This window comes from Podarcis gaigeae, assembly GCF_964106915.1.
Source record: "Podarcis gaigeae genome assembly, chromosome: 1".
In the NCBI taxonomy this organism is placed as follows: Eukaryota; Metazoa; Chordata; class Lepidosauria; order Squamata; family Lacertidae; genus Podarcis; species Podarcis gaigeae.
In genome coordinates, this window is record NC_139678.1 from 7748206 (window position 1) to 7819632 (window position 71427).

Sequence of the window (71427 nt, forward strand, 5' to 3'; positions counted from 1 at the left end):
AAACGCCGTTTACCTTCCCGCTGGTAAGCGGTCCCTATTTATCTACTTGCACCCGGAGGTGCTTTCAAACTGCTAGGTTGGCAGGCGCTGGGACCAAGCAGCGGGAGCGCACCCCGCCGCAGGGATTCGAACCGCCGACCTTTCGATCGGCAAGTCCTAGGCGCTGAGGCACTGAGAGTTGTTAAGAGACCACCCCATACCCTCCAACATTTCTCTGATGAAAATAGAGATGTCCAAACAAAGAGCAAGATGGGGTCAAATCAGAAACCGGGATGGCTTCTGTCAATTTGGGACTCTTGGAGGCTCTGTCATCTTTCCCATGCCCCTCACAGAGCTACGATTTACAGAGCAGCTTAACAACCAAATCCCTCTTCCTGGGGAACGCTGGGAATTATAGCTCTGTGTGGAGAATAGGGAGTCTCCTCAGCTCTCTTAACAAACTACAGCTCCCAGAATTCATTGCAGGAAGCCATGCCTATTTGAAGTGGCATCTCAGCGCTTTGAAAGCATGGTTGGTCTGTGGCCTTCGCGCCGTTGCTCATAACATAAGCCTGTCTCCTTTCATAGCATGAACGTCCTTGCGGCAAAGACTTGTTTTGAGCATGCATGTGATTGTGGTTGTTTAGTTTTAACCATCAGCTTGAGAGCTGAACTCAAGGGAAGAGAACAATGTGTGTCTGGTGGGCCAGCAGCTCGAGGAATCCTACCTTGATCTTTTCCTGTGTTGGTCTGGATAACTTTATATATTGGCATGTGATTATTGCTGCTGCTTTTTTTTTTTTTTTTTTACAAAGCAATAAAAATCTTTGCGCACCTTCTCAAGCGACAAAGCATTATGAATAGGACCCTTCGGAAAAGCGCAGGCTTCAAGAGCTCAGTCTTCCCTCTTTTTCATCTTCCTTAGATCCTGACCCAAAAAGCTTTTTGGCTGCTTCATAGGCTGGTGGGGCCTCGAAACGAATTGACAATGGCTCTTCTATGAACATTTTTTTGATCTCTCAACCAACTTGGTTTCCCTCTCGTTTTTAAAAACACACACATGCATGCAATGGAGCCAAGCCTGCCAGATGTCTGGATCTTAAGCAATCTGCTGTCTTCTCTTCTCTCTCACTTTCTCCAGGACAATCTTCCAGCTGTGGAATATAATACCGTTTTTTGGAACAGGCTCAAACAACTTGTAATGGACAATGTTGGCCACTGAACCTTCCTAGCGTTCGGGTTCTTCCAGGGCGTTGTTAACACCACGGTTTATGCAACAGGGTTATATACCTGGCAGTATCATGTATCCACAGCCGTGAACAGAGGAGGAATGACTGCTGGGAGGAGCGCAGAGAGAAGAAATGCCGTGGTGCATCTGCAGCAGCACAGCCGGACGCCTTCATCTGCCAGCTGCAGCAAAACATGTCTCTCCCATATCAGTCTTTGCAGTCACAGCAGGTGCTGTAACTCTTCAACTGTTTGACCTCACCCTGAAGGCACACGCTTCCATTGTCTCCCGAGACAGACACATGTCAACCAGTATACAGGCCTGGGGTTTTTCCTCCTATTCCAAGGGAAGGTAGGGAATGAAACTGGAGGCTGAGTTCTGCCTAAGGGGACAGACTAAAGTTAGTTCATTTTGTCCGGGGGGAGGGGGGGACTCTTTAAAAATAATAATAGCAGATTTGAATTGCTCACACCCAAATACATATTTTTAATAGACTGAAGAAACTGGCAAAAATTAAGTTTCACTCCCTAAAATGAGTCAGAACATTGGTCCATTTTGCCCAGTACAGTGGTACCTCGGGTTAAGAACTTAATTCGTTCTGGAGGTCCGTTCTTAACCTGAAACTGTTCTTAACCTGAGGTACCACTTTAGCTAATGGGGCCTCCCACTGCTGCTGCGCCGCAGCTGCATAATTTTTGTTCTTATCCTGAAGCAAAGTTCTTAACCCAAGGTACTATTTCTGGGTAAGCAGAGTCTGTAACCTGAAGCGTCTGTAACCTGAGGTACCACTGTACTTTCCAGCACTGACTGGCAGCTGCTCTGAAAGGCTTCAGGGCCTCTCGCTGCCCTTTCTGGAGACACCTGGGATTGAACCTGGAACTTTCTCCATGAAAAGCAGGTGCTCTGGAAAGGCACCAAAGAAAGGCTGCTGGAGACCCTGCTTCAAGGCTCCACTCTCAGCATCGTACACAGGCTCTGCAGCAGCCTTCTCGAAGCTGGTGCCCTCCCGGTGCAACTGGATAACAATTCCCCAGCCCCCAGGGTTCAGCGCTGGGTTTCAACCCAACCAGCCTTGTCAAGGGATATTCTCTGTTCTTGTCAATATTTGACACTGCCAAGAGTAGCCTCGCCCGAGTCTCTCCTTCTCTCCAAGGGGCTGCCAGGGGAACTGCTCCCCAGTGATTTCCCCAGCCCAGGGGTCTGCAACCTTTAAGACAAAAAGAGCCACTTGGACCCGTTTCCAATGAGGGGAAAAAACTGGGAGCCGCAAAACAAGCCAAATGTAAATAACCACACATTCTTCCCCTTCCCCCATTCTCTCTCTTTTCCCTGAGTCTATTTCAGATAGCAAAGAGGGGTATGGTACCTCTCATATCCATTTTTTGCAAAGCACCATGTGCATAGAGGGCATTATACAAATTAATACATAGAAAAGTGTCTGTCCCTCCCTGCAGTTCAACTCCCTCTCTTTTTACTAACAGCACATATCCATTCCTTCTGCTGGTGCAACTTTGCAACTTTCTCATCATTTCTACATAGCAGCATTTATAAACCAGTGCCAGAGAAACAGGGTGAAAGGAAAGTGAGAGGGAAGAGATATGAATATTTATGTGTGTTTATGTATACATACATACACCTACACAATTACAGGTTTGAAGCCAACTTAAAATAAAAAGAGCTGGTAAGCAAAGGAATCTGTGGTGCTTTCCATGGGATCCGGGGACATGTCAGCTAATACTCTTCCATTTCTTCTTCTTTTGCTTGTCTCTGCAGCAAATCTCGAGGGGGAAGGAGCAGGAATTGCATAGGCACGAGAGAATGGGGGAAATCCCGCATGCAGGATTTTGGTGCCTAACAGCCCCCCTCCCTCTGCAATAGCTCTCGTGATCCCCCGCCTCTCTCTGAGGCCGAGATGCTGCATCACGGCACCTGCTGGCTACCTCTGGACCCCCTCCTCGTCACTGACGTAATTCACCCCTTCCTCCCTGGCAGGGAGGGCGAGCCCATTTTGTGGTTCACCTCAGGTGCTCTCCCTCAACTCAGCGGCCACTCAGAAGCAAGGCACGGAAAAGGATCCCAAAGCACCACCACCATTCCCCCCCCCCACAACAACCCCGGCCCACCATTTCCCTCGAGCGCGTGCGCTCTCTCCCCCTCGCCTCAGGTGTCTCGCGCGCAGGGCTGAGGAGAGCGTGGCCTGGGTGGGCGGCTCTCGACGTCAAGTGGCACGGCGCGCGGGGCCTGAGGTCGGGCGGGTTGTGGACGGCGAAAGGGAGCGCGCCTGCGTGTGGACGCACCTGTGTGTGGCCGGCGGTGGCAGTGGCAGCCGCATCCACCTGAGGGGAGAACCACCGCTGCGCCCTGGCGCGCCTTCCTGCCGCCGCCCTCCTCCTCTTCTTCCTCGCTCCCTGCACCATGAGAGAAGAGGCGCCCCGGAGCCGCGGCAAAGGTGTAAAAGAGCCACATGCGGCTCCGGAGCCGCAGGTTGCCGACCCCTGCCCCAGCCACTCTCAGCAGCAACAGTTTTGTCTCAAGGCTATGATTCATTGTTAAAGCCAAGCCTGCCGTTTGAAAACCACCCAAGGAGCAATTAAGGAGCATTTCTATAGGCACATCAAAAACTTGTCTTTTTTTCCTTTCTTTTTTTTTGCAATAAAATGCAGCATTAGTGAACAGCTTTGAAATTGACAATATCAAATGAGGGAAGTGGTATGATGATGGATCCATCATTCAAAATAAATCACTATAGGCAAATCTTACAATAGACAGAATAGCCCCCTCAAAAGTGACTGTTTGAGTTAAGTAGAAGGAATAGCCCCGGGACAAGATCTCTGGAATTCTGAAATATGCAGAAGATCTGCCTGCATGGCATGCATAGGATTCCATTGTCAGTTTTTAAAGAGGGAGATTTCCTTTGGGAACATTGGTGCCTGCTTTTGGAATCCTCCGCATCCCTCTTTCTCATCAGTGAATCCACCTGTCTGCTTCGACTCAGGGTATTGTGAATGAACAATGTCTCCACTCCTAACTGAGATCAGGTGAACCTGGAAATGAAGTCCAACTACTGACCATAGTTCAGGTGTTCAAAGCACTTCCTTTGGGGAATGCAATAGCAGGGCAGGTATTCGGAATGCAAAAGGCCCAGGGTGCAAATCCAGGTTGCACCGAGGAAGACCCTCGCCTGGAGAGCTGCTGCCAGTCAGTGCCAGCAGTAGTGAGCTAGATGGACCAATGGTCTGATCCAGTGTTCGTACGCTTACAACCATCCTTGCAACACCTTCAGAAGGTGGGCGAGCATTTATCACCCCCATATCTCAGGTAGCTGAGTCTGAGAGTGCCTTGCTAAAGGCTGCCTAATGAAATCACGGCAGACGTGAGATTCCCACTAGGTCCTTCCTTATTCATTTCTCAGTCTTTTAACCACTGCCCTTCCTCAGACTTCACGACATTTGCTCAAATGCAGCACTTACTTCCCTTGCCCCTGCATTTCCTTGTTGTTGTTGTTTAGTCGTGTCCGACTCTTTGTGATCCCTTGGACCAGAGCACGCCAAGCACTCCTGTCTTCCACTGCCTCCCGCAGTTTGGTCAAAGTCATGTTGGTAGCTTCAAGAACACCATCCAACCATCTCGTCCTCTGTCGTCCCCTTCTCCTTGTGCCCTCCATCTTTCCCAACATCAGGGTCTTTTCCAGGGAGTCTTCTCTTCTCATGAGGTGGCCAAAGTCTTGGAGCCTCAGCTTCACGATCTGTCCTTCCAGTGAGCACTCAGGGCTGATTTCCTTCAGAATGGATAGATTTGATCTTCTTGCAGTCCATGGGACTCTCAAGAGTCTCCTCCAGCACCAGAATTCAAAAGCATCAATTCTTCGGCGATCAGCCTTCTTGATGGTCCAGCTCTCACTTCCATACATCACTACTGGTTGATGTATGGAAGAAAAAGCCACCTTAGAGAATTGTGAAATCATAGAAGCACAGAGTGTGATCTAGCCTGACCCTCTGCAATGCAGGAATAATCAGGGGCTGAATTCGCAACCTTTGCAATATCAGCACCATGCTGTAACCAACTGAGCTATCCAGGCTGAGCCCCCACTTACCTGTTACAGATAGGTAGCCGTGTTGGTCTGCCATAGTCAAAACAAAATAAAAAAATTCCTTCCAGTAGCACCTTAAAGACCAACTAAGTTAGTTCTAGGTATGAGCTTTCGTGTGCATGCACACTTCTTCAGATACACTGAAGACTTACCTGTCTTTTTTTCTTTTTAATTGCAAAGCCGCAAATGGTGTCCCTTTTCCTTCGAAGAGGAGTCTCTCCATTACCCTGATCACCTGGTTTGCCCTTTCTCCTGCCCCTTTCGCAAACCTACAAATCTCCTTTTTGAGCTGGGATGGTCAGAGCTGAACACAGTACCCAAATGTGGTCATACCATAGATTTGAATAGTGGCATGATGATATTGCCTGTTTTATTATCGGTTGCTTTCCGAAGGAAACCCAGCATGAAATTTGTCTTCTTTACCCCTTTTATTCTGATGCTAATGGCTCCCTTCCAACTCTTAAGATTCTATGATTCTGTGATCTCAGACTGCCTTGCTCTGGGTGGGTTCTGTGTAATGAATTAATGCTGAGAGCCTCCCATCACCTTCCTGGATGTATACATGTTATCACTGCCCCCCTCCCCATTGTCTTTTGCCACGGTGCCATTGCGGCCCCCTCCCCTCTCCCCTCCGGGCATCTTAAATACACGTCTAATTCTTGACGATTCTTTTCGCCGCAGACCAACAAGTGCACCAGGGCGTCCTGAGATTTAAATTCCATTTAATGCTCGCTGCGCCCAGCTAATAAAACCATGTCGGGCAAGGGCTTCAATTAGCCAGCATATCATCCCAGGCTTTCAAGTGGCTTAATGATGGCGGAAGTTGAAGAATGTGACACCCGGCGGCGTCACTGCTTTCAGCCTCTGCTCGGTGGGTGCTTTGGGATGAAAGGTTAGTCATGTGTACCAGATGCTAAGCAACGTCTTCCATTATTCATGGGTGTCAAACAGGGAAAGGAACATTTCTGGGCTCCCTGTTGCTCAGTGGTGTACACACACACACACACACACACACATGCACACTGAACCGCTGGGGCCATTAATACACATCACTCCCAAGGGTGCTGACACTAATGATTCCGTAGCGCATGATTCCATTGACTCGGCTCCCGTGCGAAAGAACAGGCCGTCTTCATAATACGTTCTCCACAGGGCACCCCAGGGAGCCATAAATTTCCCAGCAGTCTTGAGGCGCTTGGCTTTGTTGGTTTTCTTGTCTCAGGGTCCCATTGTTTCGGCAGGCCTGGACAATGTCAAGATGATATTTCACACTGTGGCGGCAGTTGGGTACCAACTTGGTCCAGGCAGAAGGGGTGAGTACCATTCTGTCCAACAGGAGTGGCTCTCAAGTAAAGATGTATGGGATCTGGCGACACTTATAGGAAAAGAGAGGAGGGGTTCAGGAGTGTGTCATGGTAGATTCAGGATATGAGAAGCATGTTCAGACTTAACCTGAAAAAAAGGAAAACCGCACAAACTCTGGGGGTGCTTTAGAACTCCCTGCCTATATTGTTCTAGACAACTGCCCCAAACTTGCCTGTTTTGGTTTTTCAGTTGGTGCCAGCCCAACTATAGTTACCTATAGTTGCTTAAAAAAAAAAATATCTGCACTTTAAGGATGATTATTTATGAAGATTTGCTTTTTAATTGGTTTGTGGGTTTTAGCTCTGTGTTTAGGTACACTTTCATTTGCATACCACTTGACCAAGCTCTTTATAAATCTTCTAAACAAATGGATTAAAAATAATAATAAAGCAGCTTCTCATGATTGATACCCTCTTGGGCTCCTGTGGAAGGGTGGGGGAGAAATCAGCTCAGTTGGTGAGAGCATGGTGCAGATAACTCCAAGGTTGCCGGTTTGAACCCTGCATTGCAGGAGGGTTGGACTTGATGACCTCAGGGTCCCTCCAACTCTACAATTCTATGATTCTATAAAGTAGTAGTAGATTTCTCTGCAGTGGAATCCTGTGCATGTCTACTCAGAATTAAGTCCCCATTGAATTCAGTGAGACTAACTCATGGGTAAGTATGCAAAGACTGAAGCCTTAGTTGGCAAAAAAAAAAAAAAAAAGTTACTGGAAATGTTTGTGTTGAAGATGCTGTTATTAATTTTGATGAAAAAAAAACCTGTAAACAAAATTTGCTCCCCCATATTCTATGAATTAAATATCTTAGATAGCAGAGCCAATTACGTCACTAAACTAATAATCCCAGCCCAACGTAGGGCTTTTATGCTGGCCCGTTTGAATGTTTTTCCCTCAGCATTTGTCAGGGGAAGATATCAAAACATTCCTAGAAACAAGAGACTCTGCAGATGCTCTATGAATGTCCCGGACACTGTAGAGCATATTCTCCTTCATTGCCCATTGTACAGTACGCTCCGTCAACACGTGCTGTCCCCTCTTTTGGGTGGTCTGGAACCGCAGCAAGGTGAATGTGTGGGTTTCTACCTATCCGACGTTGACCAAAGGGTAACGGCGGGGGTAGCCGAGTTTTTGGTAGCAGTCCTCCAAGGAGCAGGATAACAAGGAAAACCACTGACTCTATATGTATATATATATATGCATTTAGCAAACTGCTGCCTTTTTATATATATTTCAAGGCTTTTATATGTTATTTTCTCTTTTAAGGTTTTATTTCCATAATGCCTAATAAAGGTTTGATAAAGTAAAGTTATTAATTTTTATTTTATTTTAAAGCTTTTTTTTTTCTTTTGCAGGGCTCCTTAAGCTGTCCACAATGACACAGAAATGTTTCCAAGGCAATTCTCTTTCAAACTAGTCATTATGACGGATGGTTAGTATGGTTTGGCAGCGGCCAGAGGCTATGCCTTGACAGCTCATTCAAAGCACGTTCCCCAACCGCAAAGAATTCTGGGCACTGTAGTTTGTTATGAGTTGCTGGGAATCGCAAAGCTGCAAGGGGTAAACTAAAGTGCCCAGAATCCTTCGAAGGAAAGAATGTACTTTGAATAGGCCTTCAAGGTTTGGTGCGTATAGAGCCCGGCATTAGAAGAACCAGGATCCAAATGCCCACCATTGCTTGGGTGGCGCTGGGCTTTCCCATCTCTTTCTCAAGGCATACACAGCAGTCATCTTGCTGAAGCGATGCGGCTCTACATCTGGTCACTTCCTGGAATTGCTGTGAACTCTAGATGCTGTGCTGGAAGAAATGTGGAATGCCAGTGTAATCAATGAGCAAATAGCCTACCTCAAAGGGTTGTTGTGAGCATATAAAGAAAAACAGTCCTCCTTGGATCATACCTGTGATTCTGAAACAGTTTCGCATCCAGGCACTGATCCAGCTCAATCCTGCTCGGCTTTAGCAAATGTACTTTCAGACCATCCCCAGGATCCAACGTGGGATATGATACGATAATCTTTATTGTCATTGTCCCATACCGAACAATGAAATTGAAAAATCTACATAAGACATTCAAAAACCAACAAGCCTGCTATCCCAGCTATCCCAACCTGATTAGCCCCCTAAAAACTCTGATACCCCATTTTTAAATACAATATACTCCCATACAGACTCCCTACAATGCATTTAAAACCAAAATCGCATTTGGGTAGAAACTGTTTCTCAGGCGGCTAGTCCTAGTCTTTATTACCCTGGACCTTCTTCCAGAAGGCACAAGATGAAATAGATCATATCCGGGGTGCGCATTATCCTGCGCTATCTCTGCAGCTTTTTTATGGCACCTGGAAGCGTAGATTTGATATAAATGTAAAAAAATGTAGTATAAGCACCAACGATTGGGAAACACTGGCCTGCGAGCACTCCAATTGGAGAACAGCCTTTGCCAAAGGTGTCATGAGGCGCTCGGTCCCAGCGCCTGCCAACCTAGCAGTTCGAAAGCACCCCCGGGTGCAAGTAGATAAATAGGGACCGCTTACTGGCGGGAAGGTAAACGGCGTTTCCGTGTGCTGCGCTGGCTCACCAGATGCAGCTTTGTCACGCTGGCCACGTGACCCGGAAGTGTCTCCGGACGGCGCTGGCCCCCGGCCTCTTGAGTGAGATGGGCGCACCAACCCCAGAGTCTGTCAAGACTGGCCCGTACGGGCAGGGGTACCTTTACCTTTACCTTTAAGCACCAACGATTGGGAAACACTGGCCTGCGAGCACTCCAATTGGAGAACAGCCTTTGCCAAAGGTGTCATGAGTTTTGAAGACGCTCAAACTCAGGATGCAAGGGAGATGTGTGCTAAGAGGAAGGCACGCTTGGCAAATCCACACTATGATCAACTCCTGCCCGGGAACCCATGTCCCCACTGTGGAAGGACGTGTGGATCCAGAATTGGCCTCCACAGTCACTTACGGACTCATTGTTAAAACCGTTTTTATGGAAGACAATCTTACTCGGCTACGAGTGATCGCAAAGTAGAAGATAAATGTATGCAACCAACAAATAAAACAGCCTGCCTCACAGGCCTGTAGTGATGATTTAATAAAGCCCTGATACACCACCCTGAACCACAAGGGACAAATGGATGGATGAGTTTTGCAACGATGGGAGGATGTGTGAATTGGTGTTAAGGACAGCGTGTTCCGTCCCTCACAGCTGTGTTTAGATGACGCTCTTGTGTGCAGTTTCCTTCTTCACGCTGCAATATAATTCTCATCCGGATGGCGCAGGGTTTTTGCTGTGGTGTGTTCAAGACACTGCCGCAACTCAATGTCTCTGATCAGGTGCACAAGTGAAGTTTGTGCTGGGAATTGCAAACTCCCTGGAGTCTAGCATCCTAAGGGCTGCTATGAGCTGTGCTGATAAGAAAGTGATACTCACAAAAGCACCCGCCTCCAGAAAGGTGAGGTTGCCTGATTGCTGTGGCATCTAGCAAGTTTCACATCATCAGCACTCTCTGATCTGCTAGTCGATGTCACCTTGAAACCACAGGTATAGTAGCTATTGTGGGTGAGGTGCAATTGCCTTGGGTGCAATCAGAAGGAAAATGGGCACCTGAAATCATGACATAATCAGGGATGCAATCTAATTAAGGAAATTGTAGCTGGTTCATCATAAGAGTTTCACAGCACAATCTTATACACACTTACCCAGAGGCAAGTCTTGCTGTATTCAGTGGGGCTTTCTGTATAATAAAGTAGGGCTGAGCTTCACAGCGGAGGATCTGCATTGCATACAGGAGGGAATGCCCCATACCTGAAACCCTAGTGCTTGGGTGGGCAAACTAAGGCCCGGGGGCCAGATCCGGCCCAATCACCTTCTAAATCCGGCCCGTGGATGGTCCGGGAATCAGCATGTTTTTAATTGAATAGAATGTGTCCTTTTATTTAAAATGCATCTCTGGGTTATTTGTGGGGCATAGGAATTCGTTCATTTATTTATTTTCCAAAATATAGTCCGGCCCCCCACAAGGTCTGAGGGACAGTGGACCGGCTCCCTGCTGAAAAAGTTTGCTGACCCCTGCAGAGAGTCAGTACTAGCTTGTGAAGCCCATACTGAACTAAGATGGACTGTGAAGAATCCAGTATGCAAGAAGCTGCCATAAAGCCAGGAGATATAAGTCAGACTGCCGTAAAGTTACACCAGACTCAAGCCTCGTTTAGCATCAGGGCTGCTGTTCCTGAGGCCCGGCTTAAGCCTAACAGAGGAAAAACTAGCTTTTAAAATAGTGCTCTCTGTCACATTGCCAAGTCATGTGACTGAACAGGTTTAGGATCCAACCTATGTCTCCTACCTCTGCTCCTGCAACAGCCTTGAAATACCCCTTGGGGGGGGGGGACTTACACTGGCCTCTGCTTAACCCCTTCAGCTCAGCCAGCTTAGACCTGACTGAGTGACAGGAGCAAGCCAGCAGCAAATCTCACCATAGGAGCATAGAATCGTAGAGTTGGAAGGGGCCTGAGGGTCATCTAGTCCAACCCCCCTGCAATGCAGAAATCTCAGCTCAAGCATCCATAACTCTTCATTAGCAAGAACACGCTCTGCACAGACTTGACTGAGTGTCCGGGCTAAGGAACACAGCAGCTCATCCCCGGTAGGTCTTGCCCCATGGATTAGTTTCCGAAACCGAAAGGCTCCATCTTCCCAGGAATTTACCCAAGCAGTTGGAGACTACGCCTACATGAAGCCAAGCTTTCCTTTGCCCTTTTCATACCCCTTCTGGTTCTAGGAGACCAGCAGGGAGGGGAGCTTGTCACAGCAGGAGGGGAAGACACCCGTGACTCTTCACCAGCCTGACCCATCTCGGCCTCTTGGCCTCCTTCCTCTCCTGCTTCAGTTTCTGTGCTGGTCCCGAAGGTTAACCGTGCGGCGAGGTCCGAGTCCAGTCCGAGGTCTAGCGTGCGGTATGGAGGCTGTCCGTCAAGGCTGAAGCTCGATCCAAGGCGGGGAGTCGGGTGAGGACAGGAACTCTGGCAGAAGAGCAGGACAGGGTGCACGCAGGAACAGGCTACCAACAACGTTGCTCCCACAACCTGGGACTGGGGCTGGTCGGCTTTTATCTGCCCCGAGGCATAGGCCCACAGGTGACTCGCCTCTCCTGGCCTGGAGGTGAGCACTCCTCCTGTAGGAACTTTGTTCCCTCCGCCTCTCTGCCCTGAGCCTCTGCAGCTCAGGAGAGGCTGGAGGGTTACCAGACCCAGAGGCAACCTCAGCTTCCTCTGACGGGGCTGAGAGTGGAGCACCTGCAGGCAATGGGTCCTCCATCACCTCAGGGGCCAGAGCAGACTCAGCTGGTGCCTGCACCTGAGGATCCAGCACAGGTGAGGACCCTTCAGGCTCATGCCCCAGCCCCGGCTCAGCTGGTTCTGGAGGGCGGGACTCCTTTGCAGGCTGGGATTCCTCAGGTTCAGCCTCCGAGTCCGAATCCCAGGCCATCACTTTCTGCCTCTGATTCTGGACTGCTCTCTGCCACAGACTCTCCCTGCTCACTAAGTCCTGTTACCTCTTCAGCTTCTGACACCTCCTCTTCCCCGTCTTCTCCCTCCGACCACTCACCAATACCCGGGCTCTGAGCCTTCTCCCTCGGGGGTTCCCTAGCAGGGCCGTCTTACCCATAGGCGCTAGGAGTGTGGGGCACCCGGGCACTGGGCTCTCAGGGGCGCCAGGCCGAGAATCTGGGGCCCAAGAGTTGAGTCCGGGGAAGAGCCCGTCCATCGGTAGGAGCGCCGTGGTGGGCTCTTCTGCTGCGGGCAGCTCTGCACCTCGAGTTCGGGGGGTGATGGAGCCAGTGAGATGCTGAGGCGGCCAGCTGGCTCCGCCCTCCTGCGCGCCTGGGACTGGGCAACCTGGGGGGAGGGCATTGGGTGGATCTTTGCACCCTGGCGCCGCATATGCTTAAGACAGCCTTGTTCCCCAGCTGGTTCCTCCCACCATTCCTCTGCGTCCAACCAGTCCATGACACAGAGTCAGGATGAGCAAATTCTGGTGGCGTATGTTCAGCTCAGCCAAGGTTGGGATTGGGAAGTTAATGGTGGCTGAACCCGGCTGAGCTGGGAATCATCTGGCTGAGCTGAAGTTCCTCTGCACCCTAAGCTTCTCATCCTAGTGGATCTTGCCACGTTATTGCCCCCTTAGGCAACTAATGTACTGATGAAATTTCTATAAATTTACATCAGGGTAAAGACAATACTTTTTTGTTGTTGTTTAGTCATTTAATTGTGTCCGACTCTTCATGACCCCCTGGACCAGAGCACGCCAGGCACTCCTGTCTTCCACTGCCTCCCGCAGTTTGGTCAAACTCATGCTGGTAGCTTCGAGAACACTGTCCAACCATCTCGTCCTCTGTCGTCCCCTTCTCCTTGTGCCCTCCATCTTTCCCAACATCAGGGTCTTTTCCAGGGAGTCTTCTCTTCTCAGGAGGTGGCCAAAGTATTGGAGCCTCAGCTTCAGGATCTGTCCTTCCAGTGAGCACTCAGGGCTGATTTCCTTCAGAATGGATAGGTTGGATCTTCTTGCAGTCCATGGGACTCTCAAGAGTCTCCTTCAGCAATGGCTCCCCTTCATGAATCACTGTCTTGCCGTGGCAAAGGGGCTTGAATAACTCAAAGAAGCTATGAGCTATGCGGTACAGGGCCACCCAAGATGGACAGGTCATAGTGGAGAGTTTTGACCAAACGTGATCCACCTGGAGCAGGAACCGGCAAGCCACTCCAGTATCCCTGCCAAGAAAACTCCATGGAGAAAGAAAACAGGCAATACTTAGAAACTAATAAATATTCAGTAGGTTAGGGTGGAAGCCAGTGTGGGGTCGTGGTTAGAGTATCAAACTAGGACCTGGGAGACTAGGGTTCAAATCCCCACTTGGCCATGAAGTTCAGTGGGTGACCTTGGGCCAGTCATTGCCTCTCAGCCTAACCTACCTCACAGGGTTGTTGTGGGGGATTAAATGAGGTGGGTGGTGAACCCCATGTACCACCTTGATCTCCTGGGTTGGGGAAGTGGGCTATAAACACAACTGATAGATAAATAAGAATCGTTTGTGCTCACTCAGGTCTTAATTCCTGGAGGGGACGGCCCAGGACTGAGAGCCTGCTCAAGGTGTACAAATGAGCAATTAAACTACTAATAGATTCCGCAGTCCCTGTCCGTGGTTCCCTGATTTGGATGCATATTCATATTTCCCTGGATGAGAAGCATTTAATTGGGGAGAGTTTCGGCATTGCAGTTTATAGACCCAGGAGTGCTACCAAGCCTAAAGATGAGCTTTAATGTTTGGCATGAATCGCAAAAGTATATATGGCAGTAACTTTACCTCAAAGTGCAGGCCAGAGTTAGAGGCTGCCTTCAGGCCTGATTGCACTTCTGTTAATGACCTCCTGATTAGCAAGCTTATAATTGGTTTGCTTTTTTTTTTTTTTTTAATAGCAGGCTGGGTTGGGAGGCGAAGGAAAACCATCAGCCCCACAGCTGGGACCACGTTTAAGCCTCCTGCCTCCAGTCATGGTTTTGGTAGAAAATACCCCGTTCTCTCTAGGGCTGCCAAAAAATGGAAATCCGGACAAAAAAATTTGTTGAGCAAATCTCAAGAAGAGATAAATGGATTTTTTAGGAAATTGGCCAAAATATCAACACTTCTGACATCAGCCTGGGTTTCCCAGGGCGTTTCACCATTTTACTGATATTGCACCTGGATGCTATTTCCGCCGGACAAATCCAGGATATGTCTGGGAAATCTTGGACGTACAGCAGCCCTACCGTCTTCCCAGTGCAGGACTAGGGGGAAATCTCCCTTTGGAGCCGCTAAGTGATAATGGTAATGTAATTGCTGTTTAGTGCAATCCTGTGTGTGTCTACTCAGAAGTAAGTCCCCACTGAGTTCCGTGAGACTTACTCATGGGTAAGTATGCAAAGGGTGAAGCCGTAGTTGTCAGACGCTGATGTCACTGACTCAAGTTCATTCATTTTGAAGTAATTGAACTAACCTTTTTAAATTGGATTTTGAATAAATGTGCAATTCATTGTTACTGCTTTGAATTTGATTGTGCTATTATCTATCTTAGTGGGCTGTGCAAACCACTCTTCTGAAAAATGTTTTCTACAGGCTAGGGTGGGGGTCACTGGGGATGAGTTTATGGAACTGAGGGAGCAGTAGCCTGAAAAAGTTTGGGGACCATTGGACTAGACAATAGTGAGAAACATGGCCTGCTCAGTTTAAGGCAGCTTCGTAGGTTCCCATGAAGTTAAATCCAGCATAAATCCAGCAAGAGGAGATAACGTGACTGCAAAGAAATTAAAAGTGAAAGCAGAACTTAAGTTTGAAAGGACATGGGGAAATGTAGGAAGACTAGAACCTTCTATCACATGGAATGGTTATGGGAAGCAATAAACATCTTTTGGGACATTAGCACAATTACTCCACAGTCAGTTCTTTGTACCCTGAAATTAGCTCCGCTAAGTACTTTTGATGGGCAGAACAGAGACCTACTACACTGAGTGTATTGCTTTACTATCTGAGGAATGAGACAACTACCTGCATGCAATTCATTCGGTTGGTCAGACTGTTATTGTAGAAAGAAGGATGAGATCATGCAGTTTGGGGGCCACATTTGGCAAGCGGGGTTGGTGATGGAACTGGAACTGCACACTCCTCCCCTGCCTGCCACAGCTGAAGTGCCTTTCTCCAGCGCTACTTTCAGAACTCTTTTCCTTGGACTGCACATCCAAACTCCACACAACTGGCGTGAGGAAAGGGAGGCTTGGAGGTCACCCGCAGAATTGCATTGTAGGCCCCAGCTCATCTCTCCTGAAAGTGTTCGCCTCAGGCTTCTGCTATGCTGCCTGTTTAACATATCCCCCTTCCCACTCCCGAAAGGCTTTCGTAAAACAAAAGCAATTATCAGAACCCAGCTACCTCTGTGGCTTTGCCTTCAAATGAGCCCAATTAATTTCCATGCATTTTACAGTAATGTATGCATTAGAGATGACAGCTTGCTAGGTGGCACACGCCCCCCCCCTTTCTTAGAAAAGCCTGCCTCTGCCTTTTAATTAAAATGGGGATTTCATTTCATTTTCTTTCTTTCTTTCTTTCTTTCTTTCTTTCTTTCTTTCTTATTTGGAGAAGTTCCTCAATGAAGCCACCCACAGAGCTCACGGCCCCTCTGGGGGGCACCGGAGTGTCACAGCCTTTTAAGGAGGGGGAAAGAGAAAAAAGAAAAGAAAAAGCCATTCCATCCAATAATTAGTGTCATCCCAAATTCATATTTATGCTGCTAATTGCAGGGCTAAGTGAATCTGCAGTTTAGCCACAGACGAATCAGCCTAAGTAAACACAGAAGCAACCCCAGCACAGCACACACAGATGTGCTTCTGTCTCGAAAATCTGCATGCTAATTACTGTTTGCAGTCTTCATAATCCCCCCACCCCTTTGATTACACCAATACAAAAGGATACAGCAATTAACACTTCACAGGATTTCCCCCCCCCCCTTTAAGGTTAGTAAGTGGAAAGGATGACAAATAGCCAGCACCATTTGTGCATTTTGTCCCTATGTAGAAGAATTCCCTTCCTGGATTTTTCCTCTGGGGTTTATTTACTTATTGCATTTCTATTAAGGCGATATTATATATATATATATTCCTTTCCCCACAACAACCCTAGGTTCAGCAGAGAATGAGTGACTAGCCTGAGGCCGACTGGTGAGTTTCATAGTGGGTTTTTCCCCCCACAAAAAAGGAAAGCAAAGCAAAGAGAAAATGCACAAAGGGCAAGCAGGGCCAGTAATTCAAGAAAGGCTAACAAAAAGCCATGCCTAGTGTATGAATACTGCTATGCTGGAGGCATATTCTGGACATTCTCGCTGCATGTTGCTGATAACACCAAGGCTGCAGGTTCGATCCTTGTATGGGACACAGCTGTCAACGTTTCCCTTTTTTTAGGGAAATTCCCTTATTCCGAATAGGATTCCTTGCAAGAAAAGGAAAAAATTGACAGCTATGAGGGGACAACTGCATATTCCTGCTTTGCAGCGGTTGGACCAGATGATCCTCAGTGTCCCTTCCAACTCTCCAGTTCTATGAAACGAGAAATAAAAAGTCACCAAGCTTTGGCAATACACCTTTGTCAATACTATGGCAATACTGAAACTATGAGCCCACATCAAAATCATCATCACAAAGCGCATTCACAAACCAGGTGGCCAAATGTGGCTTTCAGTAGTAAAAGGGGTGTGTGCCGATTATTTCACCATCTTGGGCAATCTCAGCTATGGAAGACCTGCTCCCTGCCTTGCAGGACTTTTCCCAGCAACCCTGGGAGGGCGGAGCTCGGACTGACTCCAGCTGCAAAAGCTGAGCCTCTTGAGCAGACTTTTGGGCTGGGGGATTGCTCAAAGTTTTTTGTTGGAGTGGCGGTGGGGGGTTGTTGCTATTATTGATATTAATTATTTGTATCTTTATATTGTATCTTATATTGTATTGTATATATCTATTGTATCTTTATATTGTATTGTGGGATGTGGGTGGCGCTGTGGGTTAAACAACAGAGCCTAGGACTTGCTGATCAGAAGGTCGGCAGATTGAATCCCCGTGACGGGGTGAGCTTCCATTGCTCGGTCCCTGCTCCTGCCAACCTAGCAGTTCAAAAGCACGCTAGTGCAAGTAGATAAATAGGTACCACTCCGGCGGGAAGGTAAACGGTGTTTCTGTGCACTGCTCTGGTTCGCCAGAAGTGGCTTAGTCATGCTGGCCACATGACCCGGAAGCTGTACGCCGGCTCCCTCGGCCAATAAAGCGAGATGAGCGCTGCAACTCCAGAGTCGGCCACGACTGGACCCAATGGTCAGGGGTCCCTTTACCTTTACCTATTGTATCTTAATATGATTTGTGTGGAAATTGTTTCAGTTGGGTTGCATACTTTTTGATGCAACCCAATGACTACTGCTGCTGTGTTTGCAATGCTGTTAAGTTTTTCATGTTGCAAGCTGCCTTGAACATGGATTGAGCTATGGAAAGCCTCATAGAAATGCAGCGAAGGCTCATGCCCAGGTAAAAGACACTAAATGAAGGCATGTGTAATGCATGGCAATAACATTTAGAATCTCAGCATTGCAGAGAGTTCAGTCCTCATCAGAGACCAGGAGGAAAAGCAGGATGTTGAGGGAGAAGCAAGGCATTTTTCTCAAAAAAGAGAGAGGCCAGTTTAGACTTCATAAGTAGAAAAAACAAGTTTGCTGATTGTAATTGCTGGTGCTTTCCTGGGCTTGAGCAAAACAAACAATGGAGGAGACTCACTTACACAGTTCTGCACACAAGTTCACTTCATTTCTATAATTTTAATAAGATGGCAGCTTTTGGTTTGGGGGAAATATCAGAACAATAGTGCAAGACCACCCCCCAAATGCTGGATCGTGGAAGGTGTTGCTCACACTGAATGGCAGATCTGGATGATTCAATCACTTCGGAAGGTGCAAGTCAAAAAGCATTTAAATGTGGAGATTTTCTCTCTCTCTCTCTGTCTGGTTTGATCTGCTTGATGCTGATTCACACATGCAAGTGTGTCCAGCAGGCCTGTCTCAGCCATCCCTTTGCATCCCTCCGCCACAAAAGTGGATGCACAGTGGAAAAAACCCTTCTTGAGGTGGGCAGTATGTGATGTTTCATGACAATAGATAGGGATTAATTGGTTTAGCAATGTCTGGAAGGCCATTCCTGAGCTTTGAAGCAAAATGAAATGCATTCCAGAGTGCTGAGTGACGACTGGGGGAGAGCGGGTGTTTTTCTTTTTTTCTTTTCCTGGAGAGCATTCCCCCCCCCTTGTTCCACATCTGGTCCTCATAAAACAGCAACAAGCAAAATGCTGAAGATCCGATTTCCTCAATCAGCTGCTTGGTCATGAGATTCCAATAGAGCCGGGAGGGAGGGAGGCTGTTCTCTTTGGGAAAGAGTCAAACTGGCTCTCTCTCTCTCTGTACAGAGAGATGACTTTTCCTCTAATGCCTTTGTCTTCATTCCTCTTTCATTGTCAGGGTCTTCCTAATCATGATGTAGGTGAAGAGAAACCTCAGTGGGGAGGATAGGAGAGGTGCCTAGGAGAGGGGTCTTCCATTGCAGGAGGTTGGACTAAATGACTCCTAGGATCTGAAGGAGTGTCTCCACCGCCATCGTTCTACCCGGACACTGAGGTCCAGTGAGTGCTGAGGGCCTTCTGGCGGTTACCTCCCTGTGAGAAGCCAAGTTACAGGGAACCAGGCAGAGGGCCTTCTCAGTAGTGGCGCCCGCCCTGTGGAACGCCCTCCCACCAGATGTCAAAGAGAACAAACAACTACCAGACTTTTAGACGACATCTAAAGGCAGCCCTGTTTAAAGGTAAAGGGACCCCTGACCATTAGGTCCAGTCATGGCCGACTCTGGGGTTGTGGCACTCATCTTGCTTTATTGGCCAAGGGAGCTGGCGTACAGCTTCCGGGTCATGTGGCAGCATGACTAAGCCGCTTCTGGCGAACCAGAGCAGCGCACGGAAACACCGTTTGCCTTCCTGCCGGAGTGGTCCCTATTTATCTACTTGCACTTTGACGGGCTTTCGAACTGCTAGGTTGGCAGGAGCTGGGACTGCTCAACAGGAGCTCACCCCGTCGCGGGGATTCGAACCACCGACCTTCTGATTGGCAAGTCCTAGGCTCTGTGGTTTAACCCACAGTGGCACCCGAAGCTTTTAATGTTTGAGGCATTACTGTATTTTAATATTGCTTTGGAAGCCGCCCAGAGTGGCTGGGGAAGCCCAGCCAGATGGGCGGGGTATAAATAAATTATTATTATTACTACTACTCCTACTACTACTACTCTACAATAAGTGCAAATACTGCAATGTCATGCAAATGGTGTAGAATTGGGGAAAAATGGCTCAGAAAAGGGCAGACAACATTATCAAGGGATAGAGCAGCTCCCCTAGGAAGAAGGATTGCAGCACTTGAGACGTTTTTGCTTACAGGGAAGGTGAATAAGAAGTGGCACAATGAACGTTTCTAAAATAGAGAGTGAAAACTTCCCACCTCTCTCTCGTAACATTAAAACTCATGGATGTCCATTGAAGCAGAATCTTGGAAGATTCAGGGCAGGAAGACTTTTTCACACAGCGCATGGCGAAACCATGGAACTCACTAGCTTCGTAAGTGTGCGACCCCGAAATTTTGTTTGGTCCAGCCAGTCGAAACTTCCTGTTTCTCCTGGGCTGGGGCATCCTTCCTTTTGCATGTGCCCGGAGGTGGGTGTGACGTTACCTGTCCAGGTAACAAAAGGGCAAGTCAGGCAGCGCACCTCCTCTCTCTTTGACATAGATCCACATGGATATAATTTGTAACTAATTCTGCCTTCAGGGATCCAACTGTGAACTGATGATGTGAGTAAACTTCTTTTATATACTTTACACAAGATTGTGGTGTGTTTATTATTTTAAGAGGGATATAAGGGAATTTACCAGGAATCTAATATTGAGAGGCTTAAACAAGCCTGCAACCAGGTATCTGCTGTGTGTCTAAAAGGGGAATGTAAAACTCTGCTAAGTTATAGAACTTGCTAGCACACGTTAGGAAGGATATTAATAAACGATATATCCTCTCCTGCCTCCCTGAACATTCCCACAAAAGGCGACTAGAGTGGTACCTTGGGTTACAGAAGCTTCAGGTTACATACGCTTCAGGTTACAGACTCCGCTAACCCAGAAATAGTGCTTCAGGTTAAGAACTTTGCTTCAGGATGAGAACAGAAATCGTGCTCTGGCAGCGCAGTGGCAGCAGGAGACCCCATTAGCTAAAGTGGTCTTCAGGTTAAGAACAGTTTCAGGTTAAGAACGGACCTCCGGAACAAATTCAGTACTTAACCCGAGGTACCACTGTATGGGGTTGCGGTGCTCATCTCTCTTTTCAGGCCGAGGGAGCCGGTGTTTGTCCACAGACAGCTTTCCAGGTCATGTGGCCAGCATGACTAAACCACTTCTGGTGCAACGGGACACAATGACAGAAACCAGAGCGCATGGAAACACTGTTTACCTTCCTACCACAGTGGTACCTGTTTATCTACTTGCACTGGCATGCTTTCAAACTGTTAGGTTGGCAGGAGCTAGAATAGAGCAACGGGAGCTCACTCTGTCGCGGGGATTCTAACCGCTGACCTTCTGATTGGCAAGCTGAAGAGAGTCAGTAGTTTAGACCAGTGTTTTTCAACCTTTTTTGGGCAAAGGCACACTTGTTTCATGAAAAAAATCACGGGGCACACCACCATTAGAAAATGTTAAAAAATTTAACTCTGTGCCTATATTGACTATATATAAAGTAATTATCTTGAACAGGAATCAAATAAACACAAAGAAAGTATTTTATAATTACTTTATTATGAAATAGTAAGCAAAAAGAAATATGAAAAATTATAATTTTTTTGAATTTTTCAATTTTCCCCACAGCACACCAGGCAACATCTCGAGGCACACTAGTGTGCTGTGGAACAGTGGTTGAAAAACACTGGTTTAGACCACAGCACCACACGCAAGCTGTGTGCCATTGAGGGTCCTGCTTGCAGAGAAGCCCATCAACGTACACTCCAGTGCTCTGGTTGCCCTTTCCGTCTTCTACCAAATGGGATGCAATGTGGTATTCTGCAGTGCGGGAGCTTGGATGCACAGAACTTGGGGGGGGGGGGGTGGGCCTGGCAGGTGCAATCCGGATACAAAACTCATCTGTTATGCAGATCTAAAGAGAGTCTCGGAGCTGGTGATTATGCAGAATCATCCATAAAATGCTGACCATCAGAAAGGAATGGGGTGGGGCAAATGAGGAGTTTTCTGCTCTTGAAATTCCTTTCCCCTGCAAGCTCCCCGTCTCTGCACAGCTGGGCTAACAGGAAAGATGGTTCGCATTACTAGAAAGGATTGCAAGCGGGGGTGGGGGCGGCAACACACATTTTAGGCAATCTGAACCCATCCTTTAAGAAAGCACTGCGGGTTTAAAACAGACACCAAAGAACAGTAACTTGAGAACAGTAATTAAAGGCAAATCCATTATTAAAAAACCAATCTATTAACCTATATACCTATTAGCATAGTCAAAGCCGGATTTGGGATAATAATAGTCTGCTAGGAACTTTCCTCTGGTTACAGGGATACGGATGGGGATCACATTAAAGCAAAGGACGCAAATGATTTGGGTAATTGACTCCCCAAACCAGATAAAAATTGAAGAGAGAAAAAGCAGGGCCACGAAATAAACACGGACGGCACTTTTTGAAACTTTTGGCTGCACTTTCTTGAAACCAGACGTTCCCAGCCATTGGCTGCGCAGGTGAGGCGCAAGGGAATGTTTATGAACATTCCATGTGCTCATGAGTTATCTTTTTGAAGTGTCAGCCCATTAGGTGCGTTTCTCGGGGGGGGGGGGAATTGCAGGAAACGGAGGACGCGGCAATATCACAACTGGAGTCAGTAGACTGTGACTCATTCATTCATTCATTCATTCATTCATTATTTTCTGCATTTATATCCCACCTTTTCCCCTATACTCCTGCCAGGAGCTCAAGGTTCAAGTATATGGTACTCCCCGCCTCATTTAATACCCACAACAGTCCTGCGAGGTAGGTTAGGCTGAGAAGCAGTGAATAGCCCCCAAGGTCACCCAGCGAGTTTCATGGCAGAGTGGGGATTCGAACCCTGATCTCCCAGGTCCTGGTCTGGGAGCCCAGGGGTCATTCATATTGGATGGTAGAACTGATAAATTAACTGATTGACATAAACCAGCTATATGAACTGATTAATTTGGCTGATTAACATATTATACCCCTTTTAAATGTGTGGTCTTTGGGGGGTTATTGGCATGGTTTTTTTCTTATTATGTGCTTTGTGTTTTTATTATGCATTTTTCTGTTATGAACCGCCCTAAGATCTATGGATGAAGGGTGGTATACAAATGTAATAAACAATTTCAAAAGGACAGCTTCCTTAAAAAAAAATTTTTTTTTTTAAAATGGTGTAGTGGTTAAGAGCAGTGGACTCGTAATCTGGTGAACCGGGTTCTCTTCCCCGCTCCTCCACATGCAGCTGCTGGGTGATCTTGGGCTAGTCACACTTCTCTGAAGTCTCTCAGCCTCACTCACCTCACAGAGTGTTTGTTGTGGGGGAGGAAGGGAAAGGAGAATGTTAGCTGCTTTGAGATTCCTTCGGGGAGTGATAAAGTGGGATATCAAATCCAAACTCCTCCTCCTCTTCTTCTTCTTTTCATTAAAGTTTTTTTGTGTTCCAAACCAAACAGATAAATTCAAGACAGCTTCTTATTATTTTTATTCCTGTCAATATTGGCAGAATGTGAGCTCTTTTGGATTCTGGACATTTCCAGATTTTGATTTTTGAAATTCAGTTTGTGGGGAGGGGATCTCAAAAGCAGGATGGCTCTGGGAATTGCAGGTGGGCTGAGAGTGTAAAAGGTAAAAAGGTAAAGGACCCCTGGACGGTTAAGTCCAGTCAAAGGCGGCAACAGGGCACCATGATGGAAACCAGAACTGGCATGTGGTTGGCAGGAGCTGATTGGTAAGCCCAAGAAGCTCAGTGGTTTAGACCACAGTGCCACCCGCATCCCTGTAGGTCGAGTGTGTAGGTTTCGCACAAGCATCTATCTGGTCACTGTGAGACAAGGATGCTGGAACAAATGGACTATTGGCCTGATCCAAACAATGGATCTATTTTAAATGCTTGTGACCAGATGATAAGCAATTTGTAGACAGCCTCAGAGGAATCATGGACCAGAAGCTGAGGAAGGATTGCATACAATGGTTTGTTTGAGGTAGATGAATCGATGGTCTGCCAAATCCATGCAGTGTGGGAGCCACCCACCAACTTCTGTTAAAAATCCTCCACTGCAGGAGGGGCCACCACCTTCCAAGTCTATTCTGCAGTCGAACTCCTCTTACTGTCAGAAAGGTTTTCCAAATATTTAGTGGGAACCTCCGTTATTGTAATTTGGCTTCCAGCGTTCCCCCTTGCAGTGCCTTGATTTCACAGAACCATGGAGTTGGAAGGACCATGATGATGATGATTTATTGAATTTATACACCGCCCTATTGCAGGGGGTTCGATCACCTAGTCCAGCCCCCTGCAAAGTGGGAATCTTTTGCCTGATGTGGGATTCAAACCCACAACCCTGAGGTTAGGAGTCTCATGATGCTATAAAGACTTGAGCGCTGCCACGCTTGGGCAGGGAAAGATTGCTGGCGAAAGATTCCTTCATTGCAGGGGGTTGGACTAGATGACCCTCGTGGTCCCTACCATATAGTAATATGGTATATGGTATATCATGTCATATTATATATGTTTCCTTGACATGGCATGTCAACTAATTGTGGCCTAGGGTTTACAGCGAGGCTCACATGGGCAAGTGAGAGAAGAAGTTGGTGCAGCAAGAGACTCTCCATTTCAAGGTGGTGGGTTCGAGTCCTACACTGGGCAACAGATTCCCTGCCTCGCAGGGGGTCGGACTAGATGACCCTCGAGGTCCCTTCCTTGCAACTTGGCGATTCCATGATTCTAACCGACGTCCAGGCTGCTCTGCAGACTCTCTTTCCCCGCCACTCCGTCCGCGCGTCCCTCACCGCGGCGGCGTCTGGCCGGCTGGCTCTGGGCCGCGGCCGCTTGGCGCGCGTGACCTCCAGGGGGGCTTCCTTCGCTGCCGCCGCCGCCGCCGGGGGGCGGGAGAATCGGAGGGAGGGAGAGAAGGAGGGAGACGGGGAGGCGCAGCGCCCGAGCAGCCGGGAGAGGGCGAGGGGAGGAGCCGGGAAGGGAAAAGGGGGCTTGGGAGGAGAGCGAGCCGAGACGCCGCAGAGGAAGGAGGCAGCCCGGGCGCTCCGGGGAGAGGCGGCGGCGGCGGGGCCGGGATGCGCTTGCCGGGGGGCTGCCAGATCCCGGTGCCGCGGGGCTCCGCGCGCTGAGCGCCTCGGGGATCTGCGGAGCGCATCTTTCGCGCCCGGATCTCCATGCTCTGATCGAGGGGAGTGCCGGCTCGGGGATGAAGCAGGCGATCGCGGAGCCCGGGCAGCTGCAGGGCCCCCCGGCGTCGTCGGGGCGGGAGCCCGAGGCCCGGTGGCCGCGCGACGGCGTCAAGAGCGAGGCGAGCGAGGCGGAGCGGCTGCGCACCCGCGAGCGCCTGGAGGCCACCCTGGCCGGGCTGGCCGAGCTGGAGCTGCTGCGCCAGCGCCACGAACTGCGCGTCAAGCGGCTGCTGGCCGCCGATGCCCGGCCGGGGGGGAGCGGCTCCGGAGAGACGGCGGCGGGAGAGGCAGCCGCGCCGGGGGTCGCCGCCGCCGCCGCCCCGCGCAGCCTGGAGGAGAAGTTCCTGGAGGAGAACATCCTACTCCTGCGGAGGCAGCTGGTGAGCCCAGGGGCGCAGCGCGGCGGGGGCGCGGCGGAGGCGCAAGCAGCCTGGCGGGTGGGGCGGAGGGTCGCGGAGACCCCCCCTTGCGGCGGAAGGAGTAGGTGCGGGCACAGCCGTCCTCCAGCCCCCGCACCTCTTTGCAGCGCACGGGGCGCGCGGCGAGGGGACTTCTGAGCGCGTGCAGAAAGCTCCTCGTCTCCATCCGGGCGCACGTGGGAGTTGGCAATCGGGTGTCTGTTTTCGTCTCCTTTGGGAGACCCCCCTTGTCTGAGCCTTCCCTCGGATAACGGCTGCTCTTTATTAAGAGTCCTGAGCGCCGGATTCGTTGGGTTGCAGATGAGGAGCGCCTCAGAGAGAGGCGCTTTGCAGGGGATAAAAAGAGGTTTGCCTTGGGCGCCTGAGACAGCTTCCCTGCTGGAAATACACTTGGAGATATATTTTTTTAGAGCCGCTCCATTGGGAGCGGAATGACCGGTCACTTCCATACAGAAGTGACCACCCCCCAAAAGCTTATGGGGTGACTGTAGATGGGTGGGGGGAAGAAGGAAAGAAAGGGCAAGCGCCAACTCATTGGTGAGGGTGTGTGTGAGATCGAGTGTGCATGCAGAATAAAACCGAGCTGTCTGTCTCAGTCGGTTAGAAGTCAGTGGCAGGCAGCCCCATTGCAGGGGATTTGAGGCTCCGCTCCAAATGAGGGAGCAGAGAGTGGATCTGGGCACTCACCCGTGGCCATACAAAATGTGGGGACACCCCCTTTCCTGTATGAGTTTGTGGGAGACGGAGGGGCACTCTGTGATTTGGCGTCTCCCAGTGCTCCAAAAAACCAGAGCTGCGGGATGCAGAATAGACACCAGTCTGTCTCAAAGAATCGAATGGTTCTGTCCGAGGCAATCTCCGGGTAGTATCCTAGTGCAGAAATCAGAATAATATTTTTTTTAATCTGCTCTATTTTAGGCAGGACAGCCAGCCTCCTGCTCCTGTTCTCTGGCCTCCCCTTCGCTCATCCTCTTTGGGGTCTATCTAACAATAGCAGCCATAGCTGCTAGTATGTAGTGATTAATTACTGCAGCTTCCAAATGAGGTGGAGGGGGCTGTGGGTGGGTGTGTTTGCCACCGCACTGCACTGAAAGTGACCTTAGGGAATGGCTTTTCCTTTTTTTCCTTCCTAAATTCAGTGGTTTTTTCCTTTCGTCTTTTCGTGGGAGATTTGGGGAGGGCACTTGGTGAAGGAGTCTATCACCAGCTCGCTGTATTCCTTGGGCACGGACTCCAGTATTAGATTGCCTGCTGCATGGAATTAATTTGCCTCCTGCAGATGCTGTTAAGGGACTGTGTGTCCGTGTTGGCAAGAGCGGACATGAGGGCCAGGAAGGAGGCATTTATCTTATTGAGTTTCTGTCCTTGCTGGGGCCTTTCGGAGATTGCTTTTGTTGAATCGTAAAAGGGGAATTAGGAAGAACTGGGCGAAATGATTAGAGCATCACCTGATCACTGTAGTCTATTTCTATAGTCAACTCTTAGGGGTTCAAGAACACGGTTCGAGGTACCTGGATTAAGCATGGCTGAAAGGAAGCTTGCCTTAAATTGAGGCAGACCATTGGCCCATGTAGCTCAGTACAGCTTGCACTGGCTGGCAGCAGCTCTCTAGGGTTTCAGATGAAGGGTGTTCGTGGAGAGGCCGGGGATTGAACCTGGGACTTTTCTGCGTGCAAGGCGGGCACTCTGCCTCTGAGCTTACAGCCCTGCCTGTCCTGGGAGGAGGAGAGCCTGCAGAGAACAATGGGTGCCAGGGAAATTCTCCTGCACAAGCCTCACTGAAACGAGTGGGAACGGCGCTCCTCTTGCATGCTTTCCACTCTGCAAAGCCAGCGGGAACACCTTCTGCAGCGCCGCTAAGAAATACACTGGCAGCAAAGGCATGGGAATTGGCTGGTGCTCCCCTAGACTGGATCCTGCTGCTGCATTCCAGTGGGGATGGTGCAGGAGCAAGAGATCTTTGCCCACTGCAGCGAAGGAGGGTTTCCCTTCCTTTCCTGTGCGCAGCTTGCAAGGCAAGAGGTTCCAGCTGGCTTGCGACTGCTGGCACCCAAGGCCTTTCTGTGTGCTCCGTTCCAGCGGAGGTTTGTGCAAGGGAAGTTTCAGGGGAGCTGTTACTTTTGCCACAATGAAAAAAAAGAAAGGATTGTCAGACTCGAGTCTCTTGCCCTTGGCAGCTTGTTAAGCGAGGCTGTTCATGTCGTCTGTGCCACGACTTTCTCTGCCAAGGAAGGCGAGGTCTGTGCGCCAGGGCTTGGGGGTGGGGGGAGAAAGCAGCTCAGCTTCTGCAGTCAAAGGCAGTGAAGCAAGAATACCCCCCCCCTCAGTAAAAATAGATGGAAATGTTGCTTATGGCCCAACAATGTGCTCGATTGGTATGTTTGATTTTGAACATGATATTAAAAGGCAGTGTGTTGCGCATGCAAGAGTGCAAGGAGCATTGGAGTGGACTAGGAGCGCTGCAGTGGGAAACATTACAGGGGGTCACGAAGTAGTAATGATAATAATGATAATAATAATAATGATAATAATAATAATAATAAATTATTATTTCCCCAGCCACTATGGGCAGCTTCCAACAAAGTATTAAAATACAGTAGTCTGTTAAACATTAAAAGCTTCCCTAAAGAGGGCTGCCTTCAGATGTCTTCTAAAAGTCTGGTAGTTGTTCTTCTCTTTGACATCTGATGAGAGGGCGTTCCACAGGGCGGGTGCCACTACCGAGAAGGCCCTCTGCCTGGTTCCCTGTAACCTTACTTCTCACAGGGAGGGAACTGCCAGAAGGCCCTTGGATCTGGACCTCAGTGTCGGGGCAGAATGATGGGGGTGGAGATGCTCCTTCCGGTATACTGGACCGAAAAGGGGCTGGATGATGGTGAAGGACCCACAAGTAGCGGTCACTTGCTAGAACAAACAAGAAGCCTGCAGCCAGGAAGCAGAATGGTCAGTTCAAATAGCTTTTACTCCTCATTTTATCAGCCCTGGTGTCCCCCTTCCCCCACTTGCCAGGTCACTGTTGCACTGACAGTAGAAGTAGTATGCAAGATTCCCCATCCTTCAAACTCTTAAAGTATATACAACAGCTCTTTCAGGATCTAGAACCTGAATGCCTCAATGCTCATTCCGTTCCACAAGGCCTGTGCGAGGTTTTCAGTCCCAGCCAAAGGGACAGCTTTCGCTTCCCTCACAGGAGTTGGACTGCGCATGTTCCAGCAGCTCTGTTCCCGTGAGCAGTTGGAATGTTTGTGGACATTCTGTGCCATCACACAGCTGGTGTCCAGGCAGCGTTACAAACTGGGATAGAAAAGCTAGGAGCCAAATGGCTTGTGGGACCTGGGTTGTGGGTGCCAAAACAGAATGTCTAGTCACTACTGAACCCGGGGGGGGGGGGGGTCAGCAACACTTTTTATTTATTATTCCGATAAGCATGGACTAATATGCAATTCACATAAGCGATACATTATTAATATCACATTTTTAGCAGAAATGGTTAATACATGTTTAATTCGGTGTTTACAATACAGTGGTACCTCGGGTTACATACGCTTCAGGTTACAGACGCTTCAGGTTACAGACTCTGCTAAGCCAGAAATAGTTCTTCAGGTTAAGAACTTGGCTTCAGGATGAGAACAGAAATCGTGCTCTGGTGGCGCGGCGGCAGTGGGAGGCCCCATTAGCTAAAGTGGTGCTTCAGGTTAAGAACAGTTTCAGATTAAGAATGGAACTCCGGAACAAATTAAGTTTGTAACCCAAGGTACCACTGTACTTTGAGGCTTCAAAGCGCATACATTTCAGTAATCCTTGAGTGTCAGCCAAGCGCAAAAAATGGCGCCCAGACTTTTGGAGGTGCTCGCAATGGAGAATTTTTAGGTGCCAAATGCGCCTGTTGCCCTGCTAATTTCAAACCCTGTGCCCAGGGCTTTATTACCATAAGCACAACAAGGTACAGGTCTGTGTAGAACACCTGTTTTACAGGTGTGAGCTGGGAATTGGGCAGTGAAGGAATGCAGAAAGCTCATGGGCGTTTTTAGTATCTGTCGTTGTAACCACTGCTGTCGAGTAGTTCAGCCAGGAAGGAGAACCAAGGGGGGAGGGGCAGTAATTCTTTTTTTTTTTAAAGATATTTATTGAAATTTTAAAGGTTATACAGAAAAAGAAAAAAAAGCAATAGCAAAAACAAAGCACAAACAGAAAAAATAACAGATATAAAAAAGACAAAATACAAAACTAAAAACCATTTAAAAACAAATAAAGTTTCGTTCCCTTATTTTCTTATAACTTACTTCCCCGACCTCCTTATACCTCCCCTTTCTGTATTCCAATTTCTAATTATTAATTCAGCAAATCCTCTCCCTTAATTTTCATTTAATTTTTAACCTTTTTTTCTTTTTACATAAATCATTACAGCTGAAAACCACTTAATTTCTAAACCAACAGCATTCTAACATTCATTAATTTTGCAATATTTCCTAAGATAGTCCTTAAATTTCTTCCAATCTTCTTCCACCGTCTCTCTTCCCTGGTCTCGGATTCTGCCAGTCATTTCTGCCAGTCCCATGTAGTCTATCACCTTCATCTGCCATTCTTCCAAGGTGGGTAGATCTTGTGTCTTCGGGGGGGGGGGGCAGTAATTTGGACCACAGACTTGCCCATAGTTTCAACCAAGTAACCCGGGAAAGGAGCGCTTGTTGACAGTATGTTGCAGATAGTGTTTTGGAAACCACAGGATGGAAAAGGGCTGCTGTGCTCAGCTCCAACGTCCAGGCTTCCAACTCAAGCATCCGATTGACCACTGTAAGAACAGAATGCTGGATCATTTAGCCAGGCTTTTATGAAGGCAGGCAGGTTTTGCACTTGCAATAATCTTGCTCCATGTGTCCAGATGTTCTGCTCGGGCACATCAGCACCAGAGTCTCCTCCAGCCTGCATGATGTGGGTCAGGGCCTCGCTGTCCCAGGGTACGTATTTTTGAAGGCCACCCTAGGAGATCTCCGTGCTTCCCATTGACCTCCTTGGTAGATGCCAGGCTGAAAGCAACCACGCTTCTGTCCCTCCAGAATCCCAAGCCAGGTTCCTCTGTGCTGTAATGCCATCTTTTATGCCCGCTATTCCTCGACGGAACCGGAAGGAATCAGAGCTATGGGCAAGCAATAGAATACAGGTCCTGTATGCTGTCCTTCAAAGGCAGATGGAACTGGGGGAGGACATCAGAAGAACCTGATTTTCACAATGGGAAGCCCATAAGCAACTGTTGTTGTTTAGTCGTTTAGTCGTGTCCGACTCTTCGTGACCCCATGGACCAGAGCACGCCAGGCACTCCTGTCTTCCACTGCCTCCCACAGTTTGGTCAAACTCATGCTGGTAGCTTCGAGAACACTGTCCAACCATCTCGTCCTCTGTCGTCCCCTTCTCCTTGTGCCCTCCATCTTCCCCAACATCTTTTCCAGGGAGTCTTCTCTTCTCCTGAGGTGGCCAAAGTATTGGAGCCTCAGCTTCAGGATCTGTCCTTCCAGTGAGCATTCAGGGCTGATTTCCTTCAGAATGGATAGGTTTGATCTTCTTGCAGTCCATGGGACTCTCAAGAGTCTCCTCCAGCACCATAATTCAAAAACATCCATTCTTTGGCGATCAGCCTTCCTTATGGTCCAGCTCTTACTTCCATACATCACTACCTGGAAAACCATAGCTTTAACTACCCATAAGCAGTACCTGAGCACAACTGTGCTTTAGCCCAACTGCGCATTCAAGCAGCTGGCATTCAAAGGAATACTTCTTCCTCCAGTGTGGGCACAACATCACCCTTGTAACTGGTAGCCATTGACAGCCGTATCCTGCATCAGTTGGTCTGATCCTCTTTGGAAGCTGCTGGGCTTACAACAGTGCGTGTGAAAAGGGTCTAGGGGTCTTGGTGGACCACAAGCTGAACATGAGCCAACAGTTGGATGCAGCAGCAAAAAAGGCTAATCTTCTATTTTTGAATCTGGTTCTTTCTGCCCAAGTGCAGAACCTTGCATTGTTGGAGCCCCAGTCAGTATAGACTTTGGAGGGAGGGAGGTTGAGAAATGAGGACCTGGCCTCACTCAGCCTCTTTCCATTTATTTTAATATATATATTAAAGGTAAAATAATAAAATCAAGGGGTGTGTGTGGACTCACAACCATACTTTAAAACATACAAAATATAGAATACTGAAACAGAATAAAGTTGCCTCAACTTTCCAAGCATTTGGGTATGCTTGTCTGAACAGGAATATTTTTAGGAGGTGCCAAAAAGAGGACCGTGAAGGCGCATGCTTGAAAATATTCAATTTGATACTACAGGATCAATTCAACACTACAGGATTGAAATTTCATTGGATGGATGGTTAGATAGATAGGTAGATAGGTAGGTAGGTAGGTAGGTAGATAGATAGATAGATAGATAGGTAGGTAGGTAGGTAGGTAGGTAGGTAGATGATAGATAGATGTCTTCAGTGTGCATCTAAATGAGTGGATTGTTGATTCATTACTAATGTTAATGAATGAATGAAAGGGGCCACCACACAGAAGGCCCTGCTTCTGATGCACACAAAGTGAACAGTGGAAACTGTTGATGCCACCAGGAGGTCAGTCTCTCCAGTAGCCCATTCCCAAGTTGTTTAATAAAACCGTAGAATTGTACAGTTTGAAGGGCCTCCAAGGATCATCTAGTCCAACCCCCTGCAATGCAGGAATCTCAGTGACAGATGGCCATCCAGCCTCTGCTTAAAAACCTCCAAGGAAGGAGAGTCCACAACCGTGCAAGGGAGACTGTTCCACTGTCAAACAGCTCTTACTGTCCCAAAATTTTTCCTGGTGTTTAGTCGGAATTTCCTTGGACTTTTAAAATAAGAAACACCTTTGAGCCTTGCCCACCTTGAATCTGGCCTGGCAGCAGATAGACAGCTTCAACTGATGGCGTTTAGCTTTGTCTTTTGATTCCGTGATTCACTCCTACTTTTTCTCCTTGCCCTACCTGCCAGGCTGCTCTGATCAGTTCCAAAAAACGTTCAAAAATCGGAGCATTTACTTCTGGGTTTTCAGCGTTCAGGAGCCAAAATGTGCGGTAACGGAGTTGTTTGGGAACCAAGGTTTGACTGTATCATAGTTTACAAAAATATATATATATTTGAACAGAACCAGTGTTAGAAACTCAGGTATATATGCTAGGCGCCAAATGGCTGCTTAAACCAAGGTTACAGTCGCCAAAACGGAATTTCTACTTGCCATTTGGGGGCAAGACACCTCTAAAGTCTTATTTTTCAAATGACGGAATGGCTGTGTTTGATACTTGGTTAGACATCTGGCTAGTTCAGACGACAACCTTGAGCTCTAGGCTAAGAACTTTGAGAACTTTAAGAAGGAAAGTCACTTGACCCAGGGACAGTCCACAAATATATTTGGCCAATTCCTGCCTCTTTTTCTTAATGTTGACATGGACCATTCATAATGTAAGAATATTCTTCACAACTGTGAGCAGGGCAGTGGGGTGGGGGTGGGGGGGTGAAGACAAGCAAGAGCAATTAACTAGAACATTGTTCACTGTTCCTGCACAGGAAAAAAAAAGGCATTTTGGTTCCTGACATTCATTCCGATTATGCAGATAAAAGATAATAGATACAGTTCTACAGGATGGGCTATTAGTGTGTGAAAACAGTCCAGATCCAATGATCCCCAGATGGTGGAGACATCAGGCACCATCCTGGCACCCAGAAATGTTCACTTGGTCGCAAGTGGCCACTAGCCAGGAGCAAAATGTCCCTGGCGAATTTCGAACAAAAGAGGTGGGTCCTGCAAAACAACTGTCAAAAGGCCAGAGTAAAGAGTCGTGTCTTCAGCATGCGGTGAAAACTGTACAATGAGGACGTCAATCTTTGGCATCCCCCCCCCCCCCGGTAGTCATCTCAGACAAATGTTGCATTGTAAGCTCTTTGCAGGCAGAGACCTGTGTCTTTTGCTTAAGGAATCCTGCAAAGCTCTTCATATGTTGACTGTGCTGCGTAAATGACAGCAGGCAGATAGATGCCAGAGGACTCTGAAGAGCTCTGTCACATCGATAGGAGCCTGATGGATGGCTCACAGTCGGACCAGCCATCTGGAAGTCACGGGAAATGAATCTCGTGAGCAGCAGCTCAGCATGGTGTGTGCATGTAGGGGAAGGGGGGGAATAACGCATGGATGTGCTTTGTGCTAATGCACCTCACAGAATCGTGGAGTTTGAAGGGACCCAAAGGATCATCTACCCTCTGTCATGTAGTGAATCAAGGTGCATTATCTCAACTCCTGGCTCTCAAGATGTTGTTGGACTCCTACAAGCTCCAGCAAGCATGACCAGTGAGCCTTTATGTATTTATTATTTGCCTTTATATCCAAGGGGTTTAAGGGTGGTGCGCTCGGTTCCCCATGCTTCCTATTTTATTCTCACAACAACCCTGTGAGGTGCTTTAGACTGAGAGGGTGTGGCAGGCTCATGGTCACCCAGGTCTTGGTATAATAATAAATAATAATAATAATAATAATAATTATTATTATTATTTATACCCCGCGCATCTGGCTGGGTTTCCGCAGCCACTCTGGGCGGCTCCCAACAGAATGTTGAAAACACGATAAAACATCAAACATTAAAAACTTCCCTAAACAGGGTGGCCTTCAGATGTATTCTCAAAGTCAGATACAGTGGTACCTCGGGTTAAGTACTTAATTCGTTCCGGAGGTCCGTACTTAAACTGAAACTATTCTCAACCTGAAGCACCACTTCAGCTAATGGGGCCTCCTGCTGCTGCCGCGCCACCGGAGCACGATTTCTGTTCTCATCCTGAAGCAAAGTTCTTAACCTGAAGCACTATTTCTGGGTTAGCGGAGTCTGTAACTTGAAGCGTATGTAACCCGAGGTACCACTGTAGTTGTCTGACACTTTTAACCACACTATACTTGACAGCCTCAACCTTTTTCTCTCCAGTAGTTTCTGTTGAAGGCCAGGACTAGCACATGATGAGCCAGTGTTAGAAACTCAGGTATACAAGCTAGGCGCCAAATGGCTCGTTAAACCAAGGTTACAATGGGATGTCTAGTTGCTGTTTTTGGACAAGACTGCTCTAAAGTCTTATTTTTCAAATGATGGACTGGCTGTGATTGATTATCAATTAAACATCTGGCTAGTTCAGATGACAACCCTGAGCTAGGTTAAGAGCTTTGATGATAACTTAAAGCATTCATAACATAAGAATATTCTTCGCGACTGTGAGCAGGGCAGCGGGGTGGGGTAAGTGAAGACAAGCTACAGAAAATAACTATGACATTGTTCACTGCTTTTGCTCAGGCTGCACGAAAAAACAACACCACAATTTTGGTTCCTCAAATTCCTTCTGAGTGTGCAGATAAAATATAACTGATAGAATTCTACAGGAAGGGGTATTAGTGTGTGAAAACAGTCAAAACTCAGTGATCCCCAGGCACGCAACTCCAGATGGTGGAGACGCCAGGCACCATCCAGGAATCTTCACTTGGTTGTTGACACTCTCAATGAACTCTTAATAGGTTTGTGAGACAGGACTTCTCCTTGCAGAAGCCATGCTGGCTCTGCTTCAGCAAGGCTTGTTCTTCCATATGCTTGGCTTTTTTTATCTTTGCCAATACGCCCCATCCCATCAGTTTTCCCAGGATGGACATTAAGCTAGCAAGCCTGCTGTTTCCCTCTGGATCCCTTTTTTAAAAAATTAGTGTTACATTGGCTACATTCCAGTCCTCGGGTGTGGAGGCTGAATGTGAGGGACAAGTTGCATATTTTGTTAGAAGAGCAGTAATTTCACATTTGAGTTCTTTGAGGACTCTTTGAGTAGAGGCTATCTGGACCCAGTGTTTCGTCAGCTTTTATTTGGTCTGTTCGGCCTAGAACTTCATCTCTAGTCCCCACTGTCTGCCTCAGTTCCTCAGATTCCCAGGCAGTTGTCTGTTTACTTAGAAAGGGCCACCATGATCGGATTTGAGAACATGACCATGTAATCCTATTAGCTGGGGAGTCCCAGAGAAAGCACCAAATCTTGGGACTTGCCCTACTTGAGTAAGCAAGAGTTTGGTCGCCTTCCTAGTCCCAGTTAGACGAAGCGTCAGCGATGCTGTGTGGGATTTGCCAAAGTTCTCTGCCCGTCACGTAATCCTGGTCTTGTGCCTGTTGGAGTGGACATTGGCACTACTAGAAAGGAAATTCTGGCATCATTAGAGAGGCGATAGACCTGCCCTGCCAATAGCCTACAAAAGAAACTCAAGTCTGGGAAATCTAATATATTCAGGTCTTCGTTTTGCAAGATGCTTTGTATCGCGAAGTTCCCTTTCAGTCTTAATTTAGCTCTTTTGTGCATTTGACGCTGGAAAGCATCATTTGGCATAATATAAATAGCAGCTGCAACCAAATATTGCAGCATGGAATGCTGCTGTTCAGGATTCCACCCGTTGCATTTTCCCTCCTCCCGCACTTGTTCCATCTCTGTCCCCAAACAGCCAGCCAGCAATAATTTTCTTAAGATGATTTTCTATCTTCTAGAAACCTTTGGGGTTCTTCCAAGCATGTGGATGCCCCCTTCTTGAGCATGGAGTGTGCGTTTTGGACACAAATGCAACAGCATACACAGCCTGAAGATCAGAAACAGAGGGAGGGATAATAATCTTGTGTCGTACATCATTGTTCAAAATTCACCAGCTGCTGGGCGCATTTTGCACTTTGCTACTGGCCACTTGCTACCAAGTGAAGACACCATGATGGCACCTGATTTCTACATAGCTGTCAACTTTTCCCATTTCTTGCGAGGAATCCTATTCGGAATAAGGGACTTTCCCTTAAAAAAAGGGAAAAGTAGACAGCTATGTTTCTGCAGCATCTGGAGGCGCATACCTGGGGATCCTTTGACCTTACCTGTTTTCACACACTAACAACATAGCCTTCAGAATTCTGTCTGATATTTTATTTGTACAATCAGAATGAATTTCAGGAATCAAAAAGTCGTAATCCAGAATGCAGCAGCTAGGCTGGTGACTGGGAACAGGCCCTGCGACCATATAACACCGGTCCTGAGAGATCTGCACTGGCTCCCAGTACGTTTCCGAGCACAATTCAAAGTGTTGGTGCTGACCTTTAAAGCCCTAAACGGCCTCGGCCCAGTATACCTGAAGGAGCATCTCCACCCCCATCGTTCAGCCCGGACACTGAGATCCAGCGCCAAGGGCCTTCTGGTGGTTTCCTCACTGTAAGAAGTGAGGTTACAGGGAACCAGGCAGAGGGCCTTCTCGGTAGTGGCACCTGCCCTGTGGAATGCCCCCCATCAGATGTCAAGGAAATAAAGAGCTACATACCTTTTAGAAGACATCTGAAAGCAACCCTGTATCAGAAAGCTTTTAATGTTTTATGTTTAGTTGTGTTTTTATATGTGTTGGAAGCCACCCGGAGTGCTGGGGCAACCCAGCCAGATGGGTGGGATATAAATAATAAACTTATTATTATTAAATTATTAGGTTAGGTTGAGAGATAGTAACTGGCCCAGTGTTGTCCAGTGAGCTTCATGTGACTGAGTGGGGATTTGAACCCGCGGCCTCCTAGGTCCTAGTTCAACATTCTAACCACTAAGCCACATGCTGGATATATTCACAGTGTCATAGAATTGGCCTGAGACTGCTAGCTGATTTTCGTTGTGTGGAACCTGAATGACAACATCCCGCAAGCAAAGGCGTTGACATTTTTTTGTCATCAGATCAGACCTGATAAGTTAATGAATTTTCCACCGTTCCCTGTAACATTTTTTTTTCTTCAGAGGAAATGCAGCGAAACAGTGATGCGTACAAAGCAATGTAGACAGGCAAGATGATGGAGAGATATAATTATGAGATTCAGCAGGAAAACTGATTGCTCTGACCCGGAGGTTAATGATTGTATTCTAAATATATTCTTTATAGCAGTTTGCATCAAGAACGCCTTTGCAAATTTGCTTAAGCTCTGTTGTTATTTTGAGAAAGTAATGCATTTGTGTAACTGAGGATAGTGAACGGAATTACTGTGTGCCTTTATCCCCCTTTTAACGTTGATCCAGCTCTCTTAAAAAGGTAAAGGTACCCCTGCCCGTACGGGCCAGTCGTGTCCGACTCTAGGGTTATGCGCCCATCTCACTTAAGAGGCCGGGGGCCAGCGCTGTCCGGAGACACTTCTGGGTCATGTGGCCAGCGTGACGAAGCTGCTCTGGCGAGCCGGCACCAGCGCAGCACACGGAAACGCCGTTTACCTTCCCGCTAGAAAGCGGTACCTATTTATCTACTTGCACTTTAGGGGTGCTTTCGAACTGCTAGGTGGGCAGGAGCTGGGACTGTTTGACGGGAGCTCACCCCGCTGCAGGGATTCGAACCACCGACCATGCGATCGGCAAGCCCTAGGCGCTGAGGACTTACCCACAGCGCCACCCGCGTCCCTTACTTGCCTGCTTATAAGCATATATAGATTGCAACAGAGGTTATATCTCAATGCCTGCATTATAAAACACATTCGTAGCCTGACATGTTCAGACCCTGGGTCCTTTACTTTCCTGAAGACTGTATTGGATCAAACACACAGGGCTCCGATTCTGTTGATGTGCCCGGGGGCGGGGGTGGGGGGAGTACAACGAGAATCCAGTTAGGAAACTGGGTTTGACTGGGTCCAAAACTGGCGCATCCTCCAGGGGGCCACTTTTGACAGGTGGGGTTATAACATTCTTTAACATCATAATAATTATAATAAAGCTTCCAGGATCAAGGGGGGAAAGAAGGTGTTTCTTTTAAAAATGGCATTGGATGGGATACGACGACATGGGTGGGAGGAAGAGGAAACACTCCCCTTCCTGGTCAGTAAGGCGTACAGGATTTTAGAGGGCAGCATCATGGGTAGGACTGTACCACAGGCCTTGAACAATGGCCACACCGCACCTGTAAACAAATAAATCCCAGGTGTGTGATGAGTGCAGAAGGGAAGGATTGAGGAGATCAGGCCTGAATCTTCCCAGGAACAGGAGGACAGCACAGATTTGGAACAGTGGTTTGCAGAGGGGCATAGTTCAGAAGGGAGAAGCTGGGAAATACTGGATGGGGAACAGCTAGCAGAAGAAACACTGGAAGAGAGAGAGTTAAAAGATTCACAATCTCTGGACAGCATCCAACCCCCTTCTCCAAGGACACGGAGAGGTCGGAAAGAGTCAGAACAGAAAGCACAGAGGGTACAAGCTGAGATTACAAGGCGTAGGAGTGACGTAGATTAATAGGGATGGAGGGGGTGTGAACCTTAGTTGGGAGCACCGCCATTTCTAGGAGACGTGTTCTTTGTTCTCACACTGTGATTATTAAAGATTCTAACTGGTTAAGAAGTTCCTTTCGGTTGATCTTTTGTTTACTGCCACGGGGGAAGAACCCGGTTCCTCAAAGCCTGACACTTGGGTCCCTGAAGCAAAGTTTGTGGATCTCTGCTATTTCAGCTCATTTTTCTCTTCCTCTCCCATCATTGCTCAGGAGTCTCTTTGTCTTTTCGTTGCTTTTTAGAATTGCCTGCGACGGAGGGACGCGGGTTTGTTAAACCAGTTGCAAGAACTGGACAAGCAGATTAGCGACCTGAGGCTGGACGTTGAGAAAACGGCCGACGAGCAGCTCGAGACGGACAGCCGCCCCAGCTCAGGTAGGAATGAACCAGGGCTGTTATTGAAATAATTGTTTCTGGAAACACAGGAGAGGAGAGTGTTCTCGTGGTCAGGTCTTGCTTGCATGTTTCCCAGCAAGGTTCTTCTTATGGGAATCAGAGAATTGCAGAGGTGGACGGGACCCTAAGGATCATCTAGTCCAACCCCCTGCAATGCAGGAATATGCAGCTGTCCCATATGGAGAATCGAACCTGCAACCTTGGCGTTATCAGCACCGCTCTTTAACCAACTGAGCTACCCAAGCTCACTGTTCTGATTCTTCTGGTCATTTTTGCCAATTTGGCATAATCCGTCAATTTAATCTGCCATTCTCCTCTGGTAGGGACTTTATCTTCTTTCCATCTCTGGGCCAATAACATCTGCGCAGCTGTGGTCGCAAACATAAATAGTATTTTTTCTGCTCCCTTTGGATTTCGGCAGCTAGGATTCCTAAAAGAAAAGCTTTGGGTTGTTGTTTCTTTTAGAAAAAGTTATTTAAAATATTTTTTTCAACTCATTATAAATCATTTCCCAAAATTCTTTTACTACCTTACATGTCCACCACATATGATAAAAGGTGCCTTCTTTTTCCTTACATTTCCTACATACATTTGACACAGTTTTATGCATTTGTGCTAATTTAATGGGAGTTAAATACCAACGGTAGATTTTGCAGCTCTCGAATGTTATTATTAGTAGTCATGATTATGATTGTTTTATTTAACAAAATTCATACTCAGCTTGATTGTAGGGAAGCATCTAAGTAGTTTGCGAGAAATATCAAGAATATCAATAAAACCAGATGAGTGAAAACATTTACAGTGGTGCCCCGCAAGACGAACGCCTCGCAAGACGGAAAACCCGCTAGACGAAAGGGTTTTCCGTTTTGGAGGCGCTTCGCAAAACGAATTTCCCTATGGGCTTGCTTCGCAAGACGAAATGTCTTGCGAGTTCCTGCGGGTTTTTTCCCCTTCCCCTCCTTTTCCTAAGCCGCTAAGCCGCTTATGAGCTGATCCGCTGATAAGCCGCTAAACCGCTAATAGCGCTAATCCGCTAAGCTGTCAATGGGCTTGCTTCGCAAGACGAAAAAACCGCTATACGAAGAGCCTCACGGAATGGATTAATTTCGTCTTGCGAGGCACCACTGTACACATGATTGAAATCAACAGCCAAAAAGATGCAGACACGTCAGCGCCTGCAGGTCTCGATAGACTAGTTCCAGCAAAAAATGTTTTAAGCAGATACCAAAAAGAGAACAGTGAAAGCGGCTGTCTGATGTCAATAGGCAGGGCGTTCCAAAGCTGAATCTTGCTACACACTAAGCGTCAATTCCTTTTCTACCTGTGCATGCAGAGGGCTTTGTGCAGAGAAGGCCGCTGATAGCAACACTGCGATGGAGACATAAAGTGGGCATGGCTTCTCACAGCGTTGCATTGTGAGGAAATGCGGCAATTTTTTGGCCCGTTTCAAATATTTGCCAGTGTTCATTTCAGCCTCGGTTTATAGCTGCAGCTGCCAAGCTGAGGTACAGTGGTATATTCTCACTTCCAGAAACAAATAGCAAACTCTGGCTTCAGTTGTGAAGTCTGCATACCCAAAGCAGCCTTAAGGTAAAGGTAAAGGGACCCCTGACCATTAGGTCCAGTCGTGACCGACTCTGGGGTTGCGGTGCTCATCTCGCTTTATTGGCCGAGGGAGCCGGCGTACAGCTTCCGGGTCATGTGGCCAGCATGACTAAGCCACTTCTGGCAAACCAGAGCAGCGCACGGAAATGCCGTTTACCTTCCCGCCAGAGCAGTACCTATTTATCTCCTTGCACTTTGACGTGCTTTCGAACTGCTAGGTTGGCAGGAGCAGGGACCGAGCAATGGGAGCTCACCCTGTTGCGGGGATTCAAACTGCTGACCTTCTCTTCGGCAAGCCCTAGGCTCAGTGGTTTAGACCACAGCGCCACCCGCGTCCCACCTTACTGAGAATCAAAAGGGGGGGGTATCAGGATGCTCAGAAACTTTATGGGGGGGGGGACCTAGAGTCTGGAACTGGGAGAGAAAAGCAGAGGGCAGCAGGAATCAAGCATCCTTTGAAGAACACATGACTGTAACTCCACACGAGAAACGCTTATGTCCCTGTGGAGATGGCAGTACTGAATTGGTGGCGCACTCCCTTCTGGCTTGCACTCTTTATAAAGACTTGAGGGATGAGATTATCACCCCTCTTTTATTGTCTGTTCCGGGTCGCCCAACCACTGCCACAGGGTCCTTTCTCTTGGCAGCTCAAGATGAGCAGGCGACGGCAAAGGTTGCACGGTTTTTAGCTGGGCCAATCAGAATAAGACCCACTCTTTGACTATTGATTCAAAACCTTAAAATGTATTTTATATAATTGACTTTTTATTTCTATTCTTTGTATATCGTATTGTTGTTTTATCGCTGTGGCTGATGGCTGACGCAAATAAAGATCCATTCATTCATTGACATGGCTGTAAGGTGTATTATGTAACACGTATTATGTGTTTACTTTCCAGCCTTGGCTTTTTCTATCGACTAGGTGGCACGTGATTAATGGGTTTTTCCCCGTTTTTTTTTTTAAAACAGGCTTCTACGAGCTGAGCGACGGGGCCTCAGGATCACTCTCCAACTCTTCCAACTCTGTTTTCAGCGAGTGTTTGTCCAGCTGCCACTCCAGCAGCTGCTTCTGTAGCCCTTTGGACACATCCCTGAGTGGCTCTGATGGACGGCCCATGTCTGCAGGTACGGGAAAGCGGGGCGGGATTCCCTGGAGTGGCTTCGGGGATGGCTTGAGCCCCGTGAACCTTTCCCCATTCACCTCTTCATTCTTTAAGTGAATGCAGGAAGTTAGCCATGTGGGACTGGAGGTTGCTTGTGAGACACAACTTTTGGCTCCAGCCATGGGGGCTGCTGGGTCAACCAGGGTCACACCTGGACTTTGGGGATCAAGCCTACTGATAGAGAAGACTTGTTTCTCCAAATAAGAGCCATACAGGTGTGCTTAATAATAATAATAATTTATAGCCCGCCCATCTGGCCAGGCCTCCCCAGCCACTCTGGGCGGCTCCCAACAGAATACAGTGGTACCTTGGGTTACAAACACCTCGGGTTGCAAACACTTCGGGTTACAGACTCCGATAACCCGGAAGTAGTACCTCGGGTTAAGAACTTTACCTCAGGATGAGAACAGAAATCACACAGCGGCAGCGTGTGATTAGCTAAAGTGTGATTAACCTCATTAGCTAAAGTGGTACCTTGGGTTAAGAACGGTTTCAGGTTAAGAACGGACCTCCGGAACGAATAAAACATCAAAAATTTAAAACTTGCCTAAACAGGACTGCCTTCAGATGTCTTCTAAAAGTCAGATAGTTGTTTATTTCCTTGAGATCTGATGGGAGGGCGTTCCACAGAGCGGGCGCCACTACCAAGAAGGCCCTCTGCCTGGTTCCCTGTAACCTTACTTCTCACAGGGAGGGAACTGCCAGAAGGCCCTTGGATCTGGACCTCAGTGTCCGGGCAGAACGATGGGGGGTGGAGACGCTCCTTCAGGTCTACTGGACCGAGGCCAAGGATCTCTTGTTGTTCAAGGTGAAAGGATGAAGCGAAACCTTTCTGAAAGTTGACTCAGTTTCCATCTTTTAAGGTTTGAGTTTTGGTGGGAACATTCCTATCTCCAGAAACATTTAAAGAAATTGCGGACAGGGGAGCCCTGCCATGACCAGAAGAGCAATGTTTAAAATCTAGTATTTGTTAAGGTGGTTGTTGTTTTGCGGGAGAAATCCATGTTTCTGTAGCATTATGGGAAATCTGAATTCTACAGGAAACTGTGTCCTTGAGCATTTCTGGATATGGATTTTGAACTTTAGTTTTTGGAAGGTTAAAATTTCTCAGCCTATTTACCATCCACGGATATTGTTGTTTCCTTTGACGGTGGAGTATTTCCTCACTTCCCCCCATTTCTTCCTTTCAGATCTCATCGGCTGGCTGGAATATAACAAAGGGAACCAGCATGAAGACCCGTCTGTGGGGATGGCCTGCCGAGTGTTGTCCACACCGCACTCTAATTCCCTTGAGGTGGTTTCAGACGTGCATCCAAAATACCAGTGTGACCTGGTGTCGAAAAACGGGAACGATGTTTACCGCTACCCCAGCCCTTTACACGCCGTCGCGGTGCAGAGCCCCATGTTCCTTTTGCCGATGACAGACAGCCCCCCGAGGGAAGAGGCAGAGCACAACGTTGCGGACCTTTGCGTGGGACCCGAACACGACTCTGCGAAAGCGGGCGCCTCCTGCCTCCCGCATAGCTCTCCTCCCGAGTCCTGTCCCCCAGCCAGCAAGAAAATAGACGGCTACATCTTGAGCCTTGTGCAAAAAAAGACCCCTTTGGTGCGGACTAACAAACTGAGGACGAATCTGAATGCAGACCCCGCCAAAGGGATTTTGAGGCACGGGAGCCTGTGTGTCCGGCAAGCGCCTGGGGTTGCAAGCGGCAGTTCGGCCGCTGCTCTCAAGAACCCAAATCAGGTCTTCCCCCATTCCAGCAGAGCCAGCACACCACTCGACAGCAGCGCCTTCTCCCCTCTGAAGCAGCATTCAAGAGACGTTGAGCATCTGGAGAGCAAAAAGGTTCCTGCGCCCGTGGTCTTCCCACCAAATGCTAACCATGAACTTCAAAGCCAGCAGGCGGCGAGGAACGTCAAACCGCCAGAGCCGCCGCGGTGTCCGGTCGCAAGCAAGGGCGACGTCCCCAAGGAAAGCGGTCAGATTTTTGCGGAGAGTCCTCCCCAACACACAATGCCCCCGAAGGAAAGCAAAACCCTCCAGCTGCCCAGGAAGATCCTGTTCAAAAGCAGTGGGGCGCAAGCGGTCCACAGTGTTTTGCCGCCTCAGGAAACCAGGCCTCCGCTGGATTTCAAGAGCGACGGGTCATCCTCTCAGGGCCTGGAGGAAGGCCTGCTGGTGAACGCCAAATACATCCCGGCTCAGCCGCAGACGGTCAGGCTTCACAAGGGCAGCCGGAGCGTCAGGATACTCAAAAGCTCCTTGGTGAAGCACAGATCCCACCTCGTCACCGTGCTGGAAAACGGGCCGCAGGCCGGCAGGGAGAAGGCCAAACCCTCCGGCAAGAAGTGCCGTTTCCCCGACGACCTGGATACAAATAAGAAGCCGAAGAAGGCCGCCGCGAGAGGGAAGAAAAGCGGCCACTTGCTGCCGGAGGCCGCCCTCCTGAGTCGGCCTCCCGGCGTCCTCAAGTCAGCGGTTAGGCCCCACAGCCGGGAGCCGGTGGTGGCGAAACCGAAGCACAAGAGGGCCGACTATCGCCGCTGGAAGCTGTCGGCCGAGGTCTCCTATGAAGAAGCCCTGAGGAGGGCGAGGAGGAACCGGAGGGAAGGCCTTGGGGCCTACCCTCAGGCTCCCCACCCGTACGCCAGCCCCTACGCCTACGTCGCGAGCGACTCAGAGTATTCGGCGGAGTGCGAGTCGCTCTTCCACTCGACGGTGGTGGACACCAGCGAGGACGAGAGGAGCAACTACACCACGAACTGCTTTGGGGACAGCGAGTCCAGCCTGAGCGAGGTGGAGTTTGTGGGCGAGAGCACAACGACCAGCGACTCGGATGAGAGCGGGGGGCTCATCTGGTCCCAGTTTGTGCAGACCCTCCCCATCCAGGCGGTCGCCGCCGCTTCCGAGCTCCATGAAAACGCAGCCAAAGCCTTTGTCAAGATTAAAGCCTCACACAACCTCAAGAAGAAGATCCTCCGCTTTCGGTCCGGCTCTCTCAAACTGATGACTACTGTCTGAAACGCATAACTAGTAGCTGAAGATGGCGGCAGTGGTGACTGACATGCCTACTGGGGAAGAGTGTGTGTGTTAAGGCAGCCTTCCCGAAGTTGGAAGGGACCCCTGAGGGTCATCAAGTCCAATTCCACTGCAATGCAGAAATCTTAGCATGTGGTCCCCCATCCAATTTCAAACCATACAGGACCCTGCTTAGCTTTGCAAATGTGCTAGCAGTTTTATATTGCTGCAGTTTGGAGGTCACGGGAGTTGCAGAGGTCGGGGTTCAGGGGAAACTGCAGTGGTTGGGAATCATGGGAATTGCAGAGGTCGGGGAGCATAGGGACTGCAGTGGTCAAGGCTCATGGGAGTTGTAGTCCAAAACATTTGGAGGTCACCAGATAGGGGAGGAGTGGTGTAATGTCTGCATTTGGGAGTTTTTGATGTGACTTGGGCACACTTATTCAGGGCACACAAGCAACACAAGCCAGCTTCAAGAGAAAATGCACTTTTCGGGGGGGGGGGGGGGGCTTCCCTTGCAAGAGGCGAGGCGCCCCAGCAGAGAATTCATCCGGTCACCTCATGGCTTCACTGCTGGAAGGCACAGGACCCTTTGCCGAGAGCAGCAAAGTGCTCAGCCCGCCACCCTCCAGAGAGGCAGCCATGTTGCGTTACGTTATTGTTTGTGTATACATGCCGCCTGCCAGCCAAAAGTGCTCCCAAGAACAAACAGATGCTTACAAAGACAATAACGCAAGCGCAACATGGAGCAAATGAGAACGATGCAAATTCAAAATGTTTCGGCAGTATTAAAACCTGTGCACACCGGTGTTTCTGGCAGGCAAAGAGCATTCCCTACAAGGACAAGAATACTTGAGCAGCCCCTTTGTCTCACGAGGGTCCTGGGCAGCAGGGTTTTGCAAGCCAAGTGGGAAAGCTGGCGCCCCGTGAGGCTTGCAGTAGACTCTCCCCCCTGTGACCACGTGCCCAACAGTCAAGCTGACCTCTCCTTGGTCATCTTACGCTCAAAGGTTGACCACTTGCGCTAAGAGCAGCCCAGAACTACTTGCAAGCGAGAGCAGCTTCTCTTGGCTTCTTTTTGAAATGCTAAGCTGGGGCCAGTAGATGTTCTTGTGGGCTTGCATGCCTGTTGCCTGCCCGGAACACCAAACCAGGATGCTGCTTGCCAAATCCGCTTGCAGGTAGGTGCTTCAAGCTTCCAAGGCTGCCTCTCCAGTCTTTGAAAAACATTGAAGGGAAGTTAGTAGCTTTTTATTGAGATACCGAGGGAGAAAGCAATATATATCCTGTGAAATGCAAAGCGTGGTGCTGTGTGATTATTATTATTTTTAACGCTAAATAGCCAGCCATTGGGACAGGGGAGAATCAGGATTGGGACTCTGATGGACAGGCAGATGAACAGTTAACCCTCTTCTTCTGCGTTGCTGAAAATTCCCCTTCCCACTCCTTCTAAGAAGCTATTGTTTGGCATGGGGGGAAAAAGGGGGGGTTCAGAGAGTTAATTTGAGTGGGATCATGGTGCTGGGGGAAAAGGTTTTTTGTTTTGTTTTTCATATTTTCATTGTGGTCCTGTTCCTGATTGGTACCTCCCCTGCAGGAGCTGTTTATTTAAATAATAGTAATAACAATAACAATGGCCATGGCAAATTATGCATTTAACATGACATGGAACTTGGGCTATGGCAATCAGCCTTGTTACAGTGCTGCCCCTTCCGGTACATCTCAAGGCCCTTCCTGAGACAGACTGCCCTGAGACCTTCAGATGAAGGGCAGCAAACAGACATAATAAACAAAGTAAACAACAGCTTTGCAAAGAGGGCAGGTGCCTAGCTCACAAAACATTTACTCTCCCGCAAGCTCTCTTCCACTTTACAAAAGCTTTCTTGTTTGGTCGCCTGATGGTGATGGTGACTCGCCCTAGGCGACCGGGCAAGTGGCTATTTGCAAGCCTGCTAGAGCAGAAAAATGAGCAAAGCCTTTCTCTATGCAGAAACTTTACCCACCCTGGTTTCTGGTGCTGCTTCTCTCCTTCCCGGATGTGTGCTAATATGCCAAAACGACGGTCTCATGCAGACGTGCCGAGCGTGTATGCACTCCTCTCGCTACTTACACGAAACAAGGTGCTTCTTGTAAATATTTTCCCAGAATGCTGTTGTTTTGAGTTCCTTAAATGCACATATTTAAATCTTGACGGACTGCTTCAATGATGTTACTTGAACCTCCCAACTTTTTTGTTGGATACTAGTGCCTTTTAAGTGGCAAAACCCACTGTGCTAGTTTTTAACAAAGGAACAGTGCCACCACTTTTTCAGCTGTGATGGCTTCAAGTGTATAGTGGAGTGGGAAAAACGTCTGCAGCGAGCGTTGATTTCTCTCCTAGTCGGGGATGGGGCGAAGGACATCTGGCCCCTATGCTGAACCTTACTTTGGCTTCTAAACATCCTTGTTTCATACAGAAAAGTTGCTCCTCTACCTCTTCTTACAGAGACAGAAACACACCATTGACATGCATGCAACACACACGATGTAAAAAAGACTGGTGGCTTTTTTTGAGCAGGGGCAACGTGACTTCCCTCTCCTGCGGTCTTCCTTTTCCTCCTTTTTTTCCAAACAGAATCCCTAGAGTTGTCTGGATGTGGTTTTTAATCTTTTAAAATAAAACTAGAATTCATTTTTAGGATCTCGTAGGAGGCTGCCTTATCCCAGATCATTTGTCAATCTGGCCCAGCATTGTCTAGGTCGGTCATGCCACCACCTGCCATCCATCTACCTGGAGATCCTGGGGATTGAACCTGTGGCCTTCAGGTGTTCTGCTGATGAGCTGTGGAAATATGAATTTGCCTTAGGGGGGACTGGTCCAGCTAACCCAATGTCTGGCTAGCAGGAGTTCTTCAGAGTCCAAAGGTGGACCTCTTTCTGAACATGGCTAAATGATGTCCTTGAGATGCTGGGGGCTGAATCGGAGATCCTTCTGCACATGTTCTACCTCTGAGCTATTGGTCTCTTCCCATCCCTTCCCAATTGCAGCATCAGTACTGCCCATGTTAAGCACTCTTCCTTGATAGCAGAGACTCCACCACAGTTTTCCATCCCTGGTTCAGAAAACCTCATTGGCTGTGGTTGGACACAGCGCCCAATGTTTCCTGTAGCAGAATCTGCTGGATGACCTGGAATCTCAAGAGCATGCCCTCTAAATGCTTATTATTATTTGCCTTGTTTTAAGAACAAGCTCTAGTGTTCACAGCTGAGAACCAAGACCTGGAAGTTGTGTTCCAAACACCAAATGAGGCACTGAAGCAAAATATTGCGCAGCTCTTGAAATTCAGTAAAGGGTCTGGATTCTGAAATCCAGTGTTTCCAATTGCAAACCGATTTTCACGTGTTTTGAACTTCAACACTATGGGGATACTTAAAAAACAAAATAATATACGTGCAACTTAGATTCTGTAATGTTCGGTATCAACGTGCAAGATTTTAATACGTGAAGATTTTATTTGTATTCCAAAACCACCTAAACAGATAATTTGGAATGTCAAAATCCCAAGTGGGTTAATTGTTAACAAAGTAGGGTTTTTTTGGGGGGGGGGGTTTAAATAAAAAATGACATAAAAATAAGAATTGCCAGATTGGAGGAGATGCTTTAGAGAACAGGTGGGCAAGGATCAGGCTACTGACATCTACCTTTGTTTTTTCTAGAACCCCAAGCAGAGATAAGTAGTGGCAGGAGACAGGCATGCAGATAAATAAGATGTACTTGCAGGCCTTTTGCACAAAACAACCACCCTGGTCTCCTCTTCCCCTAAACATTTGTAGTTTCAGCCAATAGGTTGGGAAGAAGCCTTTTAGATGCAGTTGTTCAGCATGATCCATGTGCGTTGCCTAGTTGTACCAACTCAAAAGAGAGAGTTGGGACTGTAGCTGAGTGGCAGAACATCTGCCTTCCATGCTGAAGGTCCCAGGTCCAGCCCTTGGCATCGCCAGGTAAGGTGAGGAGAGAGCCATTTCTGAAACCCTGGAGAGCCACTGCCAGTCCGAGTAGACAACATAGAGCTAGATGAGCCTATGTTGTGTCTTGTTTTAAGGCAGCTCCCTGTGCCCTTACCCAGTTGCAAAGCTCTCTTCCGCCAAGGCCAGTGGTCTTGCTGAACTGCCAGCCCAAACTAGCATGGAGACGTTGGGAATCATAGTTGGAGGAGACCATGTGGGTTTCCTCTGGTCTACAAGGACTTGTCAGTAGCTCTGTGGGGAACACAAGTATGTTCCCAGCCCTACCTGGAGATGACAGGGATTGAAGCAGGGATCTTACTGTACACAAAGCATAGACTTGTACCACCAAGCGACAGTCCCTTCTCCTTGGCCTGAACCAAGTCTTGGAAGGCTGTGAAAGTTGATAGCTCCCAAAGACCGCTTCCATAGGGCATTTTTACCCCTGATGTGCTATGAGAAGTAAGCTCTCAGCCTTGCGGAAGTCTTTGCGGAAGTGGTGGGTGGAGCCAGAGGGGAAGTGGGTGGAGCAACAGAGAGTTGGTTCTTACCTTTCGTAAGGTAGCTTACATTCAGTCAAGAGGTTGGTTTTCACTGTGGTGCCCACCTGGCTTCCCTCCTGTGGGGCTGCTGCCACTTGCCAGGAGAGGCAGCAGGGAGCTTGGTGCTGTGGGGGGGGGGGGCAGGGACAGCAGGTAGGGCAGAAAATGGGGAGCCCAGCAGACGGCAGATCTATAATGTGTGATAGGCTGAGACCGCTAATTCTATCTTTGTCCTGCCTGCTGAGTTTTGCAAGGGCAGAGTAAGGAGGAGGAAGCGGACGATTTAGCTGAGATTCCTGCATTGCAGGGGGTTGGACTAGATGACCCGTAGGGTCCCTCCCAACTCAACAAGTCTGTGATTCTGTGAAGTGGGCAGGCTGAGGTGAGTGGGGCTGAGTTCCAGGGGCCAGACAGAAAAACCTGAAGGGTCACATTGGCTGAACACCTTCCACCCTTTCTGCTCACCGGGTCTGGCTAACTTTAGGGAATAAACAAAAATCCCCTGCTGTTGAAATAGCAGTCTTTGCTCTTGTGTCATGTGGAAATGAACAACCTTGGCAATATTATGTGGCGGTGCTTCAGATAAGGGCATTAGGCGGCTGTGAAACACAAAAGATTTGCAATCTCTGAGGAACACTGAATGGACGCTGAGGAGGAACTAGTTCAGTGTGTGTCCTAATAAAAAGACCTGGTGTTTACAGTCCAGTCCGAACTTCGGTTTGAGTAGGGATTATGAGCTTTGTGTTCTGTCGCATGGTGCTTCACCCAGCCTTGCGCTTCTCTGGTTAATATGTTCCTGGGCTTTGTATGGGACTATCCTGTAGCATAAAATGTGTAGTTAGGGTGTAGCCGTTTCTTTCCATGCCACGTTTGCGGCTCAGATTATGCTGTGCAGGCCCTGTCTACTTCGCGTCTTAAGGATGTGTAAAGAGCTGTGTGCATGTTCAGACCAATGCGCCATCTTCTAGCCAAGTATCCCGTTTCTCACAGTGACAAACCAGAGGCCTCTTTTGGAAAGCCAACGAGAAGGACATGAGCTCAAAGCTCTTGCGTTTCTTCCCCTGAGACGTGACATTCAGTGATGTGGTGTCTCTGGTTCTTGAGGTAGTATTCTGGCACCCTGACTAGGTAACCATAAATAGCCTTACCCTCCGTGAATTTGTCTAATCCCCTTTTAAAGTGGCCACAAGTTGGCTGTCGTTTGATTGCAAATTCCATTATTTATTCTGTGCTGCGTGAAGAAGTCTTCTATCCTGGACTCTGATTAGGCGCTGTCAATTTATAAAGCAGTCTCATACCTCTTTAGATAGTCACCTAAGCATCTTGGGAACTGTAGTTGGTTAAGGATGGCTGAGAATTGCTAGAGGGCCCCTGTGCTCTTTGAAGAACTACAGTTCCCAGATGCTCCCACTAGCCAGCCCTTTTCTTATGGTGCTTTTAGTCATCATGGTTTGTGCTCATGATGCTGTCGGGACAGTCAGGTGTGATCCTGCAGATGCACTGGGAAGTTCCTTTGGAAGAGGGATTGGATGTTGAATTGCTCTAGAAATTGTAGCTCTGTGAGGGGAACGGGGAACTCTCAACAAGCCATGACTGTTTAAAGTGGTATGATAGGGCTTTAAATGCATAGTACAGATGGGGATAAATTGGCTTTATTGGATGACCTTGGGTTCGGTAAAGGGAGAAAAACTTTATTTCTACTTCATGCTATCTGTGATTTTATAATCCTCTTAACGTGCCCACCCCCTTCCTGGCCTTATTTTTCCCCTCTCTCTCTCTCTCTCTCTCTCTCTCTCTCTCTCTCTCTCTCTCTCACACACACACACACACACACACACACACACAATGCAACTTTTCGCTGCATCTCCTTAAACATTTCTGAACCTTCTTCCAGTTCCGCAGTATCCTTTTTGAGATGCGGCAGCCAGAACTATAACCAGTATTCAGTATTCTTGATTTCCCACCCTGTGAACTCTGGGGAAAACCAAGAAAGGTTTGGTTGTGTTTTTGTTTTTTAAAAAAATTAGTATATTGTATAATATTCACTTTCTTAAAACACACGCAAATATGCATGTTGTGAGCATGAGCGTCTGTCATGTTGATACTTCAGTCATTGTCCAATAAGCAGCTGTGTTTTACAGCTATATAAAAATCATATCGCTTTGTAAATTAATATAATGCATCAATATGCTGTAATAAACAGTTGTCTTTTAAGCCTGTGTTGCATGTGATGCTTTTGATCTACAACTCCACTTTTAAAAAGTGCTGAACTACAACTCCTGTTGTCCTTTGGATGGACTGGTTGGATGCAGAGGATCGATGGGAGGCCCCAGCTAGGGAACCCCCAAGGGATCGAGATTCAAAGCCTGGGGACTGGTGTGGGACAACAATGAGTGGTAAGTGGGAGAAGACAGGAGGAGGAGGTGGTGGAAGCTGAAGAGGCAACAGGGTTTAGTGAGCAGGAAGAGGCTGTGGCAGAGAGCAGTCCAGAATCGGAGGCAGGAGAGGAAAGGGGTCAGGAGAAATGAGTCAGGCTGCAAAGAAGCCAGGGGGTCTCCCGCTCCTGCTGTGACAAGCTCCCCTCCCACCTGGTCTTTCAGAACCAGAAGAGGTATGAAGAGGGAGGAGCAGAGCCATGCATGTCAGTGTATTCTCAGATTGCTTGGGAAGGACCCAGGACAAAAGGAGACTTGGGCAACTGTGGGAAAGCGAAGACCTTCAGTCTCCACAACTGCCTCATAGAGGCAAGATCTACTGAGAAGAGTTGCTGTGCTCTTTGGACCAGGTTCCCCATAGCAGATCCTGTTTCTTCTAATAAAGACTTAACATACTCCATGTGAGTTATTGCTGACCTGCTGGCACCTGTTCCTGGCTGCCATGCTGTTAGGAACTGATGGGAGCTGAAGTCCCAACAACCTCTAGAGGACTACAGGTTCTCCAGACCTGCCTTGGTGGAATGTTATGATGCTATGGACCCTTCCTTGTTGGTTTTAAGATTAGTAAATACTAGGGATGGACTAGAGATGAGTGAGTCCATTTCCATTCCATTTTTAAAGTTGTTTTTTTAAATAAAACATACAATAAAACACAGGACATTGACGACAAGACATAAAGAGAACATGTGTCATTCAAAATCCAGTCTACCCTGTTTCCCAATAACTTTCAGGAATTTGTTATTTAAACCCCACAAATGGGGAATGAAACATGTTTGAACGCATGAAGTGAAACCCACAAATTAAAATTTTTGAACCACAATTCCCATCATCCCTAGCTAGCAGGACCAGTGGTCAGGGATGAAGGGAACTGTAGTCCAAAAACAGTTGGAGACCCCAGTTTGGGAAATACTGACCTAGTCTAGCCCCCTGCAATGCAGGATTCTCAGCTCAAGCATCCATGGCAGATGGCCATCTAACCTCTGCTTATAAACCTCCGAGGAAAAAGATTAAAACTCTTAGGCTTCCTTCCTTCCTTTCCTTCCTCTTAAGTAAACTACCCAACTCCTTAGGGTCGTCTCAAGCATGTTGTGGCCAAGATTTGTTAGAATGTAAAAAGAGCCTGGCACCTGGATCAGGCCAGTGGCCTACCTAGTCCTTCATCCTGTTCTCATAGTGGCCGACCAGATGCCCCAATGGGAAGCTCACAAGCCTCACCTGAGCGCAAGAGCCCTCTGCCCTCCTGCAATGGGCATTCAGACTCCTCCTGCCTCAGATAGTGGAGCTAGAACATAGCCACTGGGTTTTGTAGCTATGAAGTTCATTGGGTGATACAGCCACTGCCTACCTACCTCACAGGGTTGTTGTGGAGCAGGGAAACCATTGTTGTTGTTTAGTTGTGTCCGACTCTTCATGACCCCCTGGACCAGAGCACGCCAGGCACTCCTGTCTTCCACTGCCTCCCGCAGTTTGGTCAAACTCATGCTGGTAGCTTCAAGAACACTATCCAACCATCTCGTCCTCTGTCATCCCCTTCTCCTTGTGCCCTCCATCTTTCCCAACATCAGGGTCTTTTCCAGGGAGTCTTCTCTTCTCATGAGGTGGCCAAAGTATTGGAGCCTCAGCTTCACGATTTGTCCTTCCAGTGAGCACTCTGTCACGGCTAAAATGGCCGCTGTTTCTTTAATGCTTAAAAAGCTGGGTCAGCATAAATCAGAGGCCTGCACTGGGTTGTATATAGAGAGTGAGAAATGGTAGTATTGGGTTGGGTTGGGTTGATCTGATCTGTCCATCCAGTGAGCACTCAGGGCTGATTTCCTTCAGAATGGATAGGTTTGATCTTCTTGCAGTCCATGGGACTCTCAAAAGTCTCCTCCAGCACCAGAATTCAAAAGCATCAATGCTTCGGCGACCAGCCTTCTTTATGGTCCAGCTCTCACTTCCAGACATCACTACTGGGAAAACCATAACGGAAAGCATGGGCAGTTTCAAATTAAATGAACAGTTCCCACCTATGATTCCCAGCAACAGGTTATTGGAAACATACTCAGGTTCAAGTTCAAGTAACCTTTATTGGCATCACATAAGAACATTCAGAATACATTCAGAATAGATAGGCCAGTGCGATCTCGCCGCCGCCCCAACTGCACAGTGACCCGCCAAAGGGCAGAAGAGGCGAGCAATCCGCCTCATCGCTGTGGGTTTCAGCAAGGGCAGGATCCTGTAGCATACAGGACAAAAAATCGAATAGAGGAACTTAGCTACTGTCTTGGTGAGCTCCAGGTCTCTCTCCTGTAATAAGAAGCGCATAACCACCGTCTCTGGTTCGAAACATACCGCCTCTGACAGTGAAGGGAGAACATGGCCATCATGGCTTGTAGCTGATAAGGCTGATCCTCCACGAATTTGTCTCTTAAAGCCATCCAAGCTGGTTTAAATCTTCTGGGAGCAAATCCCCCAGTTTAACTATGTCTTCTGTGAAGGAGACTTCCTTTTGTTCTGTAATCTAGTTCGCACACCCCTCCAGATATTTCTAATTGCACCACCAAATCTGTCGGCAATGGACAAGGAATTCCCCAGTTTTATCTCCTGCAAAGAGGAGAGTGAGGCATTGCCACAAAGAACTACTGCCTTTGTAACTGGAAAGAAGAGTTATAAATCAGGAATTTTCCAATGATTCCTACTAATTGCAGTGCGATTGCATCTTATCCCCCTTGTCAAGTGGCTGAGCCCTCCTTTAAAGACAACTTAAGCCCAACAGCTTAAGGAATGGCCTTTTCGATAAGGAGACAAGAGGAACCAAATCTCCCCATCATATATAAAAAAAGTGAATGATTGGCCGACAGCAGTAGCAACATCCCTGCTAGGTCCTTTAAGGGGAGTTGGTGAAATTTGTTGATCTTATCTTCCACTTAGTAATGAGTTTCTGAGGCTTTTCAAGGTGGAACGTTCTTTTAAAGAAAGACAAAAAAGAATTGTCTTCAGAATTGTGTCCCAAAATTGGCTTCAGCAGAGATTTGGTGAGGCTGGATTTTCATAGAAATACTGAAATTTGGGAGTATCGTGGAAATTATTATTAACCAGGTGCCTAAAGTTTTCTGGGCACTGGATGAGGACCGTATCAGGTGCTAGTCCTTGCCAAAAGGCTTGCAATTGAACAGGATTACAAATTTAGAAAGTGGTGAGAAGCAGGGTTTGGAGAACAAGCAAATTCAGACAGGTCAGAAGCTTTCTACGTACATAATTCACATAATATTTACAGGATCATAAATTCACACATTGCTAAGGGTGTTTTTGCAAGTGACGCTGAAGCTGCCTTGTTTTATCAGTGGGAGCTGCAACTCAATGTTGCAGTGTGGTTTAGAATCATAGAATCATAGAATAGAATCATAGAGTTGGAAGAGACCACAAGGGCCATCGAGTCCAACCCCCTGCCAAGCAGGAAACACCATCAGAGCACTCCTGACATATGGTTGTCAAGCCTCTGCTTAAAGACCTCCAAAGAAGGAGACTCCACCACACTCCTTGGCAGCATATTCCACTGTCGAACAGCTCTTACTGTCAGGAAGTTCTTCCTAATGTTTAGGTGGAATCTTCTTTCTTGTAGTTTGGAACCATTGCTCCGTGTCCGCTTCTCTGGAGCAGCAGAAAACAACCTTTCTCCCTCCTCTATGTGACATCCTTTTATATATTTGAACATGGCTATCATATCACCCCTTAACCTCCTCTTCTCCAGGCTAAACATGCCCAGCTCCCTTAGCCGTTCCTCATAAGGCATCGTTTCCAGGCCTTTGACCATTTTGGTTGCCCTCCTCTGGACACGTTCCAGTTTGTCAGTGTCCTTCTTGAACTGTGGTGCCCAGAACTGGACACAGTACTCCAGGTGAGGTCTAACCAGAGCAGAATACAGTGGCATTATTACTTCCCTTGATCTAGATGCTATACTCCTATTGATGCAGCCCAGAATTGCATTGGCTTTTTTAGCTGCCGCGTCACACTGTTGGCTCATGTCAAGTTTGTGGTCAACTTCTGCTCAGGATATGCCCTCCCCGAACCCTGACCAAGTCAATCAGCAATGTGTGATCGATTATCTTCATCTGGATGTTTTAAGGAGTGTCCCCTTTGTAGAGCTCTTCCCTAAAGATTTCTGCACTTCTGCAAATCTGCTGGTGCTTCCAGAGCTGCTGATATCTGTAATGATCTGCACTTGCATCCTGAACACTGACAATATAGGGGATTATTTATCCATGGTGCCCTCCAACAGCGTACAAGGCTTTGTAAACACACAATCTGTGTAGTACTACCTTGATGCATATATAATGATTGCACGTGAGAAGGAAAGAACTGAATAATGATTGCATGTGAGAAGGAAAGAACCGTCACCTCTCCGCTGGGAAGCGCTGAGCAAAGGCGAGTCCCCAGGCAATGCGGCCGATTTGATCAGCACAAGGCATGCAAGCTCCACCCCCAGTCATTCTTAGACTCTTTATTGGGTGAGCAATGCAGCCAAGCAACACAGTTGGAGCCTCCCTCCTCCCTGGCCGGCAGGGAGGGAGGGAGAGGAGCTGCTTCCTTTGAAACCCGGGAAATTTAAGGGACATCCATCAATAAGGGACAGCAGCGGGACACGGCGCTGGGATAAGGGAGTTTCCCACCAAATAAGGGACGGTTGACAGCTATGGGCTAGGAAGGGAAGAAAGAAACCCGTAGAGTTTAAAAAAGAAAGGAGGACAAAAGGCAGGCTACATTTGGCAAAGGGGTTTGCAACAGGAGACCTGTAGAGACATCTAGAACTAGGCTGCAAATAGCAGAATTCTTTGGGGGAAGATGGAATTATTTGAAGTGGCATCGTAGTGCTTTAAATGTTTGGTGTGCGCATGCCTGGTCTGAGTCTGCTTCCGATGTTCATATGTACACCTAGGAGAGTGAAATATACTCAGAGTCGCAAGGTGATTTCATGCTCTTTATTCAGCTCATAGTGGTGAGGAGGAATGAATGAAAGTCCCCTCAAAGTATCTGCTTTATATACATTATCTACACAATGGGCTGCACATGATTGGCTAATTCCAGAATTCTACTGTAAGCCAATCAGGTTGTGGATTCACTTCTATCTGGAGCATGATTGGGTGGTTCCTGCCAACCAATCATACTGCTGCATTGTTCTAGGACCAATCAGGCTGCTGCATTCTGAATCCTATTGTTCTAGGACCAATCAGACTGCTGCCTTTTGGATCCTATTGTTCTAGGACCAATCAGACTGCTGCAGTTTGGATCCTGTTCAATTCAGTACATAACAGAGAGCTTTCCTTGCGGTGATGGAAAACACTGGATTTTTCTGCCCTTGAGTTGAGTGCCCATCTGTTGAAGCACCTATTCAGCCCCAGGAATTCAGGAATGAGAGACTAATTAGATTAATTAGATCTCGAAAATGAGTGTTAAGGCTGCACTCCCTGACTCCTGACTTTCTCTAGCTGTCTCTCCCCCACCACTTGACAGATAGCCCTACAACACTAATTCGTGTCTGAGAGCGAGTCCCAGTCGTTCCCCCCCCAGAGATTTTAGATTAAAGTTGTCTGACTCTTCTTCTGTCTCATCTATAACAGTCTGCTCTGTGAGTGCTTAGAGCTCTCAAATTTCGCCGCGGCCTTCCTTCCCCCTTTGAAATGAGAAGCATCACCTTTGCCCCATCCCTGTCTCTCATCCTTATCTGACTTTCATCCCAATATCCTGTGCCCATTAAATTATCCTCCCTGCAATTAAATTTTTGCAAGAGAAATTTAATTGGCAGGGTCCTTTGCATTTTTGTTGTTGCTGGGTTTTTGCTGTTGGTGGTTTTAATTTTCTTGTGGGTTTTTTTAAAAATTCTGCTCTGCAAGTGATTAATCCTCCAAGTGGCTAATGAGGTTTAAAACACAAAACAACTTTTTATTTATTTTCCACATGCCGTGTGCAGGTAAATCACTAATATCCAGTGCAGGTTAGTAATGCAATTAGCATACAGAGAAAAGTGGAGCAACAATGATTATACAGTGGTACCTCTGGTTACGAACTTAATTCGTTCCGGAGGTCCGTTCTTAACCTGAAACCGTTCTTAACCTGAGGTACCACTTTAGCTAATGGGGCCTCCAACTGCTGCCGCACTGCTGGCACATGATTTCTGTTTTCATCCTGGGGCAAAGTTCTTAACCCGAGGGTTAACTTCCGGGTTAGCGGAGTCTGTAACCCAAAGTGTTTCTAACCCAAGGTGTTTGTAACCCGAGGTACCACTGTAATGATAAAGTGTCTTGGGTCGTTCCAAAGAGTTGGTGAGGCTCAACTGAAGTCCTGTGGAACACCCTGCCACTGGAGATTCAGCAGGTGCCTTCGGTGCCAACTTCTAAACGCCTGCTGGAAACTTTTATTTTGCTAGGCCTTAGAGTAGGCATTTAAGAGTACACCCCCAACAATGGTCTATTGATGCATGTTTTTAATTTCTTTTTGCTTTTAACTTTATTATTAATTATTCTTTATCATCAAATAAAATAATCCCGAATGAAACATTACCGAAGAAAGTCGAATATAAAATTTACATTCAAAGCAACGTAATTAACAGGAAACTAAAATATTACCGTATTTTTCGCTCTATTAGACGCACCGGACAATTGGAAGCACCTAGTTTTTAAGGGAGGAAAACAAGAAATAAGAAAGGAACGCTAAGAGGGCTACCCCTGAAGCCAGGAGGGCAAGTGGAATCGGTGCACATCGATCCCTCTTGCCCTCCTGGCTTCAGCGAAAGCAAGCCTACTGGCTTTCCTCCCGCAAGAGCCGTGCGCTCTGTCCCTTCTCCCACCTCCCGCAAAAGCCAGGGATAGCCGCACGAAGCCTCCGCAGGGGAGCGGGATGAAGGCTCCCTGCTGCCCTGCGGCTATGGCATAAGCCAAGACAGCCAGCGGGATGGATCCTGCTCGCTGTCCTGGCTTCCTCTTTAGTCATGCGCAACCTCTCCCAGGCAAGGGGAGCCTTCATCCCCTGCCTGGGAGAGGCTGCTCGCAGCTACGGCTCCCCCAAAAGCCGCACTCCCTTTAAAGAGTGCGGTGTGTGTGTGCGCGGCTCTTGGGGGCTCTTTAAAGGGAGCGCTGAGCAGAGCCCCCTGCCTGCATTCGCTCCATAAGACGCACACACATTGCCCCTTACTTTTTAGGAGGGGAAAAGTGCGTCTTATAGAGCAAAAAATAAAACATTGCAAAAAAGATCAACTACAGAACAGGAGTGCCAGCTTGGACATGTAACCGTGGGTGCCCGGGGCCATGGGTGCCATGCAGCGTGCATGGCCCTGGCACAGAAATGTGTGGGTGTCAGGATCCTTCATGGAGTATTTTGTGGGTGCTCGGGCACCCAGGGCCCCAGGGCGTTGGCCCCTATGCTACAGAATGCACATTCAACGCAGCAAAGTTAACAAAAACCCTTAAACATTTCAAAAGAAGTGACCAGAGAAGGAATGTCTTCTGGCAGGAGTGCAGAGATAAGAAACGCCCTGCAGCAGCGCAACTGGCCTCCTCCATCTGTCCAGGCTGCAACAAAACATGTCTCTCCTATATCAGTCTTCAGAGCCACAGCCACAGCAAGCCCTGTAACTTTCTTGGGCTGCAACAGGTCTGGATTTCCTCAGATATTACTGGGATTTCAAAGGTGTAATTGACGTCTGGGAGAGAAGCATTCAAAAGATGGCGCTTTGTCCTGAATCTTAGGCAAGTCAATCGAAAATTTGCGGTGTTTAGGTGTGTTTGTAAAAAAAAATAAAGTTCAATAATTTCGGTAGCAATGCACTTTTGCATTGTCTCCCGGGACTGATGGATGACAACAAATCCATGCTATAGCCCTTCTCCAAAGCACAGTGCTCAGATCAGATCAGAAGTAATAAATAATTCCTCTCTATTCCGCATTCAGCATGTGATATAATAACTTTGCTAGCGGCCTAGGACCCATGTACCTACGGGACCGCCTCTCCTGGTATGCCCCGCGGAGGACCTTAAGGTTCACAAATGACAACATTTTGAAGGTTGCAAGGTGGTTAGATTGCCCTCAGCTAGGCCCAGGGCCTTTTCAGTGCTGGCCCCGACTTGGTGGAACGCTTTGTCACAAGAGACTAGGGCCCTGCGGTTCTTGACATCTTTCCGCAGAGCCTGCAAGACAGAGCTGTTCCACCTGGCCTTTGGTTTGGACTCAGTCTGACCCTTATGTTTCCCTCCCCTTATGGTTTTGATCTATGGGCTACTTTTAAAATGAGGCTGCATTTTAAATTGCATTTTAACCTGCATTTCCCCCCTATTATGTTTTTACTGTAATTTTACTGGTGTTAGCCACCCTGAGCCCGGCTCTGGCCGGGGAGGGTGGGGTATAAATAAAATTATTTATTATTATTATTATTATTGAAACTCTGTCTGAAGCACTGAACAAAAACTATGCAGGCTAGTTGTGGCATCTCTGTTTGCAACCATGTTTTCCGGAGGGTTGTAAGCAAACGTATATTTTGAGATGAACGTTTTAAAAATTAGCTTAGTGATATATGCCAAGCCCTAGATACTCCTGGAAGCAGTATTCCCCCCCCCCCCCGCCCCAGCGCTTTACTGAGCCAGGAAGAGCTGCATTTTCACTTTGCAAAAAACCCCAAAATGGATTCTAATTGCCAATGTTGGAGGCTGCACAGATGGAAGACAACAGAAGGCACTGCTTAAAGGTCACAGGGATAAAGTTGCCCCAAATCTGGTACAGTAAACCTAATACCTGGACAACTGGCTAGACCTTTGCTTTGTTTCCTAGAAGATGAGGCTTTTGGCCCCCCCCCCCCATGGAAGACGGAGCATCAAAGCTCCTCTTCGTGGAAACCCAACAAAGATCTGTATCGTTCTGCCTCTGGCACTTGGAGGAAAAGTGATTGACAGGCGAGAAGCTCTTTGTGGGCAAATGCAGCTCAGGAGTTCACCGCTGTTCAAAGACGTGGTGCCTGCACTTTTAATCTCCGGCATTTGCTGTGGATTTTAGAGAAACCAGAGATAGCATCTTGGGTGCATTATGCAGACCTGCTAACCTTTCCTAGGCCGAGTCTTCAATAAGGATTGGGTGTCAAAGATGTGGATGAGATTGCTACACACACACACACACACACACACACACACACACACACACAGTGGTACCTCAGGTTACAAACGCTTCAGGTTACAGATTCCGCTAACCCAGAAATATTACCTTGGGTTAAGAACTTTGCTTCAGGATGAGAACAGAAATCGGGCTCCGGCGGTGTGGCGGCAGCAGGAGGCCCCATTAGCTAAAGTGGTGCTTCAGGTTAAGAACAGTTTCAGGTTAAGAACGGACCTCTGGAACGAATTAAGTACTTAACCCGAAGTACCACTGTGTGTATATGTGTATATATATATATATATATATATATATGCTTTCGTAGATTTTCACGGGTACAGGAATGCAGGTTTTGGTGTCCTCGGGTGTCTTCCCGTGTAAAAGTTGGGGTGTCTAGGCGACGTTTCGACGAGGTCGAAAGATGACGAGTGAGACCTCGTCGAAACGTCGCCTAGACACCCCAACTTTTACACGGGAAGACACCCGAGGACACCAAAACCTGCATATATATATACACACACACACACACACACACACACACACACCGTATTTTTCGCTCTATAACACGCACCTGACCATAACACACACGTAGTTTTTAGAGGAGGAAAATCCGTAGGCATGCCACCCGTAGGCATTTCCTCCATAACACGCACAGACATTTCCCCTTACTTTCTAGGAGGAAAAAAGTGAGTGTTATGGTGCAAAAAATACGGTATATTGCCATTTCTCTATGCAGGATTCTGTCTTGTGTTGCGGGACATTCTAACCAAATGCAATAAATATTTTTTAAAAACAACAGAGCGATGAGTAAGGTTGTTTTGAATAAGAGATTGCTCTGTTGGGCTATGTTTTCTACTACAGTGGTACCTCTGGTTGCGAACAGGATCCGTTCCAGAGCCCCATTCGCAACATGAGCAGAACGCAATTCGCGTCTGCGCGTGCGCTGGTCGCGATTCGCCGCTTCTGCACATGTGCGTGATGTCATGTTGAGTGTCTGTGCATGCGTGAGCGGCAAAACCCTTTCCGGTACTTCCGAGTCACCGCGGGACGCAACCTGAAAAGATTTAACCTGACGCAAACCTGACAAGAGGTATGACTGTACAGGGGTCCCAGAGTTCCTTGTGAAGTGGAACTGATGATTAAACCACTCTGGAAATTGGGGGTGGGGTGGGTGGGAAGAGGGGTTTGCTAACAAACCGCAGCACCCAGAATTCTTTGGGGGAAGCAGTGACTGTTTAAAGTGGTTTAATACTGCTTTAAATGCACAATGCAGATGGGGATAAATGGGATTTGTTGGGGGATCTTTATTCTTATTCTTAAAATTTATGCAGTGCCCTTCAACACAAGATCTCTGGCCAGTTCACAGAATAAAATACAAGATAAAAACGCTAGTAAATAATTAAAACAAAACAACAAAACAACAACACACCCCAATATATTACTATTCTATAAGAATCTATTATATCCTTTGCTGTCCCGTATATTATTTTATTTCCCAAATTCAACCTAACCCTCCCTTCCTCCCCACTGCTTCCTTTCACCTGTGTGAGATCTTCCCATCATATTTTTTTCTAGTTGCTTTAATAAAATAGAATAACATGAAAACTGTTAAATTATAATTACGTCTTTTGTCCTTACACGCTTAACAATTGCCTAGGCAGTTCTCGAGGTATTGTGGTCCTGAGCATTTAAGGGGTTTGGTAGAGGGAGAAAAACCAGTGTTTCCTTTTTTGTTTAAATCCTGAGACAACAATTAACATCTTGGTCACGCCTTCTGGTTTAACATGTGGTTAAACCTATGGCTTAAACCTATGGTTACATGCATGGTTTAACCTATGGGTTCTCACTGGGGGACACACGACCATTTGCTGCAAACTTCTGCAGTCTCTAAACCCTTTATTGCCATAGCAAACCTTGCCCAGTGAGACATCTTTATCTGCAATGTGGAATCTTTATCTAATATCTTTTCATTCGGTTGCTATTGCTCTCTCCGCAACAGATGAAAGAATAGTAACCGTATGCAATTCTCCCTGCCATCGCTAATACTGCAATACTCATCTGTCCCTCCTGAGCAGCTACAATTTGACGGGTGGGTTCTCTGGGCTCTGAAAGCAGGTTGCGTTCAGCCCTGGAATTGAAAATAACCACATTCTCCATCTTTGAACCGTGACTTGCTTGTCTGGAGCGTTAAATAAAGGCAACATCTTCCCGATGGCAACGTCAGGTGGGGGCACAGAAGCCACCCACCCCTGCCTTTTTGCAACCTGATTTTTGCTTTCTGAGGGAAGGGAGAGCGTTCTTAAGCTTGGGAAACTGTAGCACATCTGCAGCACACTCAGGGAGAATAAACACAGCTGTTCTGATGAGGAAATGACCTGCCATTTGATTGAAAATAGTGTTGTTGTTGTTTTTTTTTTAAAAAAAATCATTTTATGAGTGTGTGTAAGACTCTGTGGGAACCACAGGGCTTACTGATCTCTTCTTATGTCAGAATTGTGGCCCTTTTATTTGTACTTACTCAGAATAATATGAGCTCAAGATGGTGGTTACATATCCCACTTCCAGGACTCCTTGCTCCTGCAAAGGTTTTGGGATGGGCCTACCGCTTCACTTCCACTCAGTGCATGTCCTGGAACTTCCAGCTGAAACCCAAGAACCACAGAATTTGAGAGCTGGGAGGGTTCCTAAGGGTCATCTACTCCAACCCACTGCAATGCACCTTTTTTTTTTATGTAGACAAATTTTAATGAAATAAAGTATACATAGGAAATAGCAATAAACTTTGACAGAAAGGAATCAAAAACCCTTCTTAGAGAAAGTTTAAGGGATCATTCAACAGCAAAACTAATTAAGGAAAAAATCAAGCTTTATCTAGAGAAACAGCTCAAATGACTTTACTCCAAGTAAACTCTGAAAGCTACCATACTTTTGGTCCAAATCATAGTTTTCAAGTTGGCAGGTGGGATACAGCGAAGTCTATGACCGAGATATGCAACATGAATACAGATGCAATAAAGAGGAGATTCATAATGAGAACTGGAACACGACCGACTTTGAGGCCAGGGGAATCCTCTGTATAAAATCTCCACATCCCTCCAGTGCCTGCAGAAGTTGTACGGCCTGCACTCCTTGTTCCACAGCTAGCACTTCTCCTCTGCCTGACAGTGGATCCTGGGGCCTGCAAGGCGACGGCTTTGCTGTCGAGCGGCTGGAGGCACCCATGTTGGTGGCACTGGGATTGGGGCCAGACATGGCGAAGGTCGGCTCCGTTGGCTTCTCACAAACTCCCTCAGCCAGCAAGTGTCGCCTCTGTCATCTTGGCAGCTTCCCCCTCCTGCAATGCATCTTTTACAGGGACGTGGGTGGCGCTGTGGTCTAAACCACTGAGCCTCTTGGGCTTGCTGATCAGAAGGTTGGTGGTTCGAATCCCTGTGATGGAGTAAGCTCCCACTGTTCTGTCCCTGCTCCTGCCAACCTAGCAGTTCGAAAGTACACCAGAGCAAGTAGATAAATAGGTGGAGCTGCGCCGGGAAGTTGAACAGCCTTTTCATCTCTGTTTAGTCCTGCTGGCCACATGACCCGGAAAGCTCTCTGTAGGCAAACGCTGGCTCCCTCAGCCTGAAAGCGAGATGAGCGCCGCAACCCCATAGTTGCCTTTGATTGGACTTAACCATCCAGGAGTCCTTTACCTTTTACCTTATAGCACCAATATTCCAAGGTGGTGATGGTTGGGGAAACATCGCTGAACAACTAAGAAAGGGGAACAAGGTGTGGATGGCACAGTACAAATGTACCATTAAATGCACTGTTATTGCATCAATGGCAAGTTGCAGAATAAACCTGCAAAAAAAACCAACTACTCAGTCTGGAGGGGCTCCCAGTTATTCTGGACAGGAGACCCCTTGACTTGTGCTGCTCTTTCCTAAGCAATCAAATGCAGACATCTGGGCCAAGATTTCCCAGGATTTATGTCATATCATTTGGTGAAATTTTTCCCATTTCACCATCTCTTTTTAGGTGTCCTTTAAAAACTGGACAGGTATTTTTAAAAAAAAACAAAAAAATGGCTACTAGCCATGTTGGCTATGCTCAGTCAGATGCAGTAATGCTTCTTTAACCAATTTGCTGGAAATGGCAGGAGGGGAGAGAGCTCTTCTGATCAGATCCTGCTTGAAGGTTTCTCCATAGATGTCCACCTGGCCACTGAGAGAAGAGGATGCTGGACTAGAATCATAGAATCATAGAGTTGGAAGAGACCACAAGGGCCATCGAGTCCAACCCCCTGCCAAGCAGGAAACATCAGAGCACTCCTGACATATGGTTGTCAAGCCTCTGCTTAAAGACCTCCAAAAAAGGAGACTCCACCACACTCCTTGGCAGCAAATCGAACAGCTCTTACTGTCAGGAAGTTCTTCCTAATGTTTAGGTGGAATCTTCTTTCTTGTAGTTTGGAACCATTGCTCCGTGTCCGCTTCTCTGGAGCAGCAGAAAACAACCTTTCTCCCTCCTCTATGTGACATCCTTTTATATATTTGAACATGGCTATCATATCACCCCTTAACCTCCTCTTCTCCAGGCTAAACATGCCCAGCCCCCTTAGCCGTTCCTCATAAGGCATCGTTTCCAGGCCTTTGACCATTTTGGTTGCCCTCCTCTGGACACATTCCAGTTTGTCCATGTCCTTCTTGAACTGTGGTGCCCAGAACTGGACACAGTACTCCAGGTGAGGTCTGATCTAGCAGGCAGGCTCTTCTTATGTCCTTATCAGCTTAATATTTGCTACACTGTTCAGTGACACATCAAAATGTGGAGGGTAGGACTTGAATCCATGGCTTCAAGTTATAAGAAAGGAGATTCTGACACAACACCAGGAAGAACCTTCTGACAATGAGAGCTGTTTGACAGTGGAACAGTCTCCCTTAGGAGGTTGTGGACTCTCCTTCCTTGGAGGTTTTCAAGCAGAGGTTGGATGGCCATCGTCATGGATGCTTGAGTATAAACACCGACAACTGGGAAACACTGGCCTGCGAGAGCTGCAATGGGAGAACAGCCTTGGACTTTGAAGACGCTTGAACTCAGGATGAAAGGGAGAAATGTGCTAAGAGGGAGGCATGCTTGGCAAACCCTCACCATGATCAACTTCTGCCCAGGAACCAATGTCCCCACTGTGGAAGGACATGTGGATCCAGAACTGGCCTCCACAGTCACTTACAGACTCCCTGTTAAGATTGCGTTCATGGAAGACAATCTGACTCGGCTACGAGAGATCACCGAAGCAGCAGCAGAGTTAAGATTTTTGCATTGCACTATAATTCTATGAATGGAACAGTTAAAAAAGCAAAAGTGCTTTTTCTTTTAAACTGTCCGAAATGGACTAGTCGTTTAAATTGCCAACATAAAGTTGCATGCCTTTGGGACCACATGCAAGGTAAATAGATACATAATATAAGTGTCTGTAAATGAGAGTGGGGTGTACCAGTCTTTGATGTGGTAGATGAAGGAGCACCCCCTCCCAAACTTGGCAACATCAGCACTTTGTAGTCGCTGGAGACCCTGACGTAGCCAACAGAGGAGATACTTCTGACACCAGGGGAGTCTGTAAGCTTTCTGGGACGGCTTCAAAGCAAACCAGCCCATTTGGTGCATTGCCACAGCCTGTGGTCTCTGAAGAGGAGGCTGATGTGAGAAGAATGATAGTTTGTGTATGCATCTACTTTCCCTCTCTCCAAGTAATGACATCTCTCTAATCCATTCGTCGGGCGGGCTGGCACTTGGAACGGATCATCAGATGAAGATTTGCTTGTGTGAATTTGCCATCACAGAGATCTGTCACCACGGAGAGAACTCACACAGCACCTCACAGGAAACTCAAACAGCATGTTCTTTAACGGAGTCAGACATTCCCGGAGGGGGAAGGTCTCCGTCTTTAAATGTTTAAGGAAAATATAGGCAGGCAGAAAATAAAATGGGAAGTAGCAAACTGTTTCTACAGGGGGGAAAATTGACAGGATCGTTGTTTTCCCCTGCCACTTTTTTCACCTGCAAAAATTTACATCTTCTGCAGGACAACAGAAAAGCTCTCACCTGAAAATTACCAAAAATTATGGGGCAAAGGGAAGGGTTGTTGTCATCAATGATATTACGGGCAATGTCCAATACGTGCTTACCACACCTATGGGCTCCTGTGCATTGCATGATTGTTTGATTAAAAAATGTAGCATTGCAGCTAAAGAATATTGATGCAATCAGGTCTAAAAAGAAGCAGCAGCAAAAAGCACACACAATTAATAAATATCTTTAAGGGGGGTTGTTATCAATAAGGGTGTGTTTGAGGATGCCATTCATAAACTGAGACATAACACGTAGTTTGGACAGATGTTACTCTCAAGTGCCCAGAGAGTAGTGGATATGAGGATCTGTCCTTATTCCACCTTCCTCTTCTTTTCCCAATTTCATTTTTGTGGAAAACTACAGATTTTGGGGCACAGGACTGTAGACCTCCCCTGTGAGCGACGTCTGAACACAACCTAAATGGCAGGGTGATTAAACGATAGCAGAGCCTGCCGTAATAGAGAGAAAATAAGCACCTTTGGTTCATTACATCTCAAATGCCGCTTAATAAGATAATTACAGCTCCGTCGGAAAGGGCTGGCAAGTTGAGGCACTGAGACAATCACTCCAGTTAGCTGGATTTCAATGCAGTCATTTACAAAACTTCAAAAAGTTGTCATTCTGGGCGGACAGGGAGTCAAACTGCAGCTAGCTCTCTGCCTTTGCCATAGGGATGTTGCTGAGAGTCTCTTCCTATGCAAATTTCTTCCCTTCAGTTTGCTCCAAATTGGCAGCCTTTGTTTCTGACACAGGACCGATATATTAAGAATCTTCCACCTTTCCATTTTTTCTGGCCTAATTTGGGAAACATAGGAAGCTGTCTTATACTGAGGGCACATTCACACAATACATTTAAAGCACTGTGATACCACTTTAAACAGTTGTGGCTTCCCTCAAAGAATTCTGGGAGCTGTAGTTTGTTATGGGCACCCAGAGTTGTTAGGAGACGCCTCTATTCCCCTCCCAGAGCTACAATGGCCAGAGCACCAGGGACTGGCAGGATGCTGACAAGTGTGGCCTGGGAAAAGTGGGGCTGGAGTCTGACTCGGGAGAGGGGGGCAGTGGTTTGTGGGGATCTGGACCAGCCAGGAGGCGAGAATCAGAGGCAGGGGAAGCTTCGTAGCTAGAGGAAGAGGAGGAAGAGGAAGGTCAGGCAAGTGAAGGGCTAGGTACTTCTCCCCTGAACTACTGTCTTCCAGTACCAGGAGGGGACTGAAGAGGGAAGAGCAGAGGAAATTTCCACACAGGCATAGTCTCCAGCTACATGCACACAGCCTGTCGGGGGTAGGTGAAGGGAGAGTGGTCCCCAGTCACTACAACTGCTCCATAGAGCGCAGACCTGGGAATAGCTGCCTCAACACTGAATCAGTGTGCATAGGTCTCCAGATCTGTAGAAATGACTGTGTTATTTTCGGCAATATGGAGTTAGCCTTCTGTCATGTGCACTTCATTTGGGCTGCGGGGGGCACCCTTGACACAGAGTGGTTTAACATCAATCCCTTTCCACCAGGAATTCTGGGGGGGGGGGGGAGGGAATGTGGCCTCAGTTAGATCATTTGGTCCATCTAACTTGGCGTTGTCCACAATGACTGGAAGCAGATCTCCAGGGTTTCGGAGAGAGACACTCTTCCAGGGATACCACAAGGCAGAGTGAGGCAATTGCTTCAGGCGACAGATACTGAGGGGCAGCAGTCCCCCTGCCCTCCCAGCCATTCCTCCTTGGCCACTCCCCTTTGCTGGAGAACTGAGTGTGCGGCATGCATGTTGCACACGAGCTCAGTGGCGTAGCGTGGGTTGTCAGCACCCGGGGCAAGGCAAGTAATTTGCGCCCCCTAACCCATGGATTTGCGCCCCCTAACCCGTGGATTTGTGCCCCCTAACCCTAACCCCCAGATGTTGCGCCCGGTGCGGCCGGCCCCCCCTGCACCCCCCACGCTACGCCACTGCACGAGCTTGCTGCCCTCAGGTGCCCTAGCAAACACTGTCCCATTGCCAGGGTGGAAGTAAGGTTCAGTTGGGAGAAGGGACATAGAATCATAGTATCTTGCCCTCCGAACTCAGGCAGCAAAATGTTTTGGGCCTGCTTTCAACACACACGGGTCTCAAAGCACCTTAGAAAGCAGCTTTTTCTCAAGCAGGAATATTCATGCCCATTTCTGCTCCTACGGCATGCAGATTGTGGCATAAAATTGAACTAAGTTAAAGAGCCAGTGAGAGCCAGTGTGGTGGAGTGGTTAAGAGCGGTATATTCATAATCTGGTGAACTGGGTTCGCTTCCCCACTCCTCCACATGCAGCTGCTGGGTGACCTTGGGCCAGTCACACTTCTCTGAAGTCTCTCAGCCCCACTCACCTCACAGAGTGTTTGTTGTGGGGGAGGAAGGGAAAGGAGAATGTTAGCTGCTTTGAGACTCTTTCGGGTAGTGATAAAGTGGGATATCTAATCCAAACTCTTCTTCTTCTTCTTCTCAGTGAACCAAGGTGATTTGAATCCAGATTTCAAAGCTATTGCCTGTCAACCAGGAATGGAGGGTGCTTTCTCGCACAATGGCATTGGGCGGCTTGCCTGCAAAGAGTTTGAGCAAAGGGGTGTGGCTCCCTTGGTTAGAATCTCAAAAGAGATTCTCATTGTCTAAGGGATCAGCTGGAGTGCTTAATTGCCCAAGATTGCTCCTTTTTCTTGTAGACATGGGAGATTAGTTTACATTATGTTCCTTGATTAAAGCTCAACAGCTCAAGTTTTTCCAGGGAGAGGAGGGGGAATCAGTGCTAGGAAATAGAAGGACTGGCTTAAAATGTGAATTGCTGGGTGCTATTAGCAACATCACAGAGGAGAAAATATGCTCAGGGTTGCTGCGAGGACATCTTTTTTGTGATGATTCGAGCACATTGCATTAGAATTTGCCTCTCCCTTTTGGCATCAGGTAAGAAACAACAAGGAAGTGCAAGAGTACTTCCTAAGCAGCTGGTCTAACAAGAAAGAAGATGGTTTAGCAGCTAAGGCAATTAATCTCCAAGGCACTGTGCTGCCACTTTCAGTCTGCAGCAGAAAGCAGGCCAAAGCAGCTGTTCTTCTGGCATTCATCTCTATGGCTCAGTGGTAGAGCATTGGCTCTGTGTGCAGGAGGTCTCAGGTTCAATCCTCAGCATCTCCAGGTAGGTCTGGGAATATCCCCTGCCTGAAGCCCTGGAGAGTCACTGCCCGTGTAGAGAATGATGAGCTAGATGGAACAGTGGTCCATGGCTCCTTCCTTTATTCTTTATTACAGCATTTCAGAGCAAGAGTGTGACTTACGGAGAGATCCCTTTGTGACCACATCTTAAAGTGGGAGGCAATCCTAAGGGCCACTTCTTTGTTTACAACCAGCAACCAGGCTGAGATTCTTCTACTGCTTGCATGGTAAACACATACAATTCCCTTTAAAAATAAAATAAAAATAAATATTTATTGGCATTTCCAAAATAATACAAAATACAAAAACAAAAGAAAAACAAGAAATAACAAAAAATACAAAAATGCAAAACTTAAAAACAATTAAAAAAAACAACACATAGAATTTCAATTGCTTACTTTTCTTTTATCTTGTTTCTCAGACCTCCTCGCACCTCCCCTCTCTGTATTCCAATTCAAGTTGTTAACTCAGCAAGTCCTCACCTAATTTAAATTCACTTTAAAAACCAGTTTTACTTTATCTAATCTTAGCTCTCATCCAAACTTATACATCAATACTTATTCTTAAAACATTTTCTAAGATCGACCACAATTCCCTTCCACGAGTTTCCCAATTTTCATACAAATAACAAAACAAAAAAGAAAACAAATATAATTATATACCCTTTAGGTTCCCAGTTTCTATTCCACCCATAGCCCCTTCCCGGTTTCTGTCCCCAACAAATGTCTATCAGTCTCAATATGCAATCAGCCTGGAGATCTAACATCCGAGGCTCTTAATTCTCTCTCACTTCCTTTTTGATAGTCCTTAATGTTCTCCCGAAGTGCAGAGTGTTTGAGGACTGGGACATTTGCAGGGAAACCAAAATGCTTGTTTACAAAGCTATTGTACTACCAACCTTACTATATGCTTGTGAAACATAGACCACCTATAAATGCCATCTCCAACTCCTCAAAAGATTTCATCAACCGTGTCTCTGAAAATTTTTACACATCACTTGGGAAGACAGGCGAACTAATATCAGTGTACTGGAAGGAGCAAAGATCACCAGTGTTGAAGCAATGATTCTTCAACATCAACTTCGTTGGACTGGTCATGTTGTGCAGATGCCTGATGATCGTCTTCCAAAGCAATTACTCTATTCCAAACTTAAAAATGGAAAGCATAATGCTGGTGGTCAACAAAAGAGGTTTAAAGAATGTCTCAAGGCAAATCTAAAAAAATGTAGTATAAACACCGACATTTGGGAAACACTGGCCTGCGAGTGCTCCAGTTGGAGAACAGCCTTTACCAAAGATGTCATGGGCTTTGAAGACACTCAAACTCAGGACGCAAGGGAGAAACGTGCTAAGACGAAGGCACGCTTGGCAAATCCACACCGTGATCAACTCCCGCCAGGAAACCAGTGTCCCCACTGTGGAAGG

At 47.5% G+C, this 71427-nt stretch overlaps 1 protein-coding gene and 1 pseudogene across 2 annotated transcripts; one reads left to right on the top strand and one right to left on the bottom strand.

The window, feature by feature from the left end:
• Nucleotides 1–24540: 24540 nt before the first annotated feature.
• On the top strand, nucleotides 24541–51388 carry DACT1 (dishevelled binding antagonist of beta catenin 1). Its single transcript, XM_083733098.1, has 4 exons — nucleotides 24541–25103; nucleotides 38708–38840; nucleotides 41436–41591; nucleotides 42820–51388. Exons 1-4 carry the CDS (start codon nucleotides 24741–24743, stop codon nucleotides 44649–44651), a joined length of 2484 nt encoding a protein of 827 aa, XP_083589224.1. The 5' UTR covers nucleotides 24541–24740; the 3' UTR covers nucleotides 44652–51388.
• A 12191-nt stretch (nucleotides 51389–63579) lies between these two features.
• Nucleotides 63580–63972, bottom strand: LOC310839582 (protein transport protein Sec61 subunit beta pseudogene; annotated as a pseudogene). The gene has a single exon. The product of its transcript is annotated as a protein transport protein Sec61 subunit beta pseudogene (transcript).
• Nucleotides 63973–71427: the final 7455 nt, after the last annotated feature.

Excerpts from the sequence above, each read along its gene's own strand:
- DACT1 (XM_083733098.1), top strand. The coding sequence starts at position 24,741 with ATGAAGCAGGCGATCGCGGAGCCCGGGCAGCTGCAGGGCCCCCCGGCG. Across the intron at positions 25,104-38,707 it reads TACTCCTGCGGAGGCAGCTG|AATTGCCTGCGACGGAGGGA; the intron begins GTGAGCCCAGGG and ends GTTGCTTTTTAG. Across the intron at positions 38,841-41,435 it reads GGACAGCCGCCCCAGCTCAG|GCTTCTACGAGCTGAGCGAC; the intron begins GTAGGAATGAAC and ends TTTTTAAAACAG.